The sequence below is a fragment of the Setaria italica genome, chromosome V (genome assembly GCF_000263155.2).
Source record: "Setaria italica strain Yugu1 chromosome V, Setaria_italica_v2.0, whole genome shotgun sequence".
NCBI classification, from domain to species: Eukaryota; Viridiplantae; Streptophyta; class Magnoliopsida; order Poales; family Poaceae; genus Setaria; species Setaria italica.
The window spans coordinates 26943401-27004348 of record NC_028454.1 but is presented as its reverse complement, the minus strand read 5'-3'; the positions used below and the strand labels follow the sequence as shown (position 1 = coordinate 27004348).

Here is a 60948-nt window from a genome sequence, read left to right as displayed (position 1 = left end):
GCTGCTGTTCACGGCCTTCTTCTCCGGGCTCATGCAGCTGTCCATGGCGGCGCAGGACAAGCCGGCGGCGGCAAGGGTGGTCGATCCAAAGGCGATTGATCAGGCGATCGCGTACCTGCTCATGTTTGCGGCGCTCTTCGTCACCTATTTTGCGCACTGATCGGGTGTTTATTAGGTACTACAGATTCGTGAGTGGTCTAAAGACGGGCAGGATCTTTGGTTCTGTAATGCCGGCAGTTCCGAGATCTGACTTCAGTCTTCAGTAACGTATCATTAGCTCAGTTCTTTCTGATCAGTTTGTTGTCGATTTGTTAAAAAAGAAATGTACGCGAGCATCAATGATGTATCCTGATATGAGAAAAGTCTAAGTTAAATATGGTATATTGTTTTGCATGCATGCACCAATTTGTTCACCTTATTAACTCGGGAAAAGGCGCACAATATATATGCTTCTTACGAAAATCGTGTTAAATATAAACTTCAACTCTCAACTTACTACCGAGAAAATAGCCATATGCTTAGAAAACACTCCAAATCAACTTCACATATATTCACGCAAGAAAACAAATAAACATACTCATTTATTTGAGAGTTGGCTGTTTCAATGTTAACATATATTCACACAAGAAAACAAATAAACATACTCATTTATTTGAGAGTTGGCTGTTTCAATGTTAACATATATTCACACAAGAAATCAAATAAACATTATCTCAAAAAAAAGGAAACAAATAAACATACTCATTTATATGAGAGCTGGCTCTGCTAACACTGGTAAGGGAAGATAGATCCAACAAGAAAGATCAAACTAGCAAAAATAGCAAATAGTTTGATCAACAGCGCAAAAATTGTGGCATCTTCAGGCACATCAAACATGCAAATTGACCCATCATTACGTCCCACACAACAAAAAGGGAAAATGGGATGAAAATGATCTCTCATAAGTTAAATCAGTAATTCAGTAGTATACTAATAGCATACTCATGAATCGAGTATTTTTTTAGGGCAGTCACGAATAGAGTATTGGAACAGAGACAACAAATCAAGAGTTGATACCAATAGTATGTGCATACCCTCATAGGAAAATCCACGAACAATAGCAAGATGAAAGTTCTAATAAAAATTTGAATAAATATTCAAGGTTGTAGCTACTCAGTTCTTAAATGTATGTCATTTTGGATTTTCTAATACATAGATTTTGCTATGCACCTAAATATAGAGTTAGGGGGTGTTTGGGAACACCCTGTTAAAGTTTAACACCTGTCACATTGGATGTTTGAATCCTAATTAGGAGTATTAAATATAGGTTAATTACAAAACTAATTGCACAGATGAGTATAATTCGCGAGACGAATCTATTAAGCCTAATTAGTCCATGATTTGACAATGTGGTGCTACAGTAACCATTTGCTAATGATGGATTAATTAGGCTTAATAGATTCGTCTCGCGAATTAGCACATGGTTCTGCAATTAGTTTTATAATTAGCTCATGTTTAGTCCTCCTAATTAGCATCCGAACATCCGATGTGACACTGTTAAAGTTTAGCACCTCGTATCCAAACACTCCCTTATGCGTAAATACATAGCAAAATCTATGTACCTAGAAAAATCAAAACGGCCTACATTTTGAAACTGCAAAAACACCACAGATCCTCCCAAACTTTACTCTTAACATATCCCTGGGAAAAAATATATCTCGTCTCATGCATTTGAGAAACAAAATGTTTTAGAAAGTAGCTTTGCATAAATTAAAACATCTAAGCTTATAGATTATTTATTATCTATAATTCAATTCCTAGCCTACAATGCAAATTCATTGTTTCTATTGTATTACCAAATACTAAAGGACAAATGCTAAAATAGGATCTAAATAAAACATGATACGTACCTACATCTCAATCGAACTATTGAATTTATTTATTTAAGTCTTTATCTAGGGAGTTGCATTTACCGTCGACCATGCATGACATGTTTGTGCTTCTCACATTTGCTCGAGCATATAGAATAAATCAGTGTGCTTCTTGATCCAGTACGTACAAACAGAAATGACATTTGTCATGACAAATCCTCCCAAACTTTACTCTTAACACATCATGCAGTATTCTGTCAGAAATGGTACGGTTTACCTATATTGCAAAACTACTTTCAATTTATTTTTGAAGTACAAGTCGTTTAGGTATCATGTTCTACGATCTTCTGGGCCCTCAAATGTGTATGGCGTACCACGCGAGCCATCCATGCATCTACTGTCCACTAACCAGATCGCATGAAGGCAGGGCCCAGTCAACATTGCTCTGCAGTTTTCTACGCCGCTGATTACTGAATGTTTCAGCAAACAATACCGTTCACAACTTGCCCAAGAAACAGCGACCATCTCATGTTCTGAACTGAACTCATGCGGACCCTGCAAAGTAAGTATTTCAGCACATTTTTATGACGATGGAGATGGTTCAACTCCTTAGTCAATCCTGCCGAGCCAGGCAGACAACACACACTGACCGATTCATCATCGTCTATTCAAAGTTCAAATCTTTCCTGCAGTCGTGATCAAACCAAGAACACTGAGAGTTCATCGCCCCTTTGCCCTCTAGCTCTCTATAAATGCATGACCACCGATTCCTTTGCACCACAAAGAAATAAGAGAACTTTGCAAGCTTGGGCAGCTGTAAAAAAAATGGCGGCCGTGAAGGTGAACGTGCTGGTGTTCACGGCCTTCTTCTTCTCCGGGCTCATGCAGCTGTCCATGGCGCAGGACAAGCCGGCGACCCTAGCGGCGACGGCGCGCGTGGTCGACGCGAAGGCGATTGATCAGGCGATCGCGTACCTGCTAATGTTTGCGGCGCTGTTCGTCACCTATTTCGCGCACTGATTGATCGGTGCTTTAGCAGTATAGAATCATTAGTGGGCTAAAGACAGACAAGCCCCTTGGTTACCTAGAGTGGCTGTGACGAGTGCTCACTCATTTCGTGCATCGGTTCAGTTCTTTCTGATCAGCTTGTTGTCAATTTGTTCAAAAATTGTACGTGCACATGACGATGTGTCCTGAATATAATTCCTGATAAAGTTCAAAGGTTTTTAATTTCTTTAGAGAAATGTCTCGATTATCTACGATATACAGTATAGCTTAGCTTGAGTGATGTGCAGTGTAGAGAAAAAAAAAGGTACATATATTGCTGTCGAGATAATGTGACAATATATTTTAATGACATTCATTCCCATCAAACTTGCACAACACTTGCAGCTTTTACAAATTTACAGAACATCGCATACAAATAGTAGATGCGTTTTCGATATGAGACCTAGCTCAAGTAGCACGTAATCAAACTATAATAGACTGTTAAACTCATAATGAAGCGTATCAGGCACATCAAGCATGTAAATTTGAGTGACTATATACTTGGAACAATCACCTCACAACAACATCAATAGGCATTTGTTGGGGATCGCCCAAAAAGATGATCACCCTCGAGGTCGTTTTGTTCAGTATCAATAGCACAGTCCATTGAGATATTTAACCTCGGGTAAGACCCTTTAACCTCGGATGGAAAATATAAGGCTGAGAAGCAACCTTAGTCTCGTAATCCTAAAATTTGACCCGAAGCTAGGAGACTTTCGCTGGTCTTTTTAACTAACTCAGTCTGACCTCGAGCACTCGAAGCTAACCACAAGTACCGAGTTGTCCGCTGTCTTGTGCAGGATCGCAGTTTTGGACCATGGAGCAAAGCACGAGGTTGTGCGTTTCCCGGATGCGAAGCTAAGGCGATCCGGGCCCCGAAGCTAGGCTGGCTTCGGACGCAAGGTCATGACTTCAGACGCGAGGTCAAGAAGCGTGGAAGCGTTGAAGCAGTCAAGGCAGAATCCACGAAACTATGTGAGAGCGTGATTCCCGGAGTTGTCGGGAGGCGTGAGAAGCATGCTCTCCAAAAGACTTCCGTGTAAAGCATATTCTAGGAATGTAGTGGTTGGATAGGGGTAAATGTGGAATGTAAAGTGCTCTCCGCAACACTATAAAAGGAGAGTCTTACCCGTTGTAAATTTTACGTTCACTCTTTTATGGAATGAAAGTAAAAGTGTTCTTCGTACCCTATTGTGTCTGAACCTTACCCAACAGCATCATTTCAGCCATATAAATGACTAGAAAATTGAGCCATAGCATGCAACCTCATGAATCAACACGCATTGGAAGAGAGAAGAATCACGAGAAGATACCCAAATTAAAAGAACTCTACTGCAGAAAACATGAAGTGTCAAGTATGTGATGTATCACAAATTTCAGTCTCAATATATTGACTATTCACTGGGGTCCCATGGATTTTAGTATTGGAATGAAGTGTAAAATGGTTTAAACATCAGTTTTTCCGAATAGTACAAACTACAAAGCATATAGAATTATTTTTTAAAAGAAAAACAAGACCATAAGTTCCCCTTGGCACCTTTGATCGTTTTAAATCAAGAGAATAACAAACCCTGTCTGGTCAAGAAACTCGCTCTCAACCAATTATCATAGCAACCAGTGAGCACCTGAATTTGAGCCTAGGCAGACAACCTCTCAACGCCTTAACCAACTGTGTGGCATCATCTGGTTCTCAAAGCTTACAGATTATTACCAACAATTCTATTTTCATTCTAGTATACCCATTGACATTGTTTTGATGTTTTTTTTTTTGAAAAAAGAGGTCTAAATGACCATGACAACCAGCCATCTGACTCAAACAATTGAACTTGTTCGGTCACCACGCAAGACTATTATCTTCAAGTCAATACTGCCGAGCGAGACAAACAGATTGACCGATTCAATTCCATCGTCTTTTCGGAGTTTTCCTTGAAGCCCCCAGTTCAAACAAAGCACACTGGCACTTCACTGCTCGTTGCTTGCTCTACCCTATTTATACTCGCCAATTCCTCTGCGTTGCTATAAACACCAAATTACAATCATCTCTGGCAAATCATTTCCTCATCCTTTCTGCTGCAACACTGTAGCAAGTCTAGCGAAGATGGTGGCCGTGAAGGTTTACGTGCTGCTGTTCACAGCCTTCTTCTTCTCGGGGCTCATGCAGCTCTCCATGGCGCAGGACAAACCGGCGTCGGCAGCGACGGCGGCGCGGGCGATCGATGCGAAGGCCATTGATCAGGCGATCGCGTACTTGCTCATGTTCGCGGCGCTGTTCGTCACATATTTCTCCCACTGATACACCGGCATGCAGTACTACGATATTATTAGGATGGGGAGCTCCGTGAACAAATTAACGAGCAAGATCCTTTCTCAGAAACTGCAGAACTTTTCTGTTTTTTTCTTTTTTGGGGGCAATGGATGGCAAGAGCTATTCACCAAAAATAATGGAGAAGTCACCAAGGGAAGAAACACCAACTGCACACCAAGAAGCTTCTGAGTTTTGACTCTGTTAATGTATAAATTTGTTTTTTAACTATATGATCGGTTTGTTGTAAAATTTTCTTGGTACTGTGCCTGCGCATATGATGTATACTAAATCATGCTAAGTATAAATGTTTCCTTTTAAGAACAGTTCCTCAGTCGTGTTGACAATTTTAGTGGTAATAAGCGAGAGAATTTATCATGAAAAAATTTAATTGACTTTTGCTAAATATCTGTCAACAGATTTGTTCCAAAAAAAACCTGTCAAATTCTGGTACGTATATCTGTGCTTTGAGATGTGTGCATGTTCTGTCTCGTTTCCTAGTCGATGCGGGTTCGTGCTGACGGTTGCACGACCGTTGAACCCGTTAGTTGAACCGCGCAGTTCCCACTAACTGCTCGTTCCTCTTCCCAATCCCCATCCTTCTTCCTCCTCTATCTCCCCTATCCTCCATCTCGCAAGCTGCACCTTTGCTTGATTCGGGCGCCAACCATCAGCGGAGGGAAGGAGGAACGGCGGCACGCGCGCCCACGGCTTCGCCTCCGACCCTGCGGCACCGGCCCCTTGTCTTCGTCGCCCTCCAGCCCTCCCCCGTGCCGGCGCCGCCAGCACCACCGCTGGCCACGCGTGCCTGCCCCATTCCTGTTGCATTCGAGGTTTTGTTTCACTGATGTGTGTTCCTCTTTGGTTGATCTATTCTCTACCCCTCTGATTTTGCTGATTTGATCGTTTTTTTGTGTTGTCTGCAGGCAGTCTCGTGCTCGCCGTACGTCCTCTCGTGCTCTGGCTGCCCTTGTTGTGTGCAGCGTGCGCACTGATAGCTTTTGTGATCCACTTCATCAAAATAGTGAGCACCTCGATTGTCTAGTTCTCCATAGATTTTTTTTTTACCTCTATTTGGTAGATTTTTTTCGGCTGCACGTTGTGGCTAGTTCTTGTCTGTTAAGCACTGTGCATTATCTTTTATTTCTTTTAGTAATCTCAACCTATCCATGCTGATTTGTCCCTGTGATAATCAAATTCATGATGTGAGGACTTCTATTTCTTTTTTATTGGCTGATCGTAGATGCCACCCAGAATTAACTGTTCTGAAGTTTGGAAATAGCTCTATAGCTAAACTAATGTCAGAGAATGGAGTGACTCCTTTAACAATGTTTATGCAATTCCTCTATCTCACAAGGTTGTATCGTGATGGATTCATTATTTCGAATAATATGACATCATAGTTGTTCCCTTCTTTTAATTGAGAATTTGAAGATACAGAAGAAGGTGCAGGTTGTTGGCGGTAAAACTATCTTAGTGGATTTTTTTGGTTGATTTCAGGACCTGTTAAGCGATATGTAACCTATTAACAAAAGTTGACAGATTTTTGTTCTATAAATCTGTCAAGTTTTGCATGCTGATGCGTTAGCACCTGATTTGTTAAAAAAAAAACTGACAGAATTGGACAGAAGTAATCTGTCGACAGATATATAGATAGTCCCAATTTAATTTGCCTGTGATATGGTACCTCGGCAGTGGATATTACATATGGGGACAACAAAACCTAACATAACCTGACCCTATCACAGAAAAGTGGAATATCACAATGAATTGAGAGTAAGTCTATAACTTAGTTGGTTGGCTTCCTTGTTGTGGAACCTATATTCATATGGTTCTTGGTTCTATTCTCCAACTCACCCGGGTGCTCTCATGTTTGGCAAATTATTTTTTCATTTCAGTAGTAGGTAACATCCCATCAACAATGAGGTGCATGTAGTTACTCCCTCAATCTTAAAAACTATTGTTCTAAACTCTTCGACTTTTTATCGGTGTAGAGTGCACGTGCGGGTGTGTTTGTAGGAGTCAGGTGAGTGTAAAGGTCTCCATCTTACGTGTTTCAAAAAAAAAAGAAGAGAGTAGCACACTTCGTACAGAAAAGACTAGACATGTCACAATGAGTTTTTTAAATTTCATCTGAAACCTGAAAAAGTTGCTCATCCACGTCACAGGGAAAACATTTACAGCTACTCTGCATCCTAGAATATAGATTCTAGATATGTTTAGAATTTTTCAAAGTTAAATATTTTTAAATTTACCTGCGAATAGAGAAATAATCATAGAGACTACTAGCATAAAAATAATGTTAGTAGATTTATCGCGAAACCAACTATTATAATATGTAACATTTTTTATTTGAAATAAATTATTTTTAGAGGTATTAAAGTTAAAAAGATTTGACTTTTGAAAAATCTGAATGTAGCTATATTTTGGGACGGAGGGAATATCATTTTTTAGGCTATTTTGATTTTTTGTAAAGGAAAAAATTAATTTAGATTCCACATATTTGAAACGAAATTATTTCGAAATGATTACCGTTTACCGGAAAATTTGGGTGCAAGATGAGCTATTGAGATTGGGATCCTAGGCACCAAGTACCAACCTCTATTCCTTTCTGCTGAAAATATGGCCATTTGGCTACGTACGTTTCGTCTTCTCCACATATTCTGTAGATGACAAGTTGCAGAAAAGCAAGTGTTACTGACAAGTCTCATGTTTATTTCTCCATGAATTTGATAAAATCGCGTCGTGTATGAATTTGGCAACTCATTCATGATGCTTCGCTCAACTTCTTCTGATACATAATTACAAATACTCTTGGTACCATGCATGGCATCGCGCCTGCCGGCCGTGTGTTGCGCCGCCCACGGGGAACCGCATGGCCAGGTCAGCGTTGTTCTGCTGGCGGCCTGGCGCCGCTCCTTGCTGATGATTTCAACGGGCCCGACACCATTTCGCGCCGCCAAAGGCTCAAAGCCCAGACGACGCCATCTCACTCATCCTGCCACGCCATGCATTGTGTTCTCAACTCCTGCGAAACGATACAGAAAGTTACAAAGCTTGGCATCGACCTTTTTTTTTTGAAAGCAGCTTGACATCGACTTGAGGGCCTAGACGACAGTACAAACAACTCCCAAAAGCTCAGCATGTTAGCGAAACGGCCAGTCAATCCTGCCGAGCCTGACGGACAAATTGACCCGTTCGTCGTGCATCCAAATTTCAGAAGCCTTTTTTGTTCGTCTCTGAGTCCTGATCAAACAAAGCACACTGAAGAGAAGAACTCTTCTCTCTTGGCTTGCTTGCTCTTCCAGACTGACACTACAAATACCCCACCCGGCCAGTAATTCATCTTCATCCACATTGCATTGCCTTAAACATCTAACCAAGAAAAGACCTGCAACCGGTGACCCATAAGCTAATTAGTTCAGCAAATTATCATTATTTCGTACAGCAAATTAGGATACAATACATGGCGACCATGAAGGCGTGCATCCTGCTATTCACCGCCTTCTTCTTCTCCGGGCTCATGCAGCTGTCCATGGCGCACGACAACAAGCCGGCACCGGCGACGGCGGCCGCTGCGCGGGTGATCGACGCGAAGGCCATTGATCAGGCGGTCGCGTACCTGCTCATGTTTGCGGCGCTGATCGTCACCTACTTCGCGAGCTGATCAAATGCTTCCGTCTCATGGGGGATGAGGTCAGAGCCTGTGGGTTGCTGGTGGGTCTAGGGAGCCATGGTTCCATAAGTGCTCTTGGGACAGTTCTTTTCTTTTTTATTTTTTTCTTTGCTCCTGTAGCAGTGCTGTACTCAATGGGATAGTAGTGTAAGAAGTGCTATCTTTACTCGTATATGTCTCAAGTTTTTTTTAAAAAAAAATATTCTCCTATGGAATGCTTATGGCCAACAAAAGAAGCACACACTGTGCTGGACGAAGAGATCACCAGCCTTGACTTGGTGTTTCTTCCGTTACACCGCACTGTTCGTCACCTCCTTGGCTAGCGGATCCACGCTTCGCCGGGGGTCCGAGACGTGCCCTGCTGGTGGTTTAGGGAGCCATGGTTCTGAGTTCTGACTAGTACCTAGAGTATGTTCTTAATTTGCGACAGTTTGTTTCTCTCTTTTTTTTTGAAACGAATCGACAGTTGTTTCTGATCGTTTATTTTGTTCTAGATTGGTTTCAGTTCTGTTGAAGAAGGTTTTATTTATTCTATGCCAGTGTTGTACTTAGTGAGATAGACGACAGTATGTTCTTAATTTGCGACAAGTGTTACCCTCAGTGCCTGCATCATTGATCATTTAAGTTTCAAACCTGCTATTTTGTAGTAAGTTTCTTATATGCGGTTGCTGATGGCCAACAAATAAAAATACCGTGTGGTGACCGGAGAGTCAGGTGGCTGCGACTAAGGCTAGTCACAGTGCAAGGTTTCATTGCACTGTTTTTAAAGACGCCACATCATCCCATGAGATGTATTCTCATGAATGAAACAGGGAGTCCCAGTGTACAGTTTCATTTCACGATTTCATAAGATGCCCATGACATTTAATTGTGAGGCATGTGATTGGATATGGTTAGATGAAATGAAACTCTATAGCCCCCAATGCAAGTTTCAATAGGTTTCATAGTCTTGGAAATAGTGTATATACAGTTTCATCCTGATGAAACTCCTTCCCTCTCTCATTTCATAACTACCATACCATGTCATCACATATGCTGATGTGTCACCGTATTTAATGTGCATGAAACCTCTATGAAATATAATTCTCACTGGGATTAGCCTAACAAGTACATCAGCCCTACTTGGTCCATCTGGTTGCAATGCGTGTGTGCAGCCGTGCAGGTCTCTCATATATTCAAATTTTTTTAAAAAAAGAATCTTCCATTGACTTGAGTCCATAATCCACCATGATGTTGGCGAGAAGACCGAATACCAGGGGGCCCTCCTGGTCGACGAGGCCCAAATGCAGGACCGGACCAGGCCCATCATCATCCTGCATGAAACGGGCCTGACTCGGTGGGTATCAGCCTAATAACCAACCCTAAACGAACGTTGCGTTGCATCCAGATGCCTCGAGGGTGGTCATGCAGCTGATGTCAAGATATTTTTCAACTTCTGTTGTTTCTCACACGACCAAAGTTCATTCCATAATTACAGGATAGCTATCAGGGCTGATTTGATCATAGGGAAACACGGGATGAATATTCCAGTAGTATTTTCCATACCATTTGCTAGCTAAATATCAGTGGTTTTTCGCTTGATATAAGCAAAGACAATTAGCTAAAGGCATCAACAGTAGCTGGACCATCTTTCTTTCAGGTTTTGTTTAGTTGCCCAACAACCAAAATTACTGTAGCGCAACTGTAGCATTTTGTTTGTATTTGTGAATTATTGTTCAAATATTGACTAATTAGGCTCAAAAGATTCGTCTCGCAAAGTACAATAAAACTGTGCAATTAGTTTTTGATTTCATCTATATTCAGTACTCCATGCATGTACCGCAAGTTTGATGTGATGGAAAATCTTCTTTTTGCATAGTGCCAAAGTTGGGATTTTGGCAACTAAACAGGGTCTCATTTTCCAGTAGATTATCCACCTGACAAGTTCACTAACTTCCATGAAATTGTGCAAATCCTTTACCCCCAGTTCAAATCTCTAATTCCAATGCAAGATCTGACAAACAAATGTTATTGAGTTATCGCATTACCATTTTTTCAGCAAACTATTTAAAATAAAATAAATGATGTGGCTTATAATCTAATTACTACACAAAATAAGATAGAACTATTGTGACTAATCTAAGCAATTTTACACAGTATATTCTTTGCATAATTTAGACTATAATTCTAATTATGCAATGCAAGTAATTGGTTTTCGATGATAGAGTTATATGCTTTCATGCATTACAGAATCTTGAAAAAATAAAAAAGTGACCAGCTATGTTTATTTTTTAGATTTGCAGCAGTTCACTTTTGACTGAATTGAAATTTAACTGATGTTGAAGAAATCAATAATGTAGCGATGACAGAAATTATAAGTTTAGGTTACCAAAGTTACATCCTACTTCCCCACAATGAAGATCTGGTAGGGTGTGATTGGTAGACGGGACGGTGGCGTCCGGAGGACCATCCGGCATCATCTCGTGCACTTGGACGTGATTGGTTACTCTTCCCGCATCATATGCTGCACCCTCTCCTTCACTCCACCCCTCCCATCCCGCATCCCTCCATCCGTCCAAAAACTACCTTCCCTCACGAGCCGGGATGGCACGATGCAGGTGAGCACGCAGGGCCCATGTGACATACACCCAAAACTCTTATACATACATGCAACCAAACACGATTCCGTCTCATACCGGACCAATAACAAAGACAACCAAACACAACTCGGTGCACGATTTCAACCTGTTTCCCGTGAGCCTGGACCGGTCCTCCATACCGGCTCCCTATGTCCGGAGCAACCAATCACGTCCGTAGTGGTCGGTGAGCATGTTGGCATTGGCGTCGATGTCGGAGACAAAGACCACGCCGAGGAGGGGGAAGGGAGGTCGTGCTTCGGCTTTGCAACCATCCCCCTCCCTCTCGCTTGCGCAGGGGCAGATTTGCGAGTTTGTGACGGTGTTTCAGATGGTGGTGGTGGCCTCGTAGGCGGTGGGGATGAATGTGGTGTGGCGGCGCTATTTCAGAATTGTGATGGTGGTGAATCCTTTTTATAAAGGTCGATGAGACGACGACCGTCATGTCACGCTCCATGTTCCACACAAACTCAGGACACTACCAAATGATGGTTTTGTGCAAAGAGTTCTACCATTGCAAAAGAAAATGTTTTGTATGAAGCATGGCACCCTTATTAGATTAGCATTCTTTTTTTTGTGTGTGTGAGGTGAGAGGATGCCTAGTAAAAAGTCTGAATTGCCTCTCGCCGTGTAACACAACAAAACCAAGTACTCAGGTCCACAAGCCAGCCTTCAGCAGGCAGCATCAAAATGTCACTGCCAGGATACTAGGAGGCGAGAGAGCATCGTGCAGCCACTTGGTGGAAGGAAGCAGATTGGACCGAGGTATGAGATTTTTTTTTAACAAAGATGAACATGTTTAATTTGGATGGTCGGATGAGATGACGAGATTGATTGAATACGAGAAGCCAAAATTTAGACGCATGATATATAGCTCCACCAGAATATTAGAAATCCTATGTGATACATAGTAAGTAGAGTAGAGTGCATCAGTGGTTCTCCAACTTATCATGCTGTATCATCCTAATCCATATCACAAATTGCATGTTTGACTCCCTAAACTACTTTTCCGTGTCATTTTGGTTCCGAACTTGCAAATTGCATGTTTCTTCATTTATTTAACTTATTGACCTGTGGAATCCAAGTCTTAATGTTTTTTCATACGTAATTTCTCTTTTGTTCTTTAAAGGAAATTGGCCGTGCCATCTCCGTCACAGTGAATTTGCCCATCGCACCAGTGGGCTCTGCTCCGTTCTATAGCTGGGACAATTATGTCAGCATGATGTCACCCAAGCCAATTTCATTCCTTTATACAAAAATAAATGGGAAAATACATTTTCAATGAAATAAGAATTTTTCATAAGAATTTTCCGTACAAAATAAATGGAGAGATTTGCGATTTGCATGTTTAGGGACCATGACACACCCGAAGTCAAGTTTAAAGTGCCAAATTTGCGAGTTTCGATATTAGTACGATAGCTGGAGCTAAATTTAAGATGCAATTTCCGAGTTTAGAGACCAGGACGGCAATAATGTACTTTGCTCTAGTAACTATATTATATAACTACTAAACTACATATATCACAGAACGAAAACCTCAAGTGTTGCTAACATAAATGTGGCAACATTCGTTCATGTTCGCAGCTGCGTACAGAAAAGATGGGGAGCAGGACAAATAATTATCCAATACATCAGTCACAACCGAGACGAGAACGCAAGCAGCAGCTGAGCTGTGAGCACGCTTGTACACTGCACAAAGAAGACATGGACTGGTCGATCGGTGCCGGCCGGTAGTGGCAGCCGATCAGTACCACGGCGAGTCCGGGAGCGCGGTGATGACGCTCTTGACCTGGAGGTACTTGTCCATGGCGGCGAGCCCCTGGTCCCGGCCGAAGCCGCTCATCTTGTAGCCGCCGAAGGGCGCGTCCGGGTCGAAGGCGAAGTAGCAGTTGACCCACACGGTGCCCGCGCGCACCGACCGCGACACCCGGTTGGCGATGTCCAGGCTCTTGGTCACGATCCCGGCGGCGAGCCCGTACTTGGTGCAGTTGGCCTTCTCGATCACCTCGTCGACCGTCCTGCAATGAATGGGATCAAGGGTCACTGGGTCAGTCAGTATTGCATGAGGCTGGCCTCCGACGATTCTGATGATGCCAGGTTGCTGCGAGATTTTGGGTGCACTTACTTGAACTTCATGAGGGACATGACGGGCCCGAAGATCTCTTCCTGCGCGATTTTCATGTCATCCTGTGGTTGATCCATCAGAGTGAGCATGTGTCAGCGACTGACACTCTTTCTAAGTGCAGGAAATGTAATTTTGATCTGTTATTCTGTTGTGCTTTGTGGAACTTACCGTGACATCGACGAAGATGGTGGGCTCAATGTAGTACCCTTTCTCAGCGGCGGGCTTGCCGCCGGTGAGCAGAGTCGCGCCCTCGCTCTTTCCGTGCTCAATGTACTTCAACACCTTCTCAAATTGTTCCTTGTCAACCTAGCACAACGAACAGAGTCATTCAGAGCTTCTGCCATGAACTTGACCGATTTTACATCCTTTGCTCCAAGAAATTCAGAAGAAACCGTGACAAAACAGAGTATGCTGCCTATGATCTTACCTGAGGACCCATGTTGGTGGTGACATCGAACGGGTCTCCAACCTTCCAGCTCTGCGCGGCCTCCACGGCCTTCTTGACGAACTCGTCGTAGATCCCTTCCTGCACATAAACGCGCGATCCGGCCACGCAAACCTCCCCCTGCATTTGCAAGTTCATTCAGGCGTCAGAACAGTTGATCAGTACTCAGCTCATTACTCCGAATCAGAATTAATCATCAGAGATGCTGAATGTTTGTTTGCCTGCAATGCAATACGTACCTTGTTGAAGAAGATGGCGAGCCGCGACAGGTTGACGGCCATGTCGACGTCGGCGTCGTCGAAGACGATGAGCGGCGACTTGCCGCCGAGCTCCAGCGACACCGTCTTGAGGTTACTCCTCGCGGCCGACTCCATGATGAGGCGACCGATCTCCGTGGATCCGGTGAAAGCCACGCTGTCGACGTCCATGTGGGAGGTGATGGCGGCGCCGGCGGTGTGCCCGAACCCGGGTACGACGTTGATGACCCCGTCGGGAACCCCGGCGAGCTTGGCGAGGTGCGCGTAGTAGAGCGCGGAGAGCGGCGTCTGCTCGGCGGGCTTGACGACGACGGTGCAGCCGGCGGCGAGGGCCGGGCTGACCTTGAGGAAGAACATCATGGTGGGGAAGTTCCAGGGGATGATGACGCCGACGACGCCGATGGGCTCCTTGAGCGTGTAGCCCTGGTACTTGCCGGAGACCCGGAGCACGTCGCCGTGGATCTTGTCGGCGGCGCCGGCGTAGTAGCGCAGCATCTGCGTGGCGCCGGGGACGTCGATGATCTTTCCGAGGAGGAGGAGCTTCCCGGCGTCGGCGCCGTCCAGCGCCGCCAGCTCCTCCGTGTGCTGGTCCACCAGGTCCGCCAGCTTGTTCATGATCCGGCCACGCTCCTGTGCATTTCGTAACATGAGTGCATGACACTTTCAAGTTTGCTTTTGAGTTAAGCTTGATTTGGTTTAAATTTGGTGACTGGTTTGGGTACTTACATAGCCTGACATGCGGGGCCACTTGCCATGCTCGAATGCGTCCCGGGCGGCCTTGACGGCGAGGTCCACGTCAGCCTTGCCGGCCTCGGCGACGTGGGCCAGCACGTCGCCGGTCCGCGGGTCCCGGGTCTCGAACGTCTTGCCTGCGAAATGAGATAAAATAAATGCATTTAGACACAAGTCACGCACGCATCTTGGTACGTACAAATACGTTCCTTTTCTTTCTCAAACGAGGATGTCACCATGTACGTGTAGTTTACATAAATGGTTGTAAGTAGCGTGTGTGGCAGGAAGTCAAGGTCAAGCAGCAACCAGAGGCGGATCTAGGGCCCAGGCTGCTCGGGCTGCAGCCCAGGGCGAGCTTATATAGTCCCTTTAACATATGTGGTATTTAGCCTAACAAAAAGAGGTTTACGAGACAAGATTAGACTATTTTAGTTGTGATTCAGCAACTTAACTTAGTGTGCAGTCCTATTTTGGATCCGTCCTGGCAGCAACCAAAGGTTGCGTGGTTACGTAAAGGTCGATACAACCGTTTGGTGGCTTTGTGCTGCATAGGGCAGGATCAATGGTCCGGGTTGAAACCAGTGCTAACAGTTTAGGCCTCGTCCTGGATGCTAATAGTTTGGTGAGAACTGGGCTAACTCTGTAAATAATCTGGTTGGGTTTGGTTTGCTGGAAAAACTGATCTGGTTCAGTTCGGGGTGGGCTTTAATGGTCTGAACACCACATACACTGATCTGGTTGGGTTTTTAGCTGGCTGCTGCAGCGGAAGCACACACAACCGAACTTGTTCGTTAAGCGAAGAGAAGTGCCGGGTTTCAAACCGTGGTTTGTGAAGGTTGGGTGGTTTGATTGCTCGAAATGCTTCATGTAGTTCAGTCTAGCTTGGTTTTGGAAGGTGGCGGGCTGGGGGCAGTCTGGAGTGGGATAACGCATACTATTAAAGTGGTTTGGTGCAGTTATGGTCCAATTCTCAGACCATTAGCACCTGTAGCAGGAGGAGCTGATCTGATCGAACGGACATGCCTGGCGCATGACGTCATGGTTGGCGTCACGTGGTGCCCTCCTCTCCCCTATCCGGGCCATGGGCCCCACACAAGTAGCACTGCACGTTCCTTTGACGAAATCGGAGGCAGGATATGGTGGCGGCGAAGGACGCTTCCGCAGTGGCAAGCCGGCAAGGTCTTGGGTTTTGACCAGACAGAGCAACCCAATGCGAGATAACAGGATTAGGGAGCGTTTGATACACCCTACTAAAGTTTAGCACCTATCACATTAGATGTTTGATGCTAATTAGAAGTATTAAATATAGACTAATTACAAAACTAATTGCACACATGGAGTCTAATTCGCGAGATGAATCTATTAAGCCTAATTAGTCCATGATTTGACAATATGGTTCTACAGTAACCATTTGCTAATGATGAATTAATTAGGTTTAATAGATTCGTATCGCGAATTAGCATAGGGTTCTGCGATTGGTTTTATAATTAGCTCATATTTAATCTTTCTAATTAGTATCCGAATATCTCACGTGACACTCCTAAAATTTAGCACTAGTATCCAAATGCTATGGGCACCTTTCGTTCACAACTAGAGCTGCTTCCGCTGGAGCGGAGGAAAAGGGCCGCCGGTGGGAGCTAGGCGCGGTAAAGAAATAAAGGGAAAAAAAATCTTGTTGGGCGGCGTCGCTTTTTTTTTTAACCGTGACCGTGCAGTGACTTCACCCACAGGTTTGTTCGTCGTGGCTTGGTTTCGGCCGAACGAGCGATGGCGGCGAAGACAGACCACCAAGTTGCACGCATCGCATCGCCCGGACACAAGTTAGTAACGAATAACGACTCGGCCCTAATTAAACAAACGCCGCGATCCCATCGCCCAGATCGCCGCCACGTACCTGAACACACAAAACTATATAGAGAGCTAGCTAGCGCCATCCAATAATCCAAACCTACAGCGTTGACCAAGCCAATAGCAGAGCGGCCGGTGCTATGCACCTTGGATTCAGCTGAGATCCAAATGGATAGCACGGTCGAGCAACAGACATTCGAACACGTAGACAGGAAGCATGGCAAAAAAAAATCTCAAAGCTAAAAAGGCGCGGCAGCTATATATTAATTTCATGCCGATATCGGCGCCGGGTTGGGGAAGGCTGAGGGCGCGTACCGGAGACGGCGTCGACGAACTCGCCGTTGATGAAGAGCTTGGTGTACTTGATCTCCGGCACCACCACGCCCGCCGCCGCCGCCTTGCCGTTGCCCGCCATTGACGACGCTAGCTGCCTCTGTGCTCTGCTGCTCCTTGTGCGATCTGCCTGTGCGGTGGTGTGGCTCTGCCGCCTCGCCGTCGTCTCCGAGGGAGAAGAGTCGTCGTCCTGGAGGCTGGAGCTGGAGGCCCTGCTGCTGGCCGCCTTATAAATAGGCATGTAGGGTGGAGGGAGACCGTTCGATAGACTCGCGCTGGAGGCATTGGAGTGTTGGACTTGGACAGACCCTTCTCACCTCCATGCTCTTTTCTTTTCTTCACAGATATTTTAGTTCAAATGAATTACAGAGTGAGACTGGTTCTATTGTATCATCAACCGCAGATGTGTTGAGCAGAGAGTATATGTATTTAAGATATATATATATATATATATATATTATATTATATATGTATGCAGGCCAACTCTCCATCTGCAGGGTCACATCACACGCAGTTCTGTTCAGCTTGCATTGCATATGCATAGACTGATACACGCATGCTGCGTGTCCAAGATATTTGTGGGAGCTCCCCAGCTTACACGGCGAGAACAAGGGCGGCCGGCTTGGGAGGCAGCCACGTCGTTCTCGTGTGCGTTCCTCATTCGTTCGTTCTAGCGGTCTATAGCCCTGCTTCCTGCCTCAATTAGCCTGTCTGTGTTTGGGTTGGGGTCGAATTGGGTTGGAATGGGTTCGACCCCATCGATCCCCGTTTGGTTGAAAATGTATTTAGGTTGGGTCGGATCTAGGAGGGAATATTCCTCCCAGATGCGGGTCGAATGCATCCGCCCAAAACGAGCGGACGCACTCGACCCACATCAACGCCGTCCATCCGAGCGCCGGGAACGCAAGCGGGAGGAGGAGCGCCTGGAACCTGAGGCCGACGTTGAGGGAGTGGAAGGCGGCGTAGCATGTGTTGCCACCGCGGCTCTCGATGACGAGCAGCTAGGCATCACGCGGGTCGAGGCGGGTGAGGTGGCCCTCCACTACCCGCCACCCGGACATCCCGGCGGCGCTCTTGCTCCGCCCGCTACCACCGCCGCAAGTCGGGGTTGCCGTGCCCTCCAGCATCAAGAGCCCCTTGCGGCGTCGCTAGGATCGACACCAGCTCCGGCTCACCACTGCCGCGCTGTCCTCGTATCGTCCTTGCTCCACTGCTCGCCGTCCTCCCGCCATTACTCGGCGCGCCCAACTGTCGCTCGCCCGGTCTTATCTCCTCCAAACCAGCCGGCTCCTTTTCTCCCTCTCTCAGTCTTCTTCCTCCAGCCCAAGAAAATCAGAACAGAGCAAGCTCCGTCCGCCGGCAAAAATCCCCGAGCTCCACCCCACCATTATCAAATCACCGCCGCCCACACCTGCCTCACCTGCTCGGATACCTACTCCACTTCTCCTTGCCGTGCGTCATGGTCCCAGGCGCTGGGGATTGAAGCTCTAGTGGCCGCCATTGCCGCCGACTGCCACCCCACCTCACCGTCAAACCCCATCCTCCCGGTCCTCTATTTTCCACCAACTACACAAACCGAGCAAAACGAGAGTGAAGGCCAGCGTGAGGTGGCGAGCGGACGGTGCCGGCGGCACCAGCGGCGTGGAGGAGTAGGCGGCGCCGGGCAACGGCCATCCGGTGGAGGAGCAAAGGCGAGTGGAGGGAGGATGGAGAAGATAAGGAAAAGAAAAGAGGATGATAGATGGACCCCGCAGCTGACAGATGGGACTCGTTGCTAACAGTGTTAAAATGGCATCCATCCCATCCCTCTCAACCCCTTCAACCAAACAAAAAATTGGAACAAACCTATCCCTCTCATCCAAACACGAGATGGGTTGAACCTAACTCACAAAAGTAAAATGAACCCAACCCGTTCCACCTCATCTAAAACCAAACACATGCTCAGAGGACTACAGTTAGTTGCTGTGCGCGAGCGCTGTCCCTAACACAAAGCGGAAATCCCGTGAGCGGTCAAGAACCGTCACCGAAATGACGAAAAGCGCCAACAAACGCCAAATAAAGGAATATGACGAGGAAATGGATTTCCCTGGCGGGTTTGCTTCCCGCGGGAAATTTTAAGAGGTGGGTGAGTCTGTTAAGAGGTGTCAACAGCTGGCTTTGGAATGTGGAGCAGCCCCTGAAAGTGTAGAGTTCTATGCATGCAGGCACTTATTCAAAGATCCATATGAGAGAGAATTTTTTTGCAACATACCAACTCCTGAAGGAAGGCTGCGTTATTTGCAGAGAGTTTGCAAAGAAAACAATCTATATGAGTGAATGTGTGTGTTTTAGGACTGAATGTTTGGTAGAAGTAAGTAGTTGTCCTTAGGAGTCAATGTGGCTGTTTTATGGAATATGAGTTCCTTTATGTACTAATTATGGTTATTAGAACAATATGTGACTGTTTGTTCACACTTTTGGAATGTGCTTTGGAATTTCTATATGGTTGATGGCTGTTTAAGAATTGTTGATTGTTTGTGGCTGAATGCATATGTGCAATTGTTGCTGTTTTGTGGAAGGCTCTGTTCTATATGGTTTGTGGCTGAATGCATATGTGCAATTGTTGCTGAAATGTGGATGTTTACATTGGTTTTATTTGGTGACTTAGGAGGAAAATTTACTGACTTACATTGGTTTTAGTTGGTGACTTAGGAGTATTCATTACTGACTGACATGGTTTTCTTTGGTGACTTAGGAGTATGAATTTGATATTGATGAGTCAAGTTCTTCTGATGACGACTTATCAACAGAGATTATGGGTTTCATGTGGATGCAACAGTATCATCGTAAGAGGACCCGGGACATTGCAATGGCCGCAGTAATGATCGGTACGTATTATGACACATACATGGACAAGGCTCCACATAGGGTTCCTACTGTGTCGGGTATAGAATGGGTGCATGAAACATTGTGTAGCAGAACCGCTTGCTACAACATGTTTAGGATGTCAAGCGTTTTGTTTTACCAGCTACATGACTTGTTGGTCGAGAACTATGGGTTGAGGGCAACTAGAGGAATGACCACGATGGAGGCTTTAGGAATGTTCCTTTGGGTAATTGGTGCACCACAATCCCTTAGACAGGTTGAGGACCGGTTTGTAAGGTCCTTAGAAACAATAAGCCGTACTTTCGATAATGTGTTGTCAAGTGTTCTTAAGCTAGCAGTGGATATTATTAAGCCCAAGGACCCAGAATTTAGGACCGTGCACCCAAGGTTGAGGAACCCTCGCTTTGCACCATACTTCAACAACTGCATAGGAGCTATAGATGGGACGCATATACCGGTGGTGGTTCCAAATGATAAGGTGGTTCAGCACACCGGGAGACATGGATATACTTCACAGAATGTGCTGGCAATATGTGATTTCGACATGAGGTTCACATTTGCTGTGACTGGATGGCCTGGATCGGTTCATGACATGAGAGTCTTCAGTGATGCCTTAAACAAATATGGTGACAAGTTTCCGCATCCTCCTGCAGGTAAATTTGATTTGTTTTCATTTGTATGTGAGATGGTGGCACCTTTGTTAACCTCATGAAAATTGTCGTATATGTAGGCAAATTTTACCTAGTTGACTCGGGTTATGCAAATCGTCCGGGTTACCTTGCACCCTACAAGGGTACAAAATATCATCTACCGGAGTTTAGGAGTGGCCCAATGCCAAAAGGTATGAAAGAGACTTTTAATTACGCCCATTCCTCCCTTAGAAATGTTATCGAGAGGTCATTTGGAGTGTTAAAGATGAAGTGGAGGATTTTGTTGGGTATTCCAAGTTTTCCGATGCAGAAACAAAGTAAAATCATAGTAGCATGTATGGCAATTCATAATTTCATACGAGAGAATGATATGGCCGATAGGGCCTTTGATATGTGCGATCGGGATGAAAATTTTATTCCTATGCCTCAAGTGCCAAACGACGAAGGAGATGGGACAAATACACAAGCAGGGGAAGAAGATTGTAATATGAATGCATTTCGGGATGAATTAGCTAATGCTTTGTACAACAAATCGTAGATTATTTGTATGATTGTATTGTAATGATGTTGACAACATTTTTGTAGTATCTGCGTTCTATCGTGTGTACAGGACAATCTAATAATTTGAATATTTTTTATTTTATTTCATCGTTCTTTCATTTGACCGAATGAAAAAACAAAAGAAGGCCACTTCACCTGGCGCCAAAGACCGAGCAGCACAAGCACCAGAATGAGCACAAGCAATGGGCACAAGCACTGCTGGCGCCAAGCACCTCCTAGCGCAAAAAATGAGCACACCAGTACTGGCACCAAAAAACAGCAGCACAAGCACCTCCCGCGCTAGCACTTCCTAGCGCCAGAACAGAGCAAGCATTTGGCGCCAAAAATAACAGCAGCACAGGGGTATGGGACCTCATTTATTGAGGGGTAATGCAGTCATTTTCCAGCTAAAGTGTTAAACTTTAACAACCCATCCAAACACCCACCTTGTGTTAAAGTTTAACACCTCATTTGAGGGTGTTAAAGTTTAACACCCTGTTAAACTTTAACACCTCCTTCCCAAACAGGCCCTTATAGTCTCTCACGGAATTTCCATTTGTTTTCTGGTAGCGTGCGCTGGAAAAATATGGGGATACATGCGTCTTCTTCTAGAAAGTATTGGCTCGGTTCAGAAAGCAAAATAATCTCCTTTTTTTTTAAGACTCGACCATTGGATGCATCACACATGCAGGGTGACACTTATATATGACATTTACAAATATGAAGAACATTTTTATACGTTTTCGTACATATTATAGTGCTGTTAAAAACTGGCAGCAAACTAAAAGATGCTGGTTCCATTGTTCCTTGTTGTGAAGACAAAATGTCTCGAACAGAAAGGCTGCCATGTTCCTGAAGAACTCAATACCACGAGGCATTAACCATAATTGAGCATAGGGAGAGTATCTAGATGCTGCCTATGTCCTGCAACAACCGTAATTTAATCCGTGTGTTAGCTAGCGCAAGCTCATGGAGCTGCTAGTGTCAGTTCGTACAGCCAGGGATGTGATGCAGGCCGAAGCTGCCGCAATTGACGCCAACAACAAGTCGCTGGCGGCTTTCCTCCGGTGCGGCAGACCCGGGGGTGCGGAGCCCGGTTTGCTGGACCAAATTAAGGAGGGTGGATTCAGACGGGTTTAAGACTTTAAGTAGAACAGCTGGAATACAAATTAAGCGGGTGTTTGGATCCCCAGGCTAAACTTTTATCCCTATCACATCGAGTATGTAAAACTTTTATCCCTATCACATCGAATATTTACATACTAATTAGGAGTATTAAACATAAACTATTTACAAAATCCATTGCACAGATGGAGACTAACGGCAAGACGAATCTATTAAACCTAATTAGTGCATGATTTGACAATGTGCTGCGTCTAAACCGTCTAATTAGGAGTATTAATCATGATTAGTCCATGATTAATTAGGCTTAATAGATTCGTCTCGCCGTTTAGTCTCCATCTGTGTAATTAGTTTTATAATTAACTCGTATTTAGCCCTCCTAATTAGCCTCCGAATATTCGATGTAACATGGATTAAATTTTAGCTTCAGGATCCAAACACCCCCTAAGACTCCTTCCTCGCTGCACTGCTTCATGCTTTGTACTCCCTCCGTTCCAAATTATGCACCTAGAAATGCAAAAATGATCTACAATTTGAAATGGAGGGAGTAGATCCGAATCTGTTCCATTCATGGCAGAAAGTCATTAGAAAACCGGCAGAGAAAACAGTGATGGATATGACTGGCAGATGGCGATTTTTAGTTAATGCTGTGATTGATAGTTTGGATTTGAAAGAGCCTGAATTAACAGGTTGCCTACATACCTAGGCAACTTATTATGAGAAATTGAATCTTTTTTAGATAGTGCAAGTTTCTATTGACATAGCAGAAAAAAAATACAAGACTACAGCCCTGGAAGGCTATAGTCAGGAAAAAAAAGAAAAGGAAAAACAACTAGACTCGCCCAGTTAGATTGGGACGTCAACACGGGTAACCACTCAACTCTAAACCGCCAAAACCGACTAGTTGGATTGGGACATCAACGCGGTCGCACCACTCCACTCAAACAACGGCAACAGAGCACACTACACCAATCAACTCGCAACAACACAGAGCCGAAGCCTTTATAGCGGCACCCCCGACAGTCTCACGCTCATGTAGTCGCCAAACCTCCAGGCGTGACTCCGTGATGACAGGGTGTTGATGGCTGTTAGCACGCCAATTTGTGAACTACAAATGTACGGATCAGCTGTAGCTCTTCCCTCAGAGTATTCCTCCAAGGTTTATCAAGCCGTGGAACTTATAGCACAAGATCTATTTCAACTAGTGTTGTTAGTATTAACTTGGTGTTTATGAGAGATTCAGACCCAATCAACTAAGCATGTACAGACAGATAACAGATAGAGCAAAGGTAACCAATCTAAAGCAACCTAGACTATGTATATGTTCTAATTCTGAGCATGGGTAGCAAAGCAACACATATATGATCTTAGTAAAAAAAATATCTTCAAATCTACACCTCCAGTCCGGATCATAAAAACCCCACCTTACACAAGAAAGATCCGATCACCTCTATAAGCGCAAGCAGGTTAAGGGCATGATCATAAGAACATGTCATACTCATCGGTAGATCAAGCATGCAAATTTGGTCACCACGACCACAAGAACACCCTAGCCAATCTATCATCGATTCATAGATTGAAAAGCAAGCAAACCCGATAAAGCATAAAATCATGAAAGGAGATACTTAGATCGCTAAGAACATGAACATATCTATTACTTCATCATGAATGATTGTACATCACAAGATCACCACCGGGATCCTACCTTAATCTTGATGACTTCTAGCTCCAGAACTCCAGCGTGATCTTCCTCGCAGGGTGATCACACCGGCAGAGGTTCGCCTATGCTAGCCCCGACAAACAATTGCACAGCCCTCGGCTCTCCGGAGAGGTGTCCCTCAAGTACGTCATCTTCCTTCTGCTTCTCTGCTACTTCACCTCGAGTACGTCATCTTCAATATGGGGCTCAGTGGATTTTTCGGGGTATTTATAATACAGAGAGCGCGTGGCAAAAATTGGAAAGCGAGAGGGCAAATGAATCCCCCAGGCAATCGGCCTGGGAGGGTCCAGAACGATCGGCCTAGGCCTTCCTTTGAGCCCTTCACGTCCTGCTTCATCTCCAAGTCTCCTCAGGTACTCTGGAATCTTCTTTTCACTTGCATGTGTCCCTAGCATGTTGGCAGCTTCGGGATGAGATTGATCTTCAATGACTTTCCAAATCTCCGCTTGATCTTGTTCGATCCCTCTTTGATCCCGAGTTGGTCTTTGCCATATCTTCATAAACTTAGCCCCTAAGCAATGTTGGAGGGTTACTTGCCAAAGATGGGTACCAGGGGATGCCAGAGGGTGCCAGGCTGATCAGCCTAGACTCCTCTAGGCCAATCGACCTAGCCCCTTCCTGGGCATGTTGACCTTCATCTTTGTCTGGTTCGGCGCTCGTTCAATGCTTTATCCAGGAATATACTTTTATGTCCAATTTCCTGCAAAAACACAACATCCTCCAAAATACGTTGCATATGTGAAAATGACCAGTTTATTAGGTGTAATCAATAGTTTAGGTATTAAATTCATGTCATTATTGAAGATAAATAGGGGTAAAAGTGTGTCAATAGTGAGCGTCAACACAGGGAATCGAGAAACAAACTGCACCACACCGAGAAGACCAACGTCATGTGGAACCCTTCGTTGTAGTGACGCTGCAACACCACACCACACCAGAGTGTACCTGATAGGAAATTAAGTTCCGCATTTCATTAATATCTTACTATTACTAAAATAGAAATTTATCAAAAAGTAAGAAAGTACTCTCCTCCCCCAAAAAATAAGTCAAGATTTTGACTTGGCATGATCTTCAAAATCACACTTTGACCACTAGTTGCTCTAATAATATATTATCCGAGGCAATAAAATTTAATTATCAGAAAGTATTTCCAAAAACTAATCCAGTACAACCTTTTTTTGCAGCACAAACTTTCCATATTTAATTTTTTTGACTAACTGGTTGGCCAAAGGTAACGAAGTTTGAATCTTAAAATACATGTGTACCTTATATTTTGAAATGGAGGGAGCTTACTATCAAGGTTAATGGTGATGGTCACTACTTCCAAATTCCAATCAAAAGGAGTTAAGACAAGGGGAACCATTATCCCCAAATCCCTTTTAACTTGGTGGTAGATGTGGGGTCCCCTCTTTGGAAATCGTGTGCTTACTCTATCAGTTCCTACATCATCAAGGCTGATACTACATCGTTTCAAAAAAAAAAAAGGCTGATACTCGCAAAGACACCGAATAGTCTCATCTTTATTACACAACAGAGTTTAGAATAATGTACATAGTACTGCACATTTCAATTTTGAGGGAAACAGGAGGGGTTGCCCCTACTGGTTATGTATATATATTAAAAGAAGAAAATTACAATGAGATTAAGGCTCTAAAAGAGTTCTCAGGAGACAAAAAAAAAGAAACGAAGAAAATGAAAAAAAGGACTACTATTAAAAGGCGTCTATCCATGATTTAATTTCGGGGAAGTACTTCTGCTTTGCGCTGTGCAACAGTAAGGCAAATTCCTTCTTGAAATGTTCTTGCACTTGTCTACTGCATGCTGGTCGCCTCTAAAGATCAGGTTATTCCAAGATGTCCAAATATTCCAACTCATGAGGATGATAATTTCCATGAAAAAGGGATACAGAGGCTGTTCTTCCAGAGCTGTTATGTGTACATTTCAAACGTTATTACAATTTACAAGTAGACATCGGCCTCAGCGGGGTTATTATGCCTACACGAACTGTTTTTAGAGTCTAGGACAATTTTGTATATTCCATTATCTAAAAGTAGGTTAGTACTTCGGTTTGAACCAGTTCAATGCTTGAAAATGCAGCACATGGAACCCCGGATCAGGTCGAGAAGTGAAGCAAGCTGTAGCCAAGTTTGAAATATTGGTCAGTCAGGCTGACACAAAACGTGAATAATCTGAAGTGAGGCCGCATGCTACGACCAGTTAGGACCGGACTGTTGGAGACGACGCAAGTCCCTCCTGTGCGCCACCTTCGTCAGTATTATACCACTTTGATGACTTTCCTGCGAAACAAAATTTCATTGATACGACTGATAAACTATTTTACGTAGTCTACACGTAATTTTGCCTTTGCAAGTTTTATGATATCATCAGTACGTCATTCTGACTAAGATAATAATTCTCTTCAATCCATACGTACTAATTGGGAGAGATTAGGAGGAAATTAATTTCTGCTCTTATCGTGTGTATTTTGAGGGAATAATTTTATCCAAAAACCCTAAAATAGTATATCACCAGTACAGCCCAGTTTTCAGTGATTATAGTACTCAGTGGGCCCATCGCCCCATGCTTTCAAAAATATAATATAAAAAACTAGATTATAACTTAGCAGATATCATGCTCGGCATCACTTATTGGCTGCCAATTGGTGTGTTGAATTAGCAGGTCAACGAGCAATGCAACCAGTAGTCGAGCGCACAGCCTAATCAAATATGAACTGCTGAAAAAAAAAAGGCTCCCAGTTGAATGACGTGCTCAATGCGTAAACAAGTTGTAGATGATCATAGCTCTTGGGTGGTACTTGGCCATGGTGAATTGGTGATCTCGCCATGTCGGTTGTCTTGTCGTTCTAGAGAACCCCTTTTTCTTTTCCTTGAGAGCACGAGCACTACTTGCTTGCCGAATTGAAATAGATAACTTGGTCCTGGAATTTCCACCGATGACTTGTGCGGATCAGAGTATAGCATTTTCCGTAGGGCTGCGACATTACATGCGTATATTCTTCTGTAATGACGACGCATCATCCTGTTGTTTTCCACCTTTTATTCGACGGACGGAATTGCATTCATACAGGTAGATTCGAAACAGGCCCCCTCCAAAGAACATGCAAGTCCTCTCACCCAAGGGGAAAAAAAAAGGAAAAGAAAAAGAAATCGTTTCAGTTACTGTATATACTGACAGATGGCAAATTAGCATGCACGTTTTGATTTACCAGAGATCATGTTCAGCATTACTTATTGGTTGGCAATTGATGCGTTCATTAGCAGGTCATCGAGTACACAACCCAATCAATGAATCAAATACGAACTGATTGAATGCGTCTGCTCGGCCTAGCTCGGAGCATAAACAAACAGATACTGCTGGTGTTATTTGGTTGCGTGATCTCGCCGTCGTAGTTGTCTCCTTCTGACAAAGCTCTGCCTCGCTCCGCCTTCACCCATCTCTGTCCCTTCGGAGAATCCAGAGAAAAGAGAAAGAGATCACTTGCTTGCCGGATTGGAAACATGTAGCTTGGTTCCGAAGTTTTCACCACTGACCAGTTAGTATAGATTCCGCTGGGTCAAGAATTATCACCATTTTGTAGAGATGCAAAATCATAGACCAATATGTGGTTTGCGTATCATGCCATGCATCACACTATTGTTTCCCATTTTCTTTTCTTTTCTTTTTTTTTGAAAAGGTTTACCATTTTCTTTTCGACGAGGGAATGCACCGCATGTCACACAACTGAGTAGGTCAAAAAGCAGATCCCTCCAGAGAAAATGTAATACCAGCTGCCTAAAAAAATTTGAAAACACATCCTACGGTACCACTAAGTCTGAAAAAAATAAAAGCTAATGAAACAAGAGCAAATGGAGTCATAACATGTTTAGAAAACAACCTAGAGATTACATTATACCAAACCAGCTGAAGCCAGCTGAAGTTCACAAGTCCGTACTACAAGTCTGAAAATGCAAACCATTTTTCCTTGGTACCCTCACAAGTCACAACCAAATGTGCTTAAGAAACTTCACCAATCGCTGCAAGCTGGCGACAGCATATGAGATTCCACAACCCCCACCTATTGTACTAAAAAAAATTAAAATCTCCATCACCGACCGATCAGTTGGCATCACTGAATAAGACAGTCATAATTTTCGTTATCTCCGGTCAACTGAACTGTCGCCTGCTTTTGGGTTCGTTGAATATTGGTCCTTACAGTCTAAGAATATTAAGCCTGCCTGATTTAAATTATTAAACCCAAGTAGCACCTGTCTGATGAACAGTCTAAGAATATTCCAAATTCTTGGATAAGTTCACAAGCAATTAGTTTAATCTAGTTGAAATCTAGTTGCGCCCTTAAGTAATGCAGATCAGACACTGCAGTATGGAGACCATGATTCATGAGAGCTGTGTGGTTGCTTTATGGCTTCAGTTTCGTCTACCTCCAGCGCGTAATCAGAGTTTGACTTTGGGTGCAATCGGAGCCGGGAGGCTGCTACGAGCCTAGCCACGACAACGTATCAGCAATTGTATACTGTTTGTGCAGTAGAAAGAGCAATCTATGATATGATAGGTGTATGGTCAAATCTCTGCGATACTGGGAGCAACCAGAGTTCAGAGACTTTGTTGATTTGCCTCTTGTTATTATAACTTACATGTCTTTGGCCAATGACGAAATATGACTAAGGACGTGCCGATAAGTTGTAGTTGTAAGCTATCCAAGACCCCTTGCCGTCAAGCAAAACATCAGAAAGAATCATCTCCGATGGGACATCCCGATTAAAGTAGCATAATGGTGACTTCCATTGTTTCAAGCAAATTGCCGGTGAAAAGACGCTCATTCCATGTTCACTTTCAGTGACGCCTATGCGTCTTTATGGTTGGAATTAGAGGCATTTTACGGTTTATTTTAATCCGAAATAGAGAATAAAACATGACACAAACGATGAGATAAGCAGGAGTATAAACACTTGTGTTTGTAGCGATGAACATAAAGCATACAGTGGAAATAACAAAAAATAAACAATCCACCAGGAAGTTCATTAGAAAATACCCTGAGGCGGGACCAGTTCCAGACGAACTGAATGCGCCGTTACCCGACATCGTTAGTCGAGCTTGTTCGATGTAGTCGATCAGAGGTTAAGACCGTGTAGAATTGATGCAGTGCAAATGCGTTGCCGGGAAGTAGTCGTAGATGACAGGAACGAGCAGTCGCGCAAGATAGCGCTCCCCAAAAACTTGATCGCCCTTCTACTCCTCAGGTGCAGAGTCTCTGGTAAGGGTGCAGCTTCGGAGGCCTGCTCTTCTAGCGAAATCCATGCACACAAATCGCTGGAACGGGGACAGCAAAACACAGCGCAGCAGTGGAGAAGCTCTGGTGGAATGTTCTCCTCCCAGGAGACAGAGAAGATGTGCCGCTCAGAAAACCTTCGTCCCAGGAGACACAGAGAAGAAGTGTCGTTCTTATACGCACCAGAAAACCTTCATCAGTTACTGCAAAACCAGACCAAGCTCAGCCCAGCCCACACATCACGTGCTCAGCACGACCGCCGCGCGGCTCGGCGAGTGAGCGCGCATGTGGCATCCTTCCATCCCTCAACCAATTTTTTACCAGGTGTAGCAGAGTCCGCCGTATAAATTGGTTAGGGATCCTCTCAACTTTCAAGGTGTAGCTACCACCTATTATTGTGGGTCTTGGAATTTAATTGTCTAATAGGCCTTAAGCCCATTTCTCTAACATTTAGCATATAGTAAATGATCCATAGGACTAAGCAACATTATCCACTAGTGCGATTAACAATAAAGAATCCACACAACGTCAATGGTTGTCAGTTAAATACTGAAACATGTTCTTGAACAGAGTAGACAACAGCTGACGTAGCCGAAACATGTGTCTTCATTGTTCTTGAACATGTCCATGATGCATTGACATCAAATCCAACCAGGAACAAATTACTGAACCTTTTGATCTGTATAAGACATGTTTTTTCTTCATTTCTTCCTAGTTTGTTCAATTTCTCATAGGATGAGATCAGAGCAGTGGTTGTACTTTTCAAGCAATTTGCTCCTCAAAGACATTCATTTATTTATTTTCGATTATTCCTTATCATATCATATCTGAACTGATTTTAAAAACGTTGCCATATATTCCTACAGTACGATTAATAGTCCTAGAAAGGTTCCCATGGAAGTCAATGGTTGTCAGTAAAATCCTGAAACATATTCTTTCCCTGAACAGATTAGACACCAGCCAATTCAACCAACAGTTCCAAACATGTCTTTATTGTTCTGGAACAAGTCCATGCTACATTGTACATCATCAATCCATGCAGGTACAGAGCTACAAACAACCCACGCTCTTCTTTTATCTGTATAAGACATGTTTCTTCTTTTCCCCCCTTGTGCTGTTCAATTGTCTTGGAAAAGAATGAGATCAGAGCCAGGGTGTGTTATATAGGGGTGTGACCACGGTCTTCGTCTGGAGATACTTCTCAAGGCCGTCCATGCCCATGTCCTTTCCGAACCCGCTCATCTTGTACCCACCAAATGGCGCATCGGGGTCGAAGGCAAAGTAGCAGTTGATCCAGATGGCGCCTGCACGGATCGATCGCGACACCGTGTTTGCGATGTCAATGTTCTTGGTCACGATGCCAGCGGCCAGGCCATACCGAGTGTTGTTCGCTTTCTGAATGACCTCCTCAACGGTCCTGCAATATTACAGTGCAGCTGTTTCAGACTTCCAGTTTGAGCTGCCAGAATGAAAATTGTTCAGGGAAGAGCCAATGAGCCATACTTGAATTTCATGAGCGCCATCACCGGCCCAAAGATTTCATCTTGTGCGATCGCCATGCCATCCTGCATTAGCATTTTTTTTGTTAAGAAAATTCAGTCCTTCCTTTTACTTTTTTGTTCATGGTCACGAAAATAAAATATGCTGTTCACGTTGAGCACTGACCTTGACGTCCGTGAAGATGGTGGGCTCAATGTAGTACCCCTTGTCGCCACAGGGCTTCCCTCCAGTGACCAGCGTGGCACCTTCCCGCTTCCCGATATCAATGTACTTGAGAACCTTCTCATACTGGTCCTTGTCAACCTGCATTGCAATTCCACAGTTGGTCGTTGCAGCAAGGGCTGTGCATTCTCTGCAGACTGAATCACTGATGCTCATACCTGAGGGCCTTGGTTGACACGAGGATTGAACGGGTCTCCGACCACCGATTTCTTGGCGAGCTCGGCCGCCTTCTTCACGAACGCGTCGTAGATCCCTTCCTGCACGTAGATGCGCGTGCCGGCGACACAGATCTCGCCCTGTGACATTGCAGGTGATTAAGAACTCTGTCCAAACTAGATGATCCGAAATGATCAGCAGGTGATTAAGAACACATAGTGAGCATTGTAGCATACCTTGTTGGTGTATGTAGCAAAGTTGACGAGGTTCACGGCCATGTCGAGGTCGGCGTCATCGAAGACGACGATCGGAGACTTGCCGCCCAGCTCGAGGGACACTGACTTGAGATTGCTTTCGGCGGCCGCCTTCATGACGAGGCGACCGACCTCCGTGGACCCGGTGAAGCTGAGCTTGTCGACGTCCATGTGCGATGCGACGGCGGCACCGGCGGTGGGCCCGAACCCGGTCACGACGTTGAGGACGCCGTCGGGGACCCCTGCCTCCTTGGCGAGGTGCGCGTAGAAGAGCGCGGAGAGCGGCGTCTGCTCGGCGGGCTTGACGACGACGGCGCACCCCGCGGCGAGGGCCGGGCTGACCTTGAAGAAGAACATGGTGGTGGGGTAGTTCCAGGGCACGATGTGGCCGACGACGCCGACGGGCTCCTTGAGCGTGTACCCGTGCATCCGCTGCGCCATCTTGAGCGTCTCGCCGTGGATCTTGTCGGCGGCGCCGGCGTAGTAGCGCAGCAGGTGCGCCGCGCCGGGGATGTCCCGTACCTTGCCGACGAGGAAGAGCTTGCCGGCGTCCACCGTGTCCAGCATCGCCAGCTCCTCCACGTGCTGATCGATCAGGTCTGCGAACTTGTGCAGGATCCGGCCCCGCTCCTGCACACGATCAAGCAACACATATAGGCGCGAAACAAAGATGCACGTCATTCGAACTCAGTTGGGGTTGGGCCCAAATCCAAAAGCTTCGTTCTTCTTACATAGCCCGTCATCCTGGGCCAGGGCCCATTGTCGAAGGCCTCCCGAGCGGCCTTCACGGCGAGGTCGACGTCGGCCTTGTCGCCCTCGGCGATGTTGGCGATGACCTCGCCGGTGCGCGGGTCCCGGGTCTCGAACGTCTTGCCTGCAGAAAGAGAGTTCAGCGACCCGTTACTTTCTCTTTTCCATCAGATCAAATTTTGAAGACCACTTCAGGGCCACGAGTGCTGGTGTTACTTGAAAAGCTCTCACAAATTGGACGAAGCCAAACTGTTTGAACTTTGAGACGCGGTGTTTTCTGCTAGGCCTGCTAGTGGGGCGGTTGAAATGGGTTTTACGGGGCGGGTTGTGACGCGAGGTGTGTTTGAATGGGTTGAAATGGGTTTTAATATCTAATGGGTTGGGACGGATTGGGTATATCAGAAATGTGGGTTGGGTGGGTTGAAAGTGGTTTTTTGTTTGAATTTGTACAGGTTTAACTTTCACATTTCGACTCTTGACGTGGGGCTATGATATAAGTCCAGCCGTACTGCTTTGCACAAAGTAGCGGACTATCAAAATAATTCATTTGCAACAAATTTCAGTCAATTTCTCAAAAATTTTAAAGTGTGAACGCGAGGTTTTAATTTTAGGGTCTGACTCTTGACGCGGGGCCCACGTATAAGTCCAGCCGCCCTGCTTTGCACAAAGTAGCGGACTGTCAAACTAATTCATTTGCAACAAATTTCGGTCAATTTCTCCAAAATTTTAAGCTGTGAACGCGAGATTTTAATTTCAGGGTCCGACTCTTGACGTGGGGCCCACATATAAATCTAGCCGCACTGCTTTGCACAAAGTAGCAGACTGTCAAACTAATTCATCTGCAATAAATTTCGGTCAATTTTTTCAAAATTTTAAAGTGTGAACGCGAGGTTTTAGTTTTAGGGTCCAACTCTTGACGCAGGGTCTACATATAAGTCTAACCGCACTACTTTGCACAAAGTAGCGGACTATCAAACTAATTTGTCTGCAACATATTTTAGATAATTTTCCTAAACTTTTGAGGTGTGAACATGAGGTTTGTATAAACTTATAGGTTCATGTACCAAACCCATGGGTTATATCAATTTGTAGGACGGGTTGGGTTGGGTTTACACAATAGAATTATGGAGCCGGGTGGGGTGGGTGAATGAGTTAATTTATTGTGGGTTGGGGTGGGTTTGGGACGGGTTTCAACCCATTAGCAGGCCTATTTTCTGCAGTGTTTGGATTGTTGAGCTAAAGTCTAGTTTGTCACATCGAATCTTCGGAGGTTAATTAGGAGGACTAAACATGAGTTAATTATAAAACTAATTATACGGATGGAGGTTAATTTGCGAGGCAAATTTATTAAGCCTAATTAATTCATGATTAGCACATGTTTACTGTAGCATCACATTGTCAAATCACGGACTAATTAGGCTTAATAGATTCGTCTCGTAAATTAACCTTCATCTGTACAATTAGTTTTATAATTAGTCTATATTTAATACTTCGAATGACAGGAACGGCGGATTAAAAAACCGAACACCCCCTTGACAAAAGCATCATCGCTTATTCAGCTAGTTGCAGTTAAGAAAAGCAGGACGTTGACGTTACAGCCTTACTACGACTCATGGAAGGACAAAAGACAAGTTAAATAATCATAGCAAGCAAGTAATGCCGAGTAGCTAGTGCAGTCCCACTCCTCGATTCCCGTCACGAGACCTTTTTGCACGGGGATGAAGACAAGCGATGAACATTATCTCCTGACACGAGACAGTGAACAGACACGGCGGTGGATCTGGGCCGGCCGGGCTCGATTTGGAAGGCCGTAGTAATAATTTCATTTCAAAAAAAATATTTTTTTCGTTTCAAAAAGGTGGTAGTAATAATTTCGTTTAAAAAACTTATAAAGTAGGTGGTAGTAATAATTTCGTTTCAAAAAAAAAAATTCGTTTCAAAAAGGTGGTAGTGAATTAGTGATAATCACTTGTAGTGCTCCACGTTCAAAGTAACTTGTGCCTCGCTCTGCTTTTGTGGACTGACAGCCATGTCCCTATGATTAGAACCCAGTGGAGGCACCGGTGGGCATGTTGTTGAATGTTGATCGATCGGGATACCAAACAGATTCTAGTTGGCAAGCACGTCCTGGTCGGTCTTCGTATGTAATCAGGGTGCGCCCCCTTTGTAAACTTTGAAAAGATGCATGCGCGTACATGTGTTATGTGTAAGCCAATTTCGATGAATTCTGAAACTGAAAACTCTCGAGATTCTGACATACTACTGCAAGTGTAAGTCTGCAGCTACTTGGGGTACCATTTTGAGCATGGTTTCGTGCTAAACATGGGCTAAGCATGGGAGAACGAAGGTATGTGCTATATCTGATGAAGGACTGGTAGCGCCTTTTTGTGCATGTGCAGATTGGGGGCATGTAGCTTTATTTGATTTGCAGAAACAAACGGTATTCTTCAGAACCAATAGGCAAGCATAACTTTCAAGAGCGTTTGCAGTCGCTATCATTCTGGTGCACGTATATATTTCCAATACTACTCCTACATCGCAATCGAATTATGGCGCGTGCGTTCTCGATCTCCTGTACGTTGAAGACAAATTAAATGTATATTCCCTATCGCTGTAGTAGTATTCATGCACTGATGCAGGTGCAGCTTGCAGAAAGATGGATGGTCTAGCTCGATGAGATTGAGATGAGTGTGACAAAAAGAAAACAAATTCAAGTGTAATCGGATCGGATCCCCCCATGAAGCAAGCAAGCAAGCAGGTCATCGTTTCTCTCCTCGATAGATCCTTGTTGGCTCTGACTTGTGAGCCTCTGCTAATGAGGCCTAACCGGGAACGCGTCCATGGCGGCGCGAGAACGTTGAGAGCTAGAGACGGCAAGGGAAACACGGGACGCCATATACGTATGGATGGATGGGCGCGTACCGGAGACGGCGTCGACGAAGTTGCCGTTGATGAAGAGTTTGGTGAACCTGACCTCCACCCTGGGCACCTCGAACCCCTTGCCGCCGCCGCCGCCGCCGCTCCCGTTCGTCGCGCCCGCCATGGCGCCGCAGACGTTCAGAGCGAGAGGTGTGGGTGTGGCCGCGAGAGAGGAGAGGAGAGAGCGTGGAGGGACGGAGGACGCTCGCTCCCCGAGGCCTTTTTAAAGGGGAGTCGAGCGCCGTAGCCATTGGTTTTCCTTTCCTTGTTAATTAATTACAAGAGATCCGATGCATGTGTGAGTATGCGCAAAAAGGTCGTCGCGCTGACGCCCGGGCAAATTAACTGACCGGGAACCGGAGATTGGACGGGCGGGCGGGCGCGAGCACGGCGCTGCCGCTGCCGGCCACGCCGCGACACATCAACGTCACCACCACCACGCAGGCAGCGACAACACGTAACACACGGAGAGGGAAAGCAGCAGGCGGTGACGGCGCCCGGCGAGCTAGGCCGCGACGGCCGCCGAGGCAAAGGTCACCGACCATCTACATGTGCATCGGCCGGGCCGGAGCTGAACCTTCTACAATCTGCAAGGCCACTTCCGCCGGCCGTGCCGGGTCGCCGGACGCTCCGTGGCGCGCGCGTCGCCAGCAACCATTGCATGGACTAGCCCGACTCACATTATTGAAGCGATTGGATTGACAAGATACAAATTCGCCAGAGTCACAGTCCATGCATGACTCCCATCGGTACAATACAAAATACACTATGCTGGCACAAAGACATATAGCCGTACGAAGACAAGCGATGGGCAATGGTTGGAAGATGAGTCATCCGGGCCGGGCGAGGTAGCGAACGAGCAATGAGCCAAAGGCCAGCACCAGAAAAATGCCGGCGATTGCTGCCTCCGTTGGCGGGTATGTACGCGCAGCTCAGCAGTTGGTTAGCTTGTCACCATCGTCCCATCGCATGGAGGTTGTGTGCGGTAAGGTGTTTTCCTTCCGAGTATTCGCAACGAAATGGTTTTACGAGACGATGTTTTTGTAATTTTCTGCTTACATATTACTAAGTGGTTGTAGCTGTCAATAATCTACATCCAAGTGATGTAGATTAATGCTGCTCAGCTTTGTTTTGTTTTGTGCCTGTCGTGATGGCGAGATTAGCACTGTCCATCCACCTCGCACTTTGTTTTAATAAGCGTAACCGTGGTGCACGTGGCCCTTGTAAGAACAGAGGAATTCAGTGTCCAGGTCCAACGCAACCCCCTCTTCTACTCCCTAATTTTTCAAGATTATATGTAATCCAGTAGTAATCCACAAAGTTGCGCCCCGACGACGAGGGTTGGAACCTAGAAGGTCAATTGCGTCTGCTTCCTTTATTTTAAGTGCCAAATTACCTGCAAGTATACGGTACCCGAAGGACCTAGCAGCAAGCCGTGGCCGTGCACCAAACTGAAACAGTAGCTTTGACCCACCACAAAGTATCGGGACTCTGCAGGTTGCGCCTACCGTTTGCAACCGAGCAAGCTTTTTTTTTTTTTGTGCGGGTGAAGTGTGCATGGGCTTGTACGTTGCAAAAGAATTTTGCAGAGAGAGAGTTTACCAGCTCCTACTTGGTTACTGCAACCGGTCAATCTTTGTCAAGAGTCGATCTTGGCTTGTCAGTGCAGTGCTTCGAGATCTCACCCGCGACTAGTCCAAGGACGAAGCTAGCGAGGCAGGCTTGTCTCGTACTTCCTCGATGTGGCCACCCTCTGCTCCACTCACAGCCACTTGTCCACACAGTTTTTGAAGACGGATTTGTACCCCCAGAAATTTTTTAACGAATGCTTTCCAAAATATTTAAATTCATGAAAACATTTGTACTCTGTAGTCTATATGGGAGGGGCAATCATAAGTGGTAAGTGTAGCACTAGCTAGGGTGCCATTAGAGAACGCCGTGGTCTGGATCGGAGCACGGGCCGGGTTTCTTCCCCGGCTCTGACCCCCAAACAAACTCTGCAGCGGCGAACCTCGCCGGCGACGCGTCCATGCGCGCCATCGCCGTTGATTCAGTAGGTCAACAAACAGGCAGGAAGAACGGAGAGCTGGAGTGGACGAAGGGAGAGGGGGGGTGTGGGGCCGATTGGGCGTACGTACCGGAGACGGCGTCGACGAATTGGCCGTTGATGAAGAGCTTGGTGAACCTGACCTCCACCTTGGGCACCTCGAACCCCTTGTCGCCGCCGCTCCCGTTCGCAGCCGCCATGGCGCCGCCCGCCGCAGACGCAGGGATGGAGGGAGATGTGTAGTGTCGTGTGCGCGTGGACGCGGGAGAAAGGAAGAGGAGGATAGATGGAGGTGATGATGGATGCACGGCGGCTTGCAGGCAGGGCTTTTTAAAGTGGACGGCGGGGGATGGCAGGACGGCTGGCCAAAGGGCGGCATCGGACGGCGGCACATTCGTCTGCGGAACTGCGTCTGCTCCCTCCTTTCTTCATCTTTTTCTTTTCTGTTTTTTCTTTACTTTTCTTATTTAATCTTCGTTAACTCTACTAGATGTCGAAAGTCGTTCCCGGTAACTTATGGGCCATCTGTGTGGCTGTGGAACTTCACCTAAACAAAACTTTCCAACAAGTAAACTTTGAAATGGGACCTGAGGTTTTTAGTCTCGTGGTATACGTTCGTTTGTAATAGAATTTGAAAAATATTGAGGTTTATAAATTTCAACCATTAGTTGGTCAAATTATATGTATGTTTGGTATATGAAACTTATATCAATAGATTTGTATTTCAAAATTTCTTTTTGCGGCGTTGATTTCCTAGCTAGTGATGATGTATGCAGAGCATATTCTTCTATACGCTCCTAGGTCACGTCTCAACTAGAAGAACGTGACACGCAGCTGCACAACGGCGACCTCTAGTAAATCTGATGCTCTTGTTGGATTTAATCAAGCCCAATATTTTATCTAATTAAATCAAATAATTCTAAGGTTGTGTGTAGTACCACATGGAAATTTGACTGAATGTTAACTCAACTTATATACGTGAAATATATTTACTTATATTTAGAAGTTGGGAAAATGGTGAAGGCGAGCCACAAGCGCGCGCCGCCGCCGCCGAGCCGAGGCGTGGCGTGGCGTGCGTGCGGAGCGGAGCAGCGCTGCTGCCGTGCCATGCATGCATGCATGAGGAGTTTTGCTACTCAAGGTAATTAATTCTAGTGGCTTCTAATGGAGAGGAGTTTCTGGAGTTTAAAGCTGGTGTCTGTGGGGTTACGAGAGTTACTTCCTGACTACGAGATCATCATCATTTGCTACGAGTGAAGGGTGACCATCAGGTTTTTAGGGAGCGTCCAGAAGAGAAGCTTCTGCTTGTGAGAATAAGTTCGCTGCCACATCAAGTTTCCCGTCCATTAAGCGGAAATTCGCTGCCACATCAAGTTTCCCCGTCCCTGTTTCTGCAAGTACAGGAGTAGGGAGAGCAGGCCTCCGGAACCGAACCGTCTACGAGATCATCTGCTTCGAGTGAAGGGCGGCCATCAGGTTTTTAGGAAGTGTCTAGAAGAGACACGAGTGTTCATTGGATGACATCTACTACATCGAGAGGAACAACTACATCAACAGAAACTATGAACGGCGCCAGGTATACTTCTGTTACACTTCATTTTCTAATTTCAACACTGATTAGTACTGTCTACATGTTTCTAAAGCTTAGATCACCTAAACTCTTACGCATATTTGATGTCATAGTATTTTTTGGATTAAATTAGTACTGAAATTGTCTAGTTTTCTAACATCTCTTCCCATCAACAGCCAACAAGGTTGCTTTTTGATCCGGTCGCATCGTCATTAAGGGTCCAATTAATTAAATATGTACTCATCTCAAAGTCTATAGGCCCCGTTGAAATAAGCGGATGCTGCGGCGCTCTCAATCTCTCATCGATCAGTCATCACACTAAATAGATCGAGTGGTACTCACAAGTGGCACACGGCGCGTACGTAACCATGGCATAAACTATTTGGAGGAAAGACGACATCAATAAGCTTTTTGCTGTTTATGTATGTATATAATAGTACAATAATATATTCACTGTGTATGATATCATATCCTTGAAATGCCGCCTCATGTTGCGCTTCAAAACTGGAACAGTCCAGCGGCTTTTCACACGAATGGCAAAGCTCTGAAACCTAACAAGGTCGGTTCGGCACACGTGTGTGTATCAAAGTCAAGATATGCTGACGGCCAGTTCTTGACCTGGAGCTGCCGGGGGCAACCACGCACCGACAACGTCGCCAGCTACCGATAGCACACACACATGGAATGGAACAGCACGCGTCCATACGCACCAAGCACCCGCGCCGGCCGGAGAGTGCGCGCATACAGACGACGCCCGGCGATGCCACGACGACCGCCGAGAGCGGCAGTGGCCGGCCAGCCGTCGCGAGCATCTACGACGACATCCGTCGAAGCTTCCACGGGTGTGTGGCCGTGCCGCGCCGGTCGCCAGCAGCAACAGTGTAACCGTGTCGAAACGAAACGGGGGGATGGCAACGGTTTCCTCGACGGCGCAGGTGATTGGCGGCGAGGCACCGTCAGCCGATCGACGGTTGCGTGGCATAATGGCGACATGGCGTCGACGATGTGTCCCTCTCCTGGCCAGGGAACACGAGCAAGGCTACAAAGCTCTCTAGGCGGATGCATGTGTCATGCATATGCTTGTTTGTTCGAATCATTGACGTGAGGATCCGGGTACGCAACGGATTCGCAGCGACATCCCAGCTAACCAATGTACCCGCAGTGCCATCCGGTCGACCACGTACGCTCCTCCCTGGTACAAGTGATCGTGTACTTAACATTGCTGCTCGTATTCTCGTAACGACTGGCCCGCCCTCACGTCGCGAGCAGCCCGGCGAGTCCACGGCTCCACGCACGGTGGCCGCCGCCGACCCTCAAGGTACGAGCACGACGGCAAGCACCGAAGCCTGTTCGAGTCCGTCCCGGCCGCTCAGCAGCACAGCGGCTGCACAGGTTCCAGGAACAAGATGCTGACAACCAATGTCACGTTTAAACGTTTCCCACGCCTCGACCTCACACCATGCAGTTGAGAAGCAATAAATCAGAAACATAACATGTCATTCATTCTGAGGAACTTTCAGCAGCACGGTCAGAGACACATTATCATACATGGTTTCAACAGATTTCGCATAGGCTCAACCGCTGCACAGGCCACCCAGGCGTAGCACAAAACATATACTGTACGGGTGCCCTTGATACTCGTTTTCAACACCACCGTGATATTAGGGCATGGGGATATTGGGACGCAAACTCGCAGAGCGTCCCAGTTAACAACGTACAAGCACCATCTGGCGCACTAGAGCTCCCTAGGAAAAATGCTAGTGTACATTACAGCAATTTTATGGTACAGAGGAGCAAGATGCCTTCAGTGACGGACGGCTTTGCCTGCTTTCTCTTGACCACCTTCTTGGAGTACAATGTTACATGAGGCAACTCAAGCCTCTTCAACAAGTTATGTCGGGTTTCTGAAGAATGGATGGTCCAGAGCTTCTTGGGCAGTGAGACGCTCCGATGGCTCAAATCGTAATAGACCTTGTAGCAAGTCTGCCAGCACTGCCCTTGAATGGTCAGCGTTCCTTGATACCAGGTCCTGAAGTTGCGGTCCATAAGTTCAGGATTTTGAAGTTGAAACACCCTCGTATTTTCATAGCTTTGTACTCATGTTGAATTACATTCGACATTTCCTTAGTCCATGTATGAAGCTAGTAGCAACTACTCCCTCCGTTTCAAAATGTAGGTCGTTTTGGCTAGATATATAGATTTTGCTATGCACCTAAACGGAGGGAGTATTATTCTATATAATAGGAATCTGAAGATAGACTAGCAATTCAATTGAAACAAAAACCTCACATCTATGTTCCCTATTTGCAGTGCAAAAAACCAATCTGATTGTATGTTTGACTTGGTTGCAGATTGTCCACTCTAAGCCTGTTTTATGACGTGCTATTAAGTAATTTTGGTGTCTTCCAAAAGAAAAGGTTCATATTACGTAAATTTTGTGCCTTCCAAAAGAAAGTTCATAAATGCCAAAAAGTTACTAGCAGGAATAGCAAACAGTATACCTAATAACTACTTGCTACTCCCTCCGTTCCAAATTGTAGGTCGGTTTGGATTTTTCTAGATTCATAGCTTTTGCTATACACCTAGATATATGTTATGTCTAGATACATAGCAAAAACTATGTATCTAGAAATGCCAAAACGACCTAGAATTTGAAACGGAGGGAGTACCTAATAGCAAACCCTAACTTCTAACCTTAACCAAACCCTCCAGTTACCCTTGAAATCTAGGGAACAAGATAATATTAAAGTTTCTGAATCAAGAAGCATGAATAGTTGATAGAAAAGCATAGCCAAAATAGCAAAATTGAGGGAAACCTTTAGGCGATCCAGTTTTCTCACAGCTCTGATGCTCTCTCTTGAAACAGCCCCTTCAGGCCAATTTAAACGTGTCGCTCTCCTAAAATATTTCTGAGCAGATGAACTGCACATTCCGGGTGACTTAAGTAAGCACAATGTATGACTTTTGAAAAATAGAAGGAGAAAAACAAATAGATTGCAAGCTAACACCATAGGAATATCATGTGGCTGCACCTTCTGTACACAAGAGTTTCAATGAAATTCTAGCATTCACAAATTCAGCATAACAGGCAGGCAATACATGTAGCAGAGATACACGCACTTGCATAAGTAATCAAGAACAAAGAAATAGAAAAGGGGCACAAGCTATTATTACTAGTGGCCATAAAAGAAGCTATGAGCTTTGAAAATCAAGTGGCAATAAACAAACTAAAATAAATCATATGCCAGTTAGGTACAACTGATACTCTGCTATTGATCAAATACTATGAAGTGTAACAGGATTAGAAACAAATAAACTTGGTTCAACTCTACAGGCAGAATCGAATGCGCACCTTCCCCCCCGCCCCCCCACCCCACCCAACGAAAAAACTCGAACATGGAGCAAATAAAGATAGTTTGCCTCTCACAAGCTGAATTGAACACACATCTATTCAATTCGAAACTGAAAATAATCAACAAATTAAGATAGTAAGGCACCTTGCTTTCCGTATCATATGCTCTGGTATAGGTCCCAAAACCCTCTCCATCATTGCTAGGTGTTCCAGATTCTCATGTGTTTGAAACAATGCTTCCCCCTAAAAAGCTTGATAATGTTAGGAAAACATCCATCACTAATGCTGGAAAAATAAAAGTGTGAGAAGCGATCTAACGGAGCATAGCTCAACAAGAATACAGCCAACACTCCAAATATCACATGGAAAACTCCAGCCTAGGCCTGCAATAGAAATATTCAACATCATCAGAATTAACGATTGAAATAACTGAAGAAGAACCATTAGCAACTAGCATGATAGCCAGCATAACAACTATGGAACAGGATAACAAGTCTTATTCATATTTTGCACATAAGCATAGAGTTCAGTCCAATCAGTTTCGTCAATACAGTGACACTCAATCATCAACTGTAAAACTAAATATGTTCAGAAAACATTGAAGAGGAAGAAACACCAACTTTTTCTGTCAATCTGTTATCAATTGTGCCATTCCAAAGTAAATCAGAGTATGAATTAGGATGCACCAGGACTTTGCTATGATTTTGAATGGCATGTGCTTTATTCTATTGGAGCATATTTAAGAGCACAGAAATATTCACTTTGAGTGCCCTCAAAAAAAAATTCACTTTGAGTGATAGTTCATACCTCAAACAAGATAAAATAGAATCAAACCTTTAAGAATAACCAATTTACCTAAGATTATTTCAGGTGCCCTGTAATGCCTCGTAGAAACAATCGAGTTATGTTCCTGATTATCAAAGGCGGTACTACCAAAATCTATCAGCTTTATGGCACTGGACTTTGGCAAGCACTTGAAATGCATCTCATCTTGCGAACTCTTCTGTACAACCCCAAGCAATCATTCAAGAAAACTGCTAATACAGTATGCCTATGAACAAAATAGCAGATGATTACTAAAGAACTGGTTGAGAATAGGCACCTTTGAACTTGGAACTTTTATAAACTCAGAAGATACAAGAAGTATGTTTTCTGGCTTCAGGTCGGTGTGGATAAGCCGCAACTCATGCATATCTGTTTCAGAAAGAAAGAAAGATGGTCAACACTGCCCCTTTGGAGCAATAGAAAATGAAGCTGCAGTGCCAAATTAGCTAATAATTAATACACAGAATCAAGCAATAACTAACACACATGCTACAGATTCCAACAGTTGCCGTCCAAACTCCCGCACAAGTTCCACAGGGAAAGGTTGATATCTATTTCGCTTTAGAAAATCATACAAGCTTGGCCCAAGCTTCTCAAAAACCTGACAAAACCATTGATATCCATTGAATAAAGAATATTTTTGATTTCTGACCATATCAGGGAACCTTCATGAGCAAAGAACAAAAAAGATCTGCAGTCAAGCAAATCTTACTACAGGTGCATTATCATAATTTGTATAGATGAGTCTCTCATTTCATACATAGGGTATTGAGTGGGCCAATAAGATAAATATTATCAACAAACAAGACATTGCCAGAAATGAGATGCAATGTCAGAAATGGTAACTGATTTTTAAAACTACAGGATAATTGACAAAAAGCTAGAACTTACAATGCATATATGATTACGATAGTCAAACCATCTCTGAATTTGGACACAGCTGGCAATTGAAGAGGAACTGTCATGTCAGAAACAGAAAAAGGTTATACTTTTAAGTAATAAAGTTTACAGAGACACTCACAGCGATCTGTATTTCTCATTTTCTGCAAGGCGGTTGAGCACATCTATCTCAATCATTGCGGCATCACGGTACTTGCGGATGCTCCGAACAACTTTTATGGCAACATATTCACGTGTTTCACGGTCCCAGCATTCCAAAACACGCCCAAAAGTACCTACGAAAATCCAACTCGCAGCGCTCTTCATTAGAATAATAGTGAAGATACCCAGCAGAAGAGGAGGCGACAGTTTGCAGAAAACCCGAACCTTCTCCCATTTTGCTCAAAATTTTATCTGCATATTCATAAGCAGACTATCAATAAACATAGCCAAACCCTACAGTATTTAAAGTACCAACTAATCCAAGTCCAGAAATATACTGAGAACTAAGCAAACTGCATCCATGCATAAAGTTACTACTAAACTCACAAAAACTTAAAAGATCAAAATGGGAACCCAGTAACGATTTAACACATAGAATCTATCAGCCCAAATTATCGGGCAAAAATTCATGCCACGACAACAGAAAGCCTAAAAGCAGACTACCAGTTTCCTAGCACGATTTCAGGCCAATAAAAAAACAGATAAAACCAAATAACAAAAAAACGTTGTCCGTGCACGAGGGCTAAAGGATCCCAAATAGAGAGCTAAGAGTTGGGTGCTTACATCGGCGGGTCAAGTTCTCGCCGAGATCGAAGACGTAGTGGCCGTCGCGGTCGTCCTCTCTCCATGGCGGCGACGCGCCGCCCCTCGGTACCTGCGTCCACAGCGTGGCCGAATCTGCATCAGCACACCCCCAAACCCCGTAAATCCGGGAGCACACACGAGCAGGGCGGGCCCCACCACTTCCCGCTCCGGCGGCGGCGCGGCGTGGTCGTCATACGCTTGGCGCGTTCGCTTCCGAGACCGCGATGACTCCATGGCAAGCTCCGAGTCGATGGGGATGACAGGTGGGGGGAGGGGAGAGAGGGAGAGAAACCCTAGATGGAGAGAGGCGAGGTCGGGGCGCGCTAATGGCGGCGAGCCGAGGAGGTGTGCAGGTTGGGGCGGCGAGGCGTGGCGGGCTGGGGCCCAGATGGAAGTGAGGGGCGGCAATCAGTGGTAGACGGGCCTGAGCTCGAGCCATTTGAGGGCCGTCTGGGCTCAAGCTGGCTTTGGGCTCAGGCCATTTTTGTTTCAACTGTGTGCCACTGTCACGACTCACAGCGCACTAGGCCGTTGCAGTGTTTAGTGCTATGGCGGTGAAGTCAGGCCCTGTTTGAGCCCCCCCCGACTAGAGAATGATTAAATGTGAGTTAATTGTAAAATTAATTGCATAAGTCACCTCTAATTGAGGAATCTAATTGAGGAGTGGAACCATTGATTCTAATTAGATCATGATTAGCCCATATTTACAATAGCACAACATGTGCTAAACATGGACTGATTATGATCAATGGATTCTACTTATCAATTAGCCGTGACTTATGCAATTAGTTTTGCAATTAGCTCATGTTTACCTGTCCTAACTAGCATCGAAATATTGGACTAATTTTTAGTTGGAAGTCTCCTGTGCTGTGCTTTGTTAGCGCACTAAAATGCCATCTAGGTGCAAACAGCTAGCATCAAGTTCCATCGTCGTACACACAAATCTGTACTCCCTTTATCCTATGAAAAGTCCAATTTTAATTTTTTCCAGACAGATTAGTGGTGGTGTGAAAAGACTCTTATACCCTCATTTATCTGCTACATGTAGTAAGTTTTGGCATGTAAATCAAATCTGACCACTTAATTAGGAAGATAGTTAGATCTAATTATTAGGATTGCACTTTTTTATGAATTTTTTTTAAAATGCTAGAATTGCATTTTATGGGATGGAGGGAGTAATTACATGGATAATTAATTTTTTCTCTCTCCATTGCTTACATTAACTTGAGTGTGGCCCGGATAGCCAAATTGATATGGGTTACAGGGTTAGTCGCAAACGATATGTGCGTGGAAATGATGCCACTCATGAGTACGTCAATACTAGAGTGCGGTATATACGTGCGACATAAGCCAATAGTGCTAAAAGTAGTACTACTTTCGTATCGATTTATTTATCATCGTTAACTTTTGTCATGATATTTGATCATTCATCTTATTAATAATAAAAAAATTATGTAAGTATCATTTAATTTATTTGTGGTTTATTTTATTATAAGAGGTATTTTAAACATGACTTATCTTTATCTTCTTTATATCTGAATAAATTTGTTTAATAAACGAATAGTCAAATGTTGCAAGGAAAAATTAACAACGATAAAATATTTTGATACGGAGAGAATATCAGAAGGAGAAAGATTTGAAAGACTATACGGTACACAAAATCGTGCGCCTCACGGTAGAAGCATAAAAGGCCCACCTCATGACAGTACAATTTGTTTGCGTAGAAAAATGGAATTTATGTTATTATTATTCCTTATTGACATGAACTCCACTTAATAACGAACCATTTACAGCACATGATGGATGAATACTAGACTGCAACTTACTACAGCAAGTCGAATCATCATCACATCAAAGTAAAAAAGAAAAAGAAAAAGAAAAGAAATGATCTGCCCGGCCCCGGCGGCCAAACTGCTCTGCTCGTCGAGCAGCTGATAGCCGGCGAACAGAAATCAAGACGCTATCTAGTAGTACCAACTTTAGAAGCCTCTCTCCTGCTTTGAGCTCTAGGAGGATCGGACGTCGACCCTGCGTATCATGTGACCAATGAATATGAAGAAACTAATTACTTAGGCTTGTGTGCTGTAAGCGCTGTTCAATTCAATTCAGTGCACGATGTAGGTGACGAAGAGCGCGAGGAGCATGAGGACGTAGGCGACCCCCTGGTCGATCGCCTTTGCTGCATCACCATCCGATCGAAACAAGCAATCAGTAATTAATAAGGTGGCATTAGCATCATTAGTTGGCTGATGATCAATCTCCAAAGAAGAGTCAGGCAACAGCAGCAGGTACTCACGATCCATTCTCCAGTTGGCGCCGCCGGCGCCGGAGCGAGCGGCCGCCGGCGTTGCGGCGTGGCAGAGGCAGGGGTGCAGCAGCGTGGCGAGCAGCAGGTACGCCAGCAGGGTGGGCCTCGCCGCCAGGGAACTCATCGTGCGTGTACGTGCCCAAGCGATGAAGTGGCTGGTGATGAGGAGCTTGATGGTCTCGGCTGGTCGGCTGCGGTACAATGTCAGGTACGGTGGATGTGCCTGCTGACTACTGAACCGATCGAGATGGACAGCTCTCTCAGTGTAAGTGACAATCGAAGGAGGCAGCGGTGTGCGCATGTATTTATACCCTGAGAGCCGCCGGCCGGCGATGGCCATGGCATGCACCGCCCGGCCGGTAGACTCGGCCTAGCTTTGGTGGCTCGTGGTCGACGACGAGTCCATGTAGGCCGGCGGGGGCGAGCATCTGATGAGTGCAGCGGCCAACCCCATCCGTCCACCGATCCACGGGGCGGCCGGCCGGGCGGGGCCGGGTCGAGCGTGCGCATGTCAAACTTGGCGGGAGTCGGGAGGGACGACACGACGTTGTACGTGGACGCGGTCCATTGTTTCGGGCTCTGCGAGTCTGCATCATGCATTCATGCATGCTTGCAAGAGCTATTCGTCGTCAGGGTCGGCAGCTGGCCGGCGCTGCTGAAAGGCGGGCATGGCCTTTAAAACTCACGATCAGTTCTGTTCTTACTAAGCTCAATCTTTCAAAATTAAAATTGTTAGATTTCTTTACCACCCCTATATGTACTACGCTACTACTGTATTTCGCCGATGGTGTGGCCGGTCCGATCCGGGTCTTTGAATGCATGCTGCCGTAGAACATCCATTTTTTTTTCTGAAATAATACATGACATGCTCATATATACATGCACACTTACACAGGAAATTCTGATGGGCGTGGTTTATCACAAGAAATGTAATGAGTGCGCATGTGTCTCCTACTTTGTTTGGTATAAACATTCCACTTTCAGGGCATCATTTCTTACTGAAGGGTTTTGCCATATTTCCTACTCTGTACTGGGCAAAAGTTGCAGGTGCTGAAGGAATACACCAGGCGTTAATTATATGCCAGATTATTTAGGCCATGCTCCTTACATCATCCGTCATCCTACTTTTTCGTTGCTTCATCTATATCAACTAAGTTCGTGCCCGTACGTTGCTACAGGCAAAAAAAAAATGTTGAAAACCAAAACCTTTGCACAATTTTTAGAGGTACATAATATTTGCTTCATGAGTCATGTGGAAATGAGTCATGTGGAAATTCAGTAAAGTACATTCAGATCCAATATTTATGTGTTGTGTGAAAGTTCAGTTAAATACAACCACACGTTTGTTTTCCAAAAATTTATGAGATGTCAATCATAATATTTGATGTTTAAAATCCAAGTCATATGTTTACAGAAGTACAATTAACACATGGAAATGAACTTGCCTAAAATCGCCACAGTTAGAACAATGCGCCAAAGTGATTCTTCAGAGAAGCTATATATATTGGCACAAGAGGAGCATATTAATAAGCAAAGAACGCCATAAATACACGAAATGCACTTCCACCAAGTTCAGAGATGAAATATTATGCAATAAAAGTATGAACATGTAATACTACAAGATAGTCCATGAGTCAAGCACAATGCTGATGAACTTTTCTGAAAACTATAAGAAATCAGAACACCATACTATCTCTTATACCTCAGCAAGAACTTAATTTCAGCAGCTATGCCTATTAAATCACAGAAACAGTTAGTAAAAAAATCAAAATTATACAGTTCTGATACGCAACAGACTTGAGTACATTTCCTCTTTTATTGGGTGGCTGCCTAGTACCACTTTCTTGAAAAGCATCATATTGCCCAACCCTTCTGAGTTGTGTGAATCAGTACATACTAAAACATACTAAATTGCAATTTGGGGGGGGGGGGGGGGGAGGGAGGGGGGGGGGGTCCTCAGTGGTACAAATGACAAGTTTCAGAGAACTCTTCATATAGTAATCTTCACCCACACACATGCTTCACTCCCGTTTGGAGAACAATGCTTGGGATGCACATTTGAGGCCTTGAGGGGATCAAAGAGATGTCACGGGTTGTTAGTATGTATAAATCATGAATGCCCACAAAGCAAGTTATAACTATCAATTACGGTCTGTTCCTGGAAAAATGTTAAACATGTTTAACGAGCTTGACAAAACTACCTCCCAGCTTCTCCATTCATTACATCATGGAATAGTGATAACGTATAGAATATTTACAGTACCTTGAAAACTGCATATTAATCAATATGGTCTTTCTTTATCCCATCGAGGTCACTGTTGTACAAGAACAGAGAAAACAAGTTAAATAGTTCAGATAATTATTTTAGAGATAGTCATCACCAAAGCATACTGACATGCAGTCAGTTTTATAAGTGGTATAATATCAGAACAGAGCCGATGTTTTGGTGCTATTTTCTGCATCTTTTGTATTTTGACAGGAAACTGTAGGGACATCCTACACCTAGGAGATTGTTAAACAGACTCTGAAGCCATGCATGCAGTAGTTATTGGCAAAAATAGCAGCCATGAGCCTGTGCTAATTATTTGGCTAATTCGGGATTTATCTAACAGCAGCATGGAGCATCCTACTCTGAGCATGCAGGTTACATTGGCGGAGGGCCCATAAGCATTCTCCAACCTGCAAGAGCATAAGCATTTCAAAGTACTAATTCAAATGAATCAAAGCAGTATTGCCATACTACAACACTATTGTCTAAACTGAACAGCAGTGGGATTAAATCAGTCAGAAGATATAAATTTGTTGCGCAAACTGTTTAACTCTTCGCTGGCCATGGGAAATGTAGTAGAAGTTTGGTGAACATGAACAGGCGGACTCCTAGGTTTCAGTGTTCAGAGCTTCATCTAAACGCTTTGGATAAGACATAACAGAAACCAGTTCAGAATTTCAGTGGCATATCTGGGAAAAAAAAACCCGTAAACATGGAATGGAACAACAACGGCCAACACTTTAATTGCTAAATTGTGTGCATTTGAGGCCTGCCAAATTATGAGAAATCAAGCAACCTCACATCCTTTTGGAATCTAACATTTCCAATGACATGAAACTGAAGTTCTGAAAGAAAAGGCACTTATGCCTTACCTGATTCTTTAAAAAATGAATCTACATGTAGCAGGATGTTATGAAGAGGATGCTGAAGAAATTATGAACTTGTATTCAGATTCATCAACCAAATCAAGTATAAAGAGTTGTGGACATTATGAAAAAAAATCTTGCCAGCTAACTATCGAAACTGCCATCAATAGATGGGAGTTGGGATTCAAGTGTCAAATACCTGTCCATTATACTTGTAAAAAAGTCTATGAGAAATATTTGAGGCCGTGCATACCTCCTGGAAATCTGCAAGTTGGGCGATGAGCTCCTTGGCCTATTCTTCAGGAGCACGTGCGTACAGCTCCAGCAATGTAGTTGCTCCAATGTAGTTCTCTTGTAAAAAAACTGAATTTGCAAAGCTCAAATTAATCAAAAAGCAAAAGACAGGAAGTCAATCCAGATGAGCAATCCTTCCATTCATATTTTCCCACACGGGAGTTGGAGATACCTTTTTGTAGAAGAGCAAGCCCTTTTGAAAAAGAATTAGTACACACCAGCAGCTGAGCTCAATGCAGTGAATGAGAGAATTGATGTTACCTGCATTCCGTAGATTGGTAGTATTAGTGCTGTACAAAGTATTGATATCGTTAGGTGAACATGACAAAATGAACACACGATTAGTCTAAATCAGAGGTGAGTATGAAATGAGGTCACGTGTACTGCATCATTCTTAGACATAATTGAAATAACCCATCATGTGACACATACCCTGAAATTGTAGCGAGAATTTTAAAACATATGGAAGAACAATTCAGCTCCTACATGACATCCCAGCAAGGAAAAGAAGACACCATCAGGAATCAAACAAATTCCATTTTGCGCAGCCTTACAGCCAGCAAGTACACGGGAAAACTAATCGATAAAACAGAACACACCAAAACACTAATCCATTATATTCTTTTCTTTATGTCAAGCAAGATGAGGCAGCAAAAAACATTGGTGGTTGTGACTGATAATTTCAATCAATTTTCTCCAGATATGTTTAATACATAGCTGTAATTGAGCAGCGCATACATTGGTTGAAGTTTGACTGTACCAATCCAAATGCAGTAAGCAGTTCCTTCTGTCTTAAGTATAGGAAAGAACCACATTCCTGAAAATCTATACAAACTACTATAACAGCAAGCTAAGTGACGCACATACACAGATATAGATCCACACTCAGATTTGGCTGCAGGATGGGGAGGACATTAGTGGTGCACACAGATTTGGATCATATGCTCAGACGAGGATCAATGACATGGCCCGCGTACCTGATCAGGGCGAATGCAAGTAATATTCTTGGCTGCCTGTCGCCCTACTGCAGCAGCTAGCGCTGTTAGGTTTTAGACTAATGCAAAATAACACCCAGTATTGTGATTTCTCCATATGTATTAAGTCCATGGAAAACACATTAAAAAAGATGGCGACCATATCTAGGAACCTAAAACTGGAGATAATTACAGCTGCATATGTAGTTAGGGGAATAGGAGGATTATGGAACCAAAACTCATGTATAGTCTACAAAGATTATTAAAAAAATCATAACAATAAATGTAGTCGTATTCCATTTTCACATTGTAATCAGCAGTTACAGTAATTAGTCTGGGTCATTTGAAGCTTAATTGATATGATAAATTAAATACCTCAGCCCTATGGACACTGCCAATACAAACATGCAGGAACCTCCTATTCACAAACACGCCAGATTAAGCTATCATGAACATAAAGCTAAGTTATTATTCTCTTTACCAAATTCATTCCGCTTGTTTATTAAACTTGAGAAGTCTATTGATAAAATCCCTCAAGTGAAAAGCAGCATTCAGTGACACAAAGCAAATACTGCATCTGGATATTTGAAAACTTAAATACTCCCTCCATTCCAAATTGTAGGTCGTTTTGCTTTAAAAAACTATACACCTACAAAAGCCAAAACGACCTACAATTGGAACGGAGGGAGTAGGAATCAAGCTATTTTAGTGGACGCGTCCAATCTGATCAATCAATTAGCCATTTTCGTAGTGAGATGGTGACCACCTCAAAGAGGAGCAGGAGATTAATGGAGAACAGGAGCAAATTCACTAATCACCAAATTCAGATGCCAAACCCAGGCCGCCGGTCATCATCTCACTACCAAATTCACTAATCACTATCCTCTATGCATTCAACAACCACAAAAACGGATCGACTATTGGGGATGTACGGATAGGCGGAAGAGGTTACCGTTTTCGGTACGCTCGACGACGCCGTAGGGGCGAGCTTGGCAGCTGCGCGGCCGGCACAGCAGTGGCCAGAGGTCGACGTCTACCAGCGCGGCCGCGAACGGAGGAGGCGTGGCGGCGAACGGAAGAGGCGTGGCGGACCCTGGTGGGGCGGCGAACAGAAGAGGAGCAGCGTGTCGGGACCCCGACAGTGACGGCGACGCCGTGCCCGCGAGCGCGTCGTAGGAGGTGGCGGCGAGGCGGAGTTGGGGAGGAGCAGGCCCTGCACGACCCGCGCCGCCGGGAGCGGGTGAGAGGACGCGGAGCCCCAGTTCAAGCCCACCGCGGAAGCCGCAGGTGGCGGTGCCACGGCGAGGAGCATGAGGAGGAGGAGGCCAGGTACGACTGGCGGCAACGCCCCAGTTCTTGCAGGGGGCGCGCCGGCGTGGCGGCGGACGGAGGAGCCGCGGCCGGGCGGCGGAGTGGAGCTGTAGAGGGGGCGCGGCGGTGTGGAGGAGCCGGTGGCGGCGCCGGCGTGGATGGGCAGCCGGGAAGGGGGGGGGGGGGGGGGGAGGTGGAACCGGGGTGCTCGGTAGCGCTGCAGCTGCAGCAGCCTAGCAGGAAACAGGAATACAATGGTGAAGGGAGCGTTCAATTTGTTAAGGACATGTGCTCCGGCTGCTGCTCTTTTTCTTTTAGCTGTGCAGCCGATCGGCTGAGGTGCGCTGTAAGAGATAATAGGTGTCATAGAGTGTCTTTGCACTGGGAGATACCAACTTTCTTGCATTTCTCCATATGCTATTTTCAAATACCATATTTGTGACAGAATTGCTGTTTGGTGACAGTGGATGGACCAACAATCTGAAAGGACATACTAAATGATGCTCAAGTTTTTGAAGAATTGATCTTGGAATATGTGAGCACATATGTGAAATTGGCATTGATAATTCTTGAAAATGTTAGGAAGTATAAAAGCTCAAGCTATGCTCTCCTACAAAGTGATTTTTTACAACAGAGCTGTGATGTGTAAGATAAGTGTTACTACCCCTAAACATTATGGGTTAGGATTGGTCTAACTATGAGGTAGTGTTTGGTTGGTTCAAATGTAACGTAATCTGATTCCTGAACGTAACGAATCCCATTACATATGTTTGGTTGCGGTGGTTTGTAATCAATTGACACTGTAATCGAATCCCTTACCTAAATAATATCTATACAAGCTTGTTACCCCTCCTCCCCCACCGTAATCAGATATAGCACCCACACAGTAATCTGATTACGTTACCAGAGTGCAACCAAACAAAGAGGGCAATCACCCATTCCACCGCCAAATACATTGTAATCTGATCCCTTTGCGTTTACATTACCTTAGCACGAACCAAACACTATCTGAGTTGTATCGAGATCACTAACAAATCACCACACTAGCCACACAAGTGGGCTCAAATGTCAACATCTGGCTCAACTACCAACTGGACATGTGGCATACCAATTTGGTCCAATATTATCTCTGCTTTGTAACTGACACTTAGGGTGTGATTGGTTAGCCAATGAGCCCCTGGCTCGCATCACGGATACACGCTCCCTCCGGCCAGGCTTGCTAGATGCAGCATCCATTTGTTTGGTTTGCGTCTCTGTTCAACCAGGCTACTCAGAAACAACGATTGGTTGCCCGTTCCATGCTCAGCTAGTCCAATTTTTCCCTCAAAGCATGCTCGTCCACGCGCTCCTTTCGCATCGCGCAAGTCAGGCTCCGTGAAAATACATAAAACTTTCGCATCCCGCGAGCCTGGCTCAGAGGTACCTGTTGCATCCAAAGAGCCTGGCTCAATAGCTAATGCGGGCATCCAATCACAGGTATGTTGCATCCGACGAGCCTGAACGTGGGCTGGATGCAACCAACCAATCAGACCCTCAATGAGCTAGCCCAGAGGAGACATGATCTTGGCTGACATTGATCAATGTAGTTTATCCCTACGTACATTCATAAGCTACTTCTAGTCAGGTTGTGCACATCAAAACTTGGACTATCTTGAGTCAACGCATCGAGTCGATATGTTCGCAAATGACGCCTGAAACTAATTTCAAGCGCACTTACATACATGCAACAAGTCAATTGTGACATGCTCAAGATCGACGGCCACTAATTAATATATAATAAAAAAAGATACAACTTTTCACGTAGTGTGGTTACAAATGAAATTTATTCCATTTAGCCTGTAATTTTGCTCTATTTGATCATGCATGCATGTTTTTTTTACTCCCTCTATCCTAGAATATAGCTATATTTAGACTTTTTAAAGTCAAACTCTTTCAATTTTAACTGTGAATAACGAAATAATCATAGAAACTAATAACATAATAATGGTAGTAGATTTATCATGAAACAAACTATTGTAATATGTAATATTTTCAATTATTTTTAGAGATATTTTTGGTCAAAGTTAAAAAAGTTTGACTTTGGAAAAAACTAAACGTAGCTATATTCTAGGATGGAGGGAGTATATTCTTTCTGAATATTATATAAAAAAGCTTGTCCAGCTGCCTTTGCTATAATTTAAAGTTAATTAATTTATTCTACCCTGCATCATGCGTATCATATAGCGAGATTTGGATGTATACACCGATTATTAGAAAAACAAATCCAAACTATTCCCCTCAAGTATGCACCTAAACTACTTCTTGATTCAATTTACCACCTAATCATGCTATTTGGATAAATTTAACCACCAACACAATTTTTCTTTTCTTTTTCTCCATGCACAAGTGTAGTCTTAGTTAAAATTTTGCGAGATGATAGTAGACATCATAGCACATATTAGAAAATACATCTTGAATTAATTATCATTATTTTAATAGGTATGATATTTAATAATGAATTAATTCATAGGATGTAAAATTATATGAAAATAATGATTAAAATGTGTAATATACTTTTTGATTTACACTAGAATCATGCCGTGCGTTGCTACGGGCAGCAAAATATTTAAATTACAATACACTGAGTATTAAACAAGATAATAATCGTGTGAAAATAAGAATGAACATTTAAAAATATAGGTCTGCCCATGCGTTGCTATGAGAAAAAAACAGTTCTTTCTATAAGCATTAGTCTCATCATATGAAATATTTGGAATGACATGCTGCAATGAAAGCATACACTTAGACTTAAACAAAGTACGGAGTAGTCGCCATGGTGTTAAAAAAATAATTCGCTACAACAACCACCGTAGTATTCACAGTGTTCCTGGTGCCAAATTAACTGGACACCGTATCTGAAAACTACAACTTCTACCTCACAACTCACAGTTACTTTTGAATGGCCCCCACTAATATTTTATCCTTCGTTCTCCTCCATTCTCCGTCAAAGTCTCCTGTTTTCTCTCTCCAATCCAATCCGCACGGAGCGGCATGCAGCGCGAGGCCAAGCCGTCGGGCGGGCGGGGCGGGGCTCTGACGGGGCCGGCGAGCCGCGCGCGGAGCCAATCCACCGGGCGACCGGTGAGGTGCTGGTTTGGCCAAGGTCCCAACGCCTGTGCACACAAATCCACAACCATGGCACCGGATTTGAGTGGAAAAATGAAGAAAGATTCAATTTGTACGATTCATCACTTTTGTGAGATTATACTTCGATTTGGCTTCAATCTTGTCAATGTCGTGCGGCCTCCATCGCAGCAAGGTCAGCAAGCTCGTGCAGGCCTGCAGGGGCGTGGACGGTGCCATGTGCAGGCAGCAGCGCTGGCCATCACGCCCGCGGCTGCGGCGGCAAGTGTCCGTGCGACGGCCGACGGCGACGGCGACGGCGAAGCTCACGCGGGGGCAGGCGGCGCTCGTACGTGGGGCAGCCGAGGCGCAGAGGCACCGTCGACGTCGAGGCCCAGCACGGGGAGAGGCCGCGCGGTGGGGCCGCCGGGGCAGCAACGAGCACGGCAGCGGCCGCGGATCCGGCGAGCACGTGTGACGGCGCGGCTCGCAGCGGCCGGTAGCGGCGAGGAGCGTGCGTGCGGGCTGCTGCTGCGGGGCTCGGCGGTGAGCGCACGGGTCGCGTCGATTTTGAAGCTCTCAGGCGGCAGCGCCGCAGCGGGCATGGCTCTCGGGCGGCTGACGACGTGGCGCGGGGGGCCGCACGCTTTCTTCCGTCTTGGAACGGCCGCCGAAAGGACGTCGTGCATGCGATCCAGTTTCCTCTTTTTTTTTCCTCTTGCAACGTCACCATTTTGCCGAGATGGCAGTTTATTAACCCCTTGTTTACTTCCCACAAAACTCCCAACTTTGACACTATGCAAAAAGAAGATTCCCCATCACATCAAACTTGCGGTACATGCATGGAGTACTAAATGTAGACGAAATCAAAAACTAATTGCACAGTTTTGTTGTACTTTGCGAGACGAATCTTTTGAGCCTAATTAGTCAAATATCAATAATTCACAAATACAAACGAAACGCTACAGTGTCGCATTTATGGCAAAATACCAATTTGGCACCTCCCAACATCCCAAGTAAACAAGGGCTAAATGTTATGGACACCATTGGTATTATTATATATCCATGAGTACTTCAAATTGATATACTATGGTCCGTTTGGATACCTCTATAGCACCTATCACATCGGATGTTTGATGCTAATTAAGAGTATTAAATATAAACTAATTATAAAACTAATTGCACAGATGGAGTCTAATTTGCGAGACGAATCTATTAAGCCCAATTAGTCCATAATTTGATAATGTGGTGCTGCAGTAACCATTTGCGAATGATGGATTAATTAGGCTTAATAGATTCGTCTCACGAATTAGCACATGAGTTCTGCAATTAGTTTTATAATTAGCTCATGTTTAGTCCTCCTAATTAGCATCCGAACATCCGTTGTGACACTGCTAAAATTTAGCACCTAGTATCCAAACACCTCTATATCCATGAGTACTTCAAATTGATATACTATCTCCGGTGAGTAAAACCGTCCGAATGGGTAAAACCGTCCGAAGAGTATATATAGGTGTTCAAAATGGTTTGAGATTGAGCATCTTGAGCCAGACCGGCTAGCCATAATACTAATGCATCTGGTTTGGGCTCAAACTAGTTGAACATGTCTATAGCCTAATCACTAAGATCGATCTTAATGTTAGGTTGATGTATAAACCTAATCGACAAAGCCTTCTATTTTTATACCTGAGTATCAATGTTTATATAGCACAATAACCATTTTGGACATTTCGGTCGTACGAGGAAAACATATACGGATATACCAATTGTCTAGTGGAGGTTTGAAAAGTGAGAGCCTCGGAGGGCTAGGAAATGTACGCTGACTGCCAGGTTTCGCTAGTAATTAAATATAAGTTAGTCTGTGAATATGTTTACTTATCTATAATCATCCATCTTTTAATTTGGATGCTCATGTAAGTCATGCATGTCCGGTTGATTAACTAACCAGATTGTTCGGCATGCCTATGTTTAGTGTCTACTATGTTCAGTCCTCTTAATCCACGGATATATGCATGCTAATATTGAACAAAATTATTCCCTAGAATGCAGTATATCCAGAGCACTTGTGCTATATCAGATTTTCTGATTAGTTGAATTCCAATACAGAACTACAGATAAACTGAATGTTCTACTGATTACACTTCATTTGACTTGCTAGCTGAATCCTAGTATAAACATAGTGATATCTAACAGTAAAGGAAAGACATTAAGTAGCAGTTAGCTGATCCATCAGTTTGTCTTTATTTTCATATAGAAACTTTGTAGGAACACTGAAGTAAAACCTTAGTAGGCTGTGGTATGACCTGTGTTTGTCTACTCATCCCATGTTATGCTTGGTTTATTGATTCCCATCTTACAGAATTTGTTCTGGGCCTGAATTCGTTTACTGAAGCATGTTAATGGGTGGAATGGTTATGCATTCTTATTTTTTCGTTGGATTTCCATTTGTTCATAAAACCATTGGTATGATCTTCCTATCTTAGAAGGAAATCTCGTCATTTGTTCTGATTTTGATAGATCAGTTGCTACTAGCACTTTCCTCTTCTTTTTTCCTTTTCACAACTTGCTAGATACAGACGATGGTCTCTGACACATAATACTATTGGTTCTCATGGTAGATAGTTGTGTGTGCTAATCAAATGCATTGTCTATGACACATAACACTATTGGTTCTCATGGTAGATAGTTGTGTGTGCTAATCAAATGCTTAATTTTGAGTATGTGAGGCTAATTGTCAACTTGCACTCTTCACATAAGGCAACTTTTCTTATCAGTCTAAATTAATGCTTGTTTAATTGGCAGCTGCAGATATCTTATGAGATCACACCAGTAAGGGGATTCTTTAGGGACTAAACTGCTGATCTATAGCATGGTTTTGTCATCGCTTTTCAGATCTATGTGATGGTGATACAATATACAATCTGTGTGATGGTGAACCTTGCGATGTGTTGGCATTCGGTTGGATGCAAGTGCCAAGTGAACTAAAGCGAGTCTTTTTTACTGCGAAAAGTTATCTGAAACCTAAGACACGTAATTTGTCTCGTAATTGTGGATTGTAATCTAAAATATTGGTGCAAATTTTAGCTATTCTCTCGTAATGTTGATACAGATCATGTAATTATTTCTCATGTAACTGAGTTTTTTAATCTTTCATTACGTGCATTTTCTGATTTTTTTTTGATCCCATTTGAATATTTTTTATATTTGTTGAACCTACATCTGAGTTTTTTTAATCTTTCATTACGTACATTTTGTGAAATTTTTTAATCCCATTTGAATATTTTTTATATTTGTTGAACCTACATACAAGCACTGCCTTACTTTGCTAGCTTTCCTATCATATCAGCACAACGGAGTGTTTGCCCTGCAATCCACCTGCCAAACAACATAAGCGGACGGGGGCTTCCTGCCCTGGGTTGGGAGGGGGAAGTGAAGGTCCAAAAAATCCCCCGAGCGGGGCATGCTGCCCGGGGTTGACCTGGCATTTGCTTCCAAAGGATTGTGGGCAACATAAGTTGTTAATGTTGTCATGGTTTACTCTGTGAAAAAAAACCACATCACTGGCCAATAAATACTGTAGAACAAGCAAAGAATCAGAAAATATCTATAAGCAACAAGTAAGAAGTCAATTTGAGTTTGATATTTTTCATGTACTTCCAAGTGGCAAGGCTATATTTCTCTTACTCACGAAAAAGGCATCTTTCTCTTATCATGCTTAAAAGTTTGCACCAAGTTGGAATGGATGGTTGAGACTGTTATTCAGCTAACAGCTATGGTTATGGCCGTTGTCTCTCTCTTTTCAAACACTTCCCCATTCCTCTCAAACAGTCAAACCTGAATATTCTGTTGTTCGACTTGTTTCAGATTAGCTAACAGAATCAGCTGGACCTGCCGGCAATAAACCTGTGCCTGATATGCTTTTACGTATTTCGTGGAATACGCTTTCCTTCCCATCTGACACTTCTTCGTTTCCAAACACCGATGCACCGCAAGCTCCCGCCATTTCCTCACCTCACAATCCGATCCGCCTCCTCCGCCGCCGCAGCCTCCGCTTCCTCGCCACCACCTAGCCGCCTCCCTCCTCCCGTCCCACTCCGCGACCTCCTCGCCCACCGGCTCCCGCATCCTCGTTCGCCCTCGCCTCCGACCCCGCACCCTCACGCCGACATCCTCCACCTGCTCCGCCGCCGCGGCGACGCCACCTCCCCGGAGCGCCTCCACGTCGAGCTCGTCAAGAGGGGGCTCAACCATGACCTCTTCCTCGTCAACCACCTCGTCAACTCCTACGCCAAGGGCGTGCGCTTGGCCGCGGCGCGCCGGGTGTTCGACGAAATGCCCGAGCGTAACGCCGTCTCCTGGACCTGCCTCGTCTCCGGGTACGTGCTGCAGGGGCTCGCCGACGAGGCCTTCCGGTTGTTCCGCGCCATGCTGCGGGAGGTGGAGCCCGGGTGCAGGCCCACGTCATTCACCTTCGGGACCGTGCTCCGGGCGTGCCAGGACGGGGGACCTGACCGGCTGGGCTTGTCGACCCAGGTCCATGGATTGGTGTCGAAGACAGAGTACACGTCCAACACCACCGTGTGCAATGCCCTGATCTCGATGTATGGCAGCTGCGCTGTTGGTCCGCCGATCCTAGCGCAGCGGGTCTTTGATGGCACACCAGTCCGGGACTTGATCACGTGGAACGCCTTGATGTCCGTGTATGCTAAGAAAGGGGATGTGATTTCAACGTTCACTCTGTTCATGGATATGCAGCGAGATGATTCCAGGATTCAGCTGCGGCCAACGGAGCATACCTTTGGGAGTTTAATTACTGCGACATCTCTGTCGTCATGCACCTCTGGTGTGCTTGACCAAGTGTTCGTGAGGGTGCTCAAATCTGGTTGTTCTAGTGACCTCTACGTGGGTAGTGCTCTGGTTAGTGCATTCGCAAGACATGGCTTGCTTGATGATGCTAAGGATATTTTCCTCAGTTTGAAAGAGAGAAATGCAGTTACTTTAAATGGTTTGATGGTGGGCTTGGTCAAGCAACACTGTGGTGAAGAATCGGTAGCTATTTTCGTGGGCACGAGAGATTCTGTTGCTGTTAACGCAGATACATATGTTGTGCTACTCAGTGCCATAGCTGA

At 44.7% G+C, this 60948-nt stretch overlaps 6 protein-coding genes across 7 annotated transcripts in view; 2 read left to right on the top strand and 4 right to left on the bottom strand.

Annotated features, from left to right (window-relative positions):
• Positions 1–12940: 12940 nt before the first annotated feature.
• LOC101753824 (aldehyde dehydrogenase family 2 member C4) lies at positions 12941–17486 on the bottom strand. Its single transcript, XM_004968994.2, has 7 exons — positions 17213–17486; positions 15044–15186; positions 14300–14947; positions 14043–14180; positions 13784–13921; positions 13616–13677; positions 12941–13508 (listed from the first exon to the last, which is right to left on the bottom strand). The coding sequence occupies exons 1-7, from the start codon at positions 17469–17471 to the stop codon at positions 13235–13237; spliced, it is 1662 nt and encodes a 553-aa protein (XP_004969051.2). The 5' UTR covers positions 17472–17486; the 3' UTR covers positions 12941–13234.
• Positions 17487–19918: 2432 nt separating this feature from the next.
• On the top strand, positions 19919–21332 carry LOC101753412 (protein ALP1-like). The gene is made up of 2 exons (XM_004968993.3): positions 19919–20748; positions 20826–21332. Exons 1-2 carry the CDS (start codon positions 20025–20027, stop codon positions 21281–21283), a joined length of 1182 nt encoding a protein of 393 aa, XP_004969050.2. The 5' UTR covers positions 19919–20024; the 3' UTR covers positions 21284–21332.
• Positions 21333–30349: 9017 nt separating this feature from the next.
• LOC101786865 (aldehyde dehydrogenase family 2 member C4) lies at positions 30350–37572 on the bottom strand. Of its 2 annotated transcripts, none has more exons than XM_004968991.3 (7): positions 37354–37572; positions 32278–32420; positions 31529–32176; positions 31295–31432; positions 31080–31217; positions 30918–30979; positions 30350–30831 (listed from the first exon to the last, which is right to left on the bottom strand). In XM_004968991.3, exons 1-7 carry the CDS (start codon positions 37460–37462, stop codon positions 30558–30560), a joined length of 1512 nt encoding a protein of 503 aa, XP_004969048.1. In that variant the 5' UTR covers positions 37463–37572; the 3' UTR covers positions 30350–30557. The 2 variants fall into 2 exon arrangements, with proteins under 2 accessions (XP_004969048.1, XP_004969047.1); XM_004968990.4 differs by lacking the exon at positions 37354–37572 and adding an exon at positions 35219–35400.
• Positions 37573–40308: 2736 nt separating this feature from the next.
• On the bottom strand, positions 40309–45082 carry LOC101753013 (serine/threonine-protein kinase AFC3). Its single transcript, XM_004968992.3, has 12 exons — positions 44852–45082; positions 44675–44765; positions 44276–44302; positions 44031–44184; positions 43901–43949; positions 43496–43610; positions 43287–43378; positions 43040–43187; positions 42503–42567; positions 42330–42427; positions 41649–41754; positions 40309–40861 (listed from the first exon to the last, which is right to left on the bottom strand). The coding sequence occupies exons 1-12, from the start codon at positions 44927–44929 to the stop codon at positions 40724–40726; spliced, it is 1161 nt and encodes a 386-aa protein (XP_004969049.1). The 5' UTR covers positions 44930–45082; the 3' UTR covers positions 40309–40723.
• A 3496-nt stretch (positions 45083–48578) lies between these two features.
• Positions 48579–56424, bottom strand: LOC101778432 (basic proline-rich protein). The gene is made up of 5 exons (XM_012845998.2): positions 56173–56424; positions 52359–52950; positions 50605–50693; positions 50392–50501; positions 48579–49318 (listed from the first exon to the last, which is right to left on the bottom strand). Exons 1-5 carry the CDS (start codon positions 56422–56424, stop codon positions 49282–49284), a joined length of 1080 nt encoding a protein of 359 aa, XP_012701452.1. The 3' UTR covers positions 48579–49281.
• Positions 56425–59616: 3192 nt separating this feature from the next.
• LOC101786473 (putative pentatricopeptide repeat-containing protein At5g09950) overlaps positions 59617–60948 on the top strand; it is a 3462-nt gene continuing 2130 nt past the window's right edge. Inside the window, exon 1 of the mRNA XM_004968989.3 lies at positions 59617–60948. This exon is cut by the window's right edge and continues 2130 nt beyond it. Within this exon, the coding sequence (XP_004969046.1) occupies positions 59801–60948 (1148 nt within the window). The 5' untranslated portion in view covers positions 59617–59800.

Coding starts and splice junctions, on each gene's coding strand:
- LOC101753824 (XM_004968994.2), bottom strand. CDS start 17,471: ATGCCTATTTATAAGGCGGCCAGCAGCAGGGCCTCCAGCTCCAGCCTC. Junction 15,187..17,212: donor GTTCGTCGACGCCGTCTCCG/GTACGCGCCCTC, acceptor CTCATTTCGCAG/GCAAGACGTTCGAGACCCGG. Junction 14,181..14,299: donor TCGCCATCTTCTTCAACAAG/GTACGTATTGCA, acceptor TTGCAAATGCAG/GGGGAGGTTTGCGTGGCCGG.
- LOC101753412 (XM_004968993.3), top strand. CDS start 20,025: ATGGGTTTCATGTGGATGCAACAGTATCATCGTAAGAGGACCCGGGAC. Junction 20,749..20,825: donor GTTTCCGCATCCTCCTGCAG/GTAAATTTGATT, acceptor TCGTATATGTAG/GCAAATTTTACCTAGTTGAC.
- LOC101786865 (XM_004968990.4), bottom strand. CDS start 35,339: ATGGCGGGCGCGACGAACGGGAGCGGCGGCGGCGGCGGCGGCAAGGGG. Junction 31,218..31,294: donor GTGTCAACCAAGGCCCTCAG/GTATGAGCATCA, acceptor ATTGCAATGCAG/GTTGACAAGGACCAGTATGA. Junction 30,832..30,917: donor ATGGCGCTCATGAAATTCAA/GTATGGCTCATT, acceptor GTAATATTGCAG/GACCGTTGAGGAGGTCATTC.
- LOC101753013 (XM_004968992.3), bottom strand. CDS start 44,929: ATGGAGTCATCGCGGTCTCGGAAGCGAACGCGCCAAGCGTATGACGAC. Junction 44,766..44,851: donor CGCCGCCGGAGCGGGAAGTG/GTGGGGCCCGCC, acceptor CTGTGGACGCAG/GTACCGAGGGGCGGCGCGTC. Junction 43,611..43,900: donor ATCGTAATCATATATGCATT/GTAAGTTCTAGC, acceptor TGGTTTTGTCAG/GTTTTTGAGAAGCTTGGGCC.
- LOC101778432 (XM_012845998.2), bottom strand. CDS start 56,424: ATGCCCGCTGCGGCGCTGCCGCCTGAGAGCTTCAAAATCGACGCGACC. Junction 50,502..50,604: donor GCTTGCTCTTCTACAAAAAG/GTATCTCCAACT, acceptor TTGCAAATTCAG/TTTTTTTACAAGAGAACTAC. Junction 49,319..50,391: donor AACTTGCAGATTTCCAGGAG/GTATGCACGGCC, acceptor CTTGTACAACAG/TGACCTCGATGGGATAAAGA.